This window comes from Macaca nemestrina, chromosome 9 (genome assembly GCF_043159975.1).
Source record: "Macaca nemestrina isolate mMacNem1 chromosome 9, mMacNem.hap1, whole genome shotgun sequence".
Lineage (NCBI taxonomy): Eukaryota > Metazoa > Chordata > Mammalia > Primates > Cercopithecidae > Macaca > Macaca nemestrina.
The window spans coordinates 65397659-65448360 of record NC_092133.1 but is presented as its reverse complement, the minus strand read 5'-3'; the positions used below and the strand labels follow the sequence as shown (position 1 = coordinate 65448360).

The window sequence follows — 50702 nt, the reverse complement described above, 5'->3', positions numbered from 1 at the left end:
CACTTTGTCTTCTCTCATTGGTCCATCCACATGCCTTTACCCTAAGCTTCTTAGTGCTCAATCTTCCAATCTTTCTGTTTTAGGCCCCGATCAACTGGGCAAAACAGTCACCACAGTCCATGAAAATGAGTATCTTCCAACCTCAGGCTACTTCTCTCTCCACACAAAGTGGATGGCCAGGAGCACCACCCAACGCTCCTGCCCACTGGGAGGACTTCCCCTCAAAGCTGCTTTTCAAGTCCACTCCTGAGTGGCACTATAGTGTAGCTGACATCCACTTTTGGCTTGCTCCCGTATACCAGACCAATCCATGTGTGAACCAAGCTGGAGTTTATTCCTACCCTGGCAGTTGGTCATTAGGAAGCCCTCATACAGCCATAGATGTGAGTCCAGGAATAAATGTTGGTACATCAGTGGCAATGACATGGGGGTCTGGTCAGTGACCACTGTAATTTTCTGTGAGAAGTCCAGCCAGTTCAGGTCTCTTTAGATGGTACTATGACAGAGAGGGAGAGTTAAAATAATCCTGGGAATAGGCTGTAAATGTATACTGTTGTCTGTTCCAAGAGAACGTAAACTCTTTCTGATCCTCTTTTTTTTTTTTTTTTTTTCTTTTGACAGGGTCTGGCTCTGTTGCCCAGGCTGGAGTGCAGTGGCGCAATCTCAGGTCGCTGCAACCTCTACCTCCCAGGCTCAAGCCAACCTCCCACCTCAGCTGCCTGAGTAGCTGGGACTACAGGCGCATGCCACTACAACTGGCTAATTTTTGTATTTTTTGTGGAGACAGAGTTTCACCATGTTACCTAGGTTGGTCTTGAACTCTTGAGCTCAAGCCATCCATCCACCTCGGCCTCCCAATGCTAGGATTACAGGCATGAATCACTGTGCCTGGCCTCTGATCCTCTTTTTAAAAATGGAGAGATGAGGTCTCACTATATTTCCCAGGCTGGTCTCGAACTCCTGGGCTCAAGTGATTCTCCCACCTCAGCCTCCTAAAGTGCTAGAAGTATAGGCATGAGCCACTGTGCCCAGCCTTATCCTATTTTTTTGGTAGTGATATAAAAGAAAGCGTTTGTCAAATAAATGACTATTAGGTATCTAAAGCTATGTAACTCTGCTCTAGCAAAAGTGTTCCACCTGGAGACACTGCTGTAATAGAGCTACTACAGATGCACCTCAACTTACAGTGGGGTTACATCCCAATAAACCCATCATAAATTGAACATATTTATTTATTTATTTATTTTTGAGACTGAGTCTCTGTCACCGAGGCTGGAGGGCAGTGGCACAATCTCGGCTCACTGCAACCTCCGCCTCCTGGGTTCAAGTGATTCTCCTGTCTCAGCCTCCAGAGTAGCTGGGATTACAGGTGTGCACCACCACGCCCAGCTAGTTTTCCTATTTTTATTAGAGACAAGGTTTCATGTTGGCCAGGCTGGTCTCGAACTCCTGACCTCAGGTGATTCACCCGCCTTGGCCTCCCAAAGTGCCGGGATTACAGGCGTGAGCCACCACACCCGGCTGAAAATATCTTAAGTGAAAAACACATTAAATACACCTAACGTATCAAATATCATAGTTTAGCCTAGCCTACTTTAAGTATGCTCAGAACTCTTACATTAACTTACACTTGTTGAAAATAATCTAATACAAAGCCTATTTTATAATAAATGTCTCTATTTATTATAAATGTCCTATTTTAATGTCTCATGTAATGTATTTAATGCTGAAAGCAAAAAACCATATTCGCTACTGCTGCCCAGCACCACCAGAGCGCATCACACTACGTATCACCAACCTGGAAAATGTCAAAATTCAAAAATTGAAATTTAGTTTCTACTGAATGTGTATCACTTTCACACTATCATAAAGTCAAAGAATCATGAAATCAAATCATTGTAAGTTGGGGGCCCTCTGTACTCAGTTGAATTTGTGATAGTCCACTGGCACTCTCCATTTGCTTTTTGTGAGGCCCAGACTGGTGAATTAAATGGAGGTGCATTGGGGACCAGCATTTCTGCGTTCTTTGTTTTTGATTTTGTTTTGTTTTTGTTTTTTTGTGACAGAGTCTCACTCTGTCGCCCAGGCTGGAGTGCAGTGGCTCGATCTCGGGTCACTGCAACCTCCATCCCTCGGGTTCAAGCTATTCTCCTGCCTCAGCATCCTGGCTAGGATTACAGGAACCTGCCACAGCGCCCGGCTAATTTTTGTATTTTTAGTAGAGACGGGGTTTCAGCATCCTGACCAGGCTGGTCTTGAACTCCTGACCTCGTAATCCACCTGCCTCAGCCTCCCAAAGTGCTGGGATTACAGGCGCGAGCCACCATGCCTGGCCGCGTTTTTTGTTTTTAAAGGTGCTACTAATCACTGACATGCCCCTTAGGATGAAATACGGTTTTTGATTTATTGGTAGATGGTGGGAGGGGTGGCTTCAGAAGTTTCCACTTGGCCTTTTCCATCACAATAGCTTCTATCACACAGATCGAGAAACCAGTGTGGAGGTTGTACTAAATACCAAGTAAGTCCATTCTAATGATACATTCAGATACTGGGGAAATGGCCACTGTGAGCCAGACCTGGGTGACGATTCCACCTTGTGCCCCCACTAAAAAGGAGGCCTGGTGATGTCTTGGGTGATGCTTTGGGTCTGTGTTTCAAAATCAACTCAGATCCTGTGACTGACTGTTCCTGAAATGTTTGAATATCCCACTTTTCCCCAATATATGGTACCTGAGAAAATGCCCATAGATCCCTTTGACTCAGCATTAGGGGAATCATCACTACATACACTTGCTGCAGTCTCACGGGGTTCATTTTCCAGAGGAACTAGTTTCTGTCTTAGCCAGTGGGCTCCAGGTCTGAAATCTGACTCAGGTAAGAAAACTGGTTAAAGCTATCGTGGGTTTTTTTGTTTGTTTTTGTGTGTGTGTGTGTGTGTGTTTTTTTTTTTTTTTTTTTGAGACAGAGTCTCACTCCGTTGCCCAGGCTGGAGTGCAATGGCTTGATCTCGGCTCACTGCACCTCCACCTCCTGGGTTCAAGCGATTCTCCTGCCTCAGCCTCCTGAGTAGCTGCGATTACAGGCACGCACCACCACACCCGGCTAATTTTTGTATTTTTAGTAGACACAGGGTTTCTCCATGTTGGTCAGGCTGGTCTTGAACTCCTAATCTTGTGATCCGCCCACCTCGGCCTCCCAAAGTGCTGGGACTACAGGCATGAGCCACCGTGCCCAGCCACCATAGTGCTTTTTTATTGAGGCAATTGCCCTATGCCTCCTGACCATCTTGATCTTTCTGGTTGAATAATGTGGTGGTTAATTTTAGGTGTCAACTTCACTGGATTAAGGGATATCTAGATAGCAGGTAAAGCATTATTTCTGAGTATATTTGTGAAGTTATTTCCTCAGGAGATTAGCGTGTGAGTTAGTAGACCAAGTGGGGAAGATCTGCCACATCCCTGCATCCCTGGTCCAAGGCCTTTGGACTTGGACTGAGCTATGCTACCAGCTTCCTTGGTTCTCCAGCTTGCAGATGGCCTCAACCATCACATGAACCCATTGCCCTAATAAATCTTCTCTCATATGTCTACATATATGTCCTAGTGGTTCTGTCTCTCTGGCAAACCCTGCTTAATACAATAGATTGAGCAATACTTTTGCTGGCTGTGCAACTACATTGCCTCTAGAGATGCCATCTCCTATCTCAGTGCCCATCAGGCTCCCCTGGATACATCTCCGACCTTGTTGCTCATTAAGATAACTGCACCTCTTGGCTTCTTGGCTGGGTGCGGTGCTCACGCCTGTAATCCTAGCACTTTGGGAGTCCAAGGCGGGCAAATTGCCTGAGCTCAGGAGTTCGAGACCAGCCTGGGCAACATGGTGAAACCCTGTCTCTACTAAAATACAAAAAAAAAAAAATTAGCCAGGTGTGGCAGCGTGCACCTGTAGTCCCAGCTACTCAGGAGATTGAGGCAGGAGAATTGCTTGAACCCGGGAGGCGGAGGTTGCAGTGAGCTGAGATCGTGCCACTGCACTCCAGCCTGGGCAACAGAGTAAGACTCCATTTCCAAAAAAAAAAAAAAAAAAAAAGCAACTGCACCTCTTGGCTTCTGATGGTTGAGTACTACCACCTGGCCTCTATTATTTTGGTACCCATTATTCCCACTGCTATTAATAAGCCCAGTTATGTAACAACATCAGCCCTGCCCATCAGAGGAAAGCCACTGCAGATGGCTCAGAGGTGCTGATTGCTCTAACCAGGCTATTCTTTATTGCTTTGGCCTTCCTGCAAAACAGTCATCTGGTGGGTTTGCAAGGCTTATATAGTCAGTTGATTCTATCATGTGCATTTCCTTAATCCTATTGACCCCTTTTTCCACTGCCGGGCATGACAGTTCTAGTATTTCCACTTCACTTAAGCGTGGGCTGTCACTTTCTCCAAGTGTCTAAGAGCCATTTTAGCAGAGTCTCAGCACCTTCTCCCAGGGTTCTTGCCCAGGCATTAAAACCTGTATCCCAGGAGGGTACACTCACATTGCCAAACACTCCCTTATCCAACTTTGTGTTCTATCGCCATCCCTGGATCAAGGACTTCTAGAGTTAAGTCATATAGACACCCTCTCAGCTTTTAAGGTCCACATTAGCTACATTCTATAGAACTTTCAGAGTATTTTACCTTTCCTCCTGAGCAAGCCCAACACTTCCCTGTTGGTTTATACTGACTTCACTTTGATATTTATCTGCTGTCTAGGAAGGGAGGTGGGGACAGATCTTGAAGGAGGGTGCGTGTTATCTTTAAGGGTAGAGACCTCTTGATTGTCTTCAACAGGAAAGCATTAGTTTTTTTGTTTTTTGATTGTTGGTTTTTTTGGTTTTTTTGGGGACAGAGTCTCACTCTGTCACCCAGGCTGGAGTGCAATGCTGTGATCTCGGCTTATTGCAAATTCCACCTCCCAGGTTCAAGTGATTCTCATACCTCAGTCTCCCAAGTAGGATTACAGATGCTCGCCACCACAACCAGCTAATTTTTGTATTTTTAGTAGAGACAGGGTTTCACTATGTTGGCCAGGCTGATCTTGAACTCCTGACCTCAAGTGATCTGCCCGCCTCAGCCTCCCAAAGTGCTGGGATTACAAGCATAAGCCACCACACCTGGCCAGCATTAGTCCTTAAAGCACGGGACTCTTAAATTCAGAGGTTCAAAGGAATCTGAGGATTTAAAACCTGAATGTATCAGCCCGGATGTCTCCATCTCTCAGGGTCCCATTTTTCCCCGGTAAGGACTCTGAGCTTGCATAACACACTGGGTTAAGCTGACAATTTAATATTCTTGGAATTCTGCAATTTTTTTTTTTTTTTTTTTTTTTTTTTTTTGAGATGGAGTCTCCCTCTGTCGCCCAGGCTGGATTGCAGTGACATGATCTTGGCTCACTGCAACCTCCCAGGTTTGAACCGCCCAGGTTCAAGCAATTCTCCTGCTTCAGCCTCCTGAGTAGCTGGCATTATAGATGCCTGCCACCACGCCCAGCTAATTTTTGTATTTTTAGTAGAGACAGTGTTTTGCCATGTTGGCCACGCTGATCTCAAACTCCTGACCTCAGGTAATCCACCCGCCTCAGCCCCCACAAAGCGTTGGGATTGCAGGCGTGAGCCATCGCGCCCAGCCATCTGCTATTCTCATAAGTCCTGGGCCTGGTCCTCAGCCTTTTGAGTCCTTCTATTACAGAAGAGAGTTTCTTAATATGCTGCCAAGGAGGCACAATGATTTTTACATTTAGCCTTTAATTAATCATCCTTAGCCTTTCATTATCTTTTTCAAAAGCACTAATTAAGTACAGCAATAGCCAACCAATACCATTGTCTTTATTATTACTACTTGTCAACATTTCTCAGACTCCTAGTACATCATACCCTGGTGCACTCCCTTCCACTGGTACACCATCTCGGTTCATTACCAGTGAAAATTTTAACAATTGCACTGCTATCTTGTGCCTGTGCTCATCTACGGCCAAGGATGGAGTCCTTATTGCCAGCCAGGCAGCAGGCAATCTAGCTCCAAAATCCCATCTCAGCATCCATTTCCTATCCCTCCTGGCACAACCTGTCACAAGTTGTGTTCTCCAAGAAGCAAATTCTGAGATGGAAACCAGCAGAAAATTTCTAAGGGAGCACTCTCAAGTTAGACACCTATGAGTGGAATGGAAGGAAGTAAAACTGAGTAAAGAAGAAATTGAGCTACAAAGTAGTCCCAGCACAACCTGAGCTGACCCTGTGGGGAGTTTTGAATCTGTATGACCCTTCTGAGTTCAGGCCTTGATATACCCACATCAGCCAGTCACTGGATGCAGGCTGCCCTGCAAACAGCATGACCTTGGGCAAGGTGGCTCTCACCAGCAGAGATTAATTTGAGTAAGTATTCAGTTCTGAAGCTGGGATCTGGACAGTGTAGCACAGAATCCATGACGGCAATGCAAGGAGGCTTTTCAGAACTAAGGGGAACAGAGATGGAACTATCTTTCAGGTGAGGAAGTGCTTTGAGAGGTATAACCCTCTTGCTAAGGCATCATTGCTTTCTTCATCTGCTAGTTAGTATGATTTAATTCTAGTTACAAAACTTGTGTTTACTGTAGAATACGTTTAAAGTTGTTTTGTTGATAAGACTTCTAGAGAAACGTCTGGCCAAAAATAACTATTTCCTGGGTTTAGAACAAGAGATCCGAGACAACTTAACCTTTGGTTATATTTCTGCTTTAATATATAGTAACATTTGAAAATACGCAGATATCCAGGAAAAAAAGGTAAAGCAGTATGAGGTATTGAGAGCACAACTGTGCTTTAATTTGGGAGTTATTTGGGGTGTTATGTAACAGCAATTGTACTTGTAGATAAACATGTCCACTAGCTCTGCAAACACATTCAAAGGTAATAGTATATAGTACACTCCACACTGTAAAATATGTCAAATACCCCCACTCTACAAATTCACTGTGCTTCACTATTTTTTTTGTTTTGTTTTTATAAGAAAAGGGGCATATCTGTAATTCACAATCCAAGTCAGATTCTTAATTTAGGTACGAAATATTACCTGCCAATTTGCTTCTCAAACCATTTTTTTAAAAAAAATATATTCTTTAAAGCCATTTTATGGCCATGGGAATCTAATTAATTTCATAATGATGTTGGCTGAATATGATACCAAAAAAATGCATGTATTTTCAAGAACAATAAGATAGATAACAGCATTAAAGCATAATCCTTTAAGAATTCATGAGAAAAAAAGGATAATAAAACTTAAGCTTCTTTTTCAGATGTTTAAAAATGTCTATAAAATCCTTTGTCCCAAGGTTGATCATCTAACCATGGTACGCAAAATATGCTAAACACATTGCCTGGTGTCAAGGTGGGAAAATTCTCTTTTATATCATAAAATCCTCTTCTAATCCATGTTGACCCAAGTCCTGGCTGTCTGAGGGCAGATTCCTGTCAAGAGACCTAAGGTTGTCATGGAAAGCATCACTTTCATCTACTGGTTGGTAATCTTGTTCCATTTCAGTTACGAAGCCACTCCCAGATCCTGATCCAGAGCCGGAGCCGGAACCTGATCCAGAATAGTCCTCAGAAAGTGGGAAGATACGATTCAAGTCCTGGATTCTTGTCTTTCTGAAGTATGAAAGAAAAATGGGAAAAAAAACAGTAGAGTTTGATATGTGGGAAAGATAATTTTAACAGTTTTTTTTAAAGATAAGGAGATAAATAGAGCGATCTAGTTGCTTAAATTAAGAGATTTAAAAGCTTCCAAATTATTCAATGTTTTAAAACCAACAAAAAAACAGGTCAAATGTTCCTATGTGTTTGCCTATACTTATTGCACCGATCAACTCCACATCTACCTATTGCAGATAAACAGTGTTAATTTTGTTATCACTAGCATATACATTCTATATTTGAAATTTACTTAAGAAATCATTTTTATTTTTATTTTTTTAATTTTTATTTTTGGAGACAGAGTCTTGCTCTGTTGCCCAGGCTGGAGTGCAGTGGTGCCATCTCGGCTCACTGCAACCTCCGCCTCCCAGGTTCAAGTGATTCTCCTGCCTCAGCCTCCCAAGTAGCTGGGACTACAGGTGTGCGCCACCACACCCGGCTAATTTTTGTATTTTTAGTAGAGATGGGGTTTCACCATATTGGCCAGGCTGGTCTTAAACTCCTGACCTTGTGAACCACCCACCTCAGCCTCCCAAAGTCCTGGGATTACAGGCGTGAGCCACTGCACCCGGCCCAATAAATCATTTTAAAAAGAAGGCCTCTTGGCCGGGTGTGGTGGCTCATGTTTGTAATCCAAGCACTTTGGGAGGCCAAGGTAGGTGATCAATTGAGGTCAGGAGCTCGAAACCAGCCTGACTAACATGGTGAAACCCCGTCTGTACTGAAAATACAAAAATTAACCAGGCGTGGTGGCACACGCTTGTAATCCCAGCTACTCAGAAGGCTGTGGTGACAGAATCGCTTGAACCAGGGAGGCAGAGGTTGCAGTGAGCCAAGATCGCGCCATTGCACTCCAGCCTGGGCAACAGAGCAAGACCGTCTCAAAAAAAGACCTCTTTCTCTCTAAAGGGAGAACAAACTGCCAGGTGCGGTGGCTCACGCCTGTAATCCTAGCACTTTGGGAGACTGAGGCAGGTGGATCACCTGAGGTCAGGGTTTTGAGACCAGCTTGGCCAACATGGTGACACCCCGTTTCTACTAACAATACAAAAATTAGCCGGGCATGGTGGTGCATGCCTGTAATCCCAGCTACTTAAGAGGCTGAAGCAGGAGAATCACTTGAACCTGGGAGGCGGAGGTTGCAGTGAGCCGAGATCGTGCCACTGCACTCCAGTCTGGGCTACGAGAGCAAAACTCCGTACCCTCCACCAAAAAAAAAAGAAAGGACGAACAACTAACAACTAAGCCCAGACAGATGACATTTTTTCCTAAATTAAAATTTCCATAAAAGTTCTAATAATTTACAGTGCTTCAACAAAGCTCACTTTTGAGAAATTCTTTGTAAGAAGCTAAGCTTTATATATATACCAGCATATAAACATTCAATTTCCTATCAAAAAATGACCCTGTCTCCAACTTGCATTCATTCAGCTGAAGAGTGCTGAAAGGTAAGGCTGCCTTCTGGGTTGACTGTGATGATTAGAAATTCAAAGAGCACAAAATGGTCCGAGCAATGACGACAGCCCTCGGTGACAGAATAGGATAACGAAGGATCAGAGACAAAAGCTGAGTGTCACAGCTTACAAGTCATTTCCTCCATGAAAATAATAAACCACCAGCATATAACCAATTAGAGTTTTAATTCATGTACACATTCAATAAATATTTGTTGAACATCTGGTCTTTGTTTTGAGGGCCTGGGATAGAACACAGGCAGACCAATGAAGCTCCTGCTCAAGAAGTTTTTATTTTAGTGGCGAAGACAGACAATCAGTGAATAAATGAATCAGGAAAATCGTAGGTGGTACAGATAAATGAAATTGACTAATGTAATAGGGAGTGACCAGGTGGCTACTTTAGCCTGGGGTGTCAGAGCTGGAAACACAGATTTGGTAGTTAAACCCTTGGAACCAATGGAGGTCATCGACAGAAAACATGTAGATAGAGAAGGGGGACCAGGCCACAGCCAGGGTCACACCAACATGTTAAATATTGAGCAGAGGAAAAAGCACAACCAGAGAAGTAGGAAGAAACAGGATAAGGCAGGGCATGTAAGCCCCAAGACAAAAGCATTTCAAGGGAGGGGTCAACAATTTTTTTTTTTTCTTGTAAAAGAAAGGGCCTTAGGCCGGGCGCGGTGGCTCAAGCCTGTAATCCCAGCACTTTGGGAGGCCGAGACGGGCGGATCACTAGGTCAGGAGATCGAGACCATCCTGGCTAACACGGTGAAACCCCGTCTCTACTAAAAAATACAAAAAACTAGCCGGGCGAGGTGGCGGGCGCCTATAGTCCCAGCTACTCAGGAGGCTGAGACAGGAGAATGGCCCGAACCCGGGAGGTGGAGCTTGCAGTGAGCTGAGATCCGGCCACTGCACTCCAGCCTGGGCGACAGAGCGAGACTCCGTCTCAAAAAAAAAAAAAAAAAAAAAAAAAAAAAAGAAAGGGCCTTCTTCTGTTGTGTGGGCTGGAGTGCAGTGGCATGATCATGGCTCACTGCAGCCTCACCCTCCCAAACTCAAGCCGTCCTCCCACCTCAGCTTCCTTTGTAGCTGGGACCACAGGCGTGAGTCACCATGCCCGGCTAATTTTTCTATTTTTTGTAGATAGGGTCTCACTGTGTTGCCCAGGCAGGCTCGTCTTGAACTCCTGAGCTCAAGTGATCCTCCTGCCTTGGCCTCCCAAAGTGCTGGGATTACATGCATGGCACAGTCAGCCATTTTTGAAGGCAATTAAGGGTCAAGTAAGCTGAAAATAGAGAAGTAATCAGTGACTTTGTCAACCAGGGTGGAGTGTAGGAACAGAAGTCTAGCTGCAGAGGGGGTGAGGAAAGGAGGGAGCAGGCATGGGTGGCCCTTTCAGGAGATGTTATTGTGAAGAGGTGCAGAGAAGGGCAACTGCTGGAGAGGACACAGAGTCAAAGGAGAGATGTTGCCTGAACATAGGAGATACTAAAGTACTGAGATACCGATGGGAAGAAGTATACTAAGATACTGATGGGAAGAAGACACTGGGTTCGGAGAGATAACTGCAGAATGGAAGTCCTGGAGAAGATGCATGGGAAAAGGATACTGGCCATAAAAAGAGGTGGCCTTGGAAGCTGCAACAGCCAGGGTCCAATCAGGAAACTTCTCCAGATATTTAACACAGAGGGAATTCCTCATACAGGTGATGGAGGAGAAGTAAAGCCAAATGGGGGATAGCGAGGTGACCCAGAGATTAGCAATAGCAAGAAAATATTTCCCTCTGCTGGGCGCAGTGGCTCATGCCTGTAATCCCAACACTTGGGGAGACTGAGGCAGGCAGATCAATTGACGTCAGAAGTTCAAGACCAGCCTGGTCAACATGGCAAAATCCCATCTCTACCAAAAATACAAAATTAGCTGGGCATAGTGGCACGCCTGTAATCCCAGCTACTCAGGAGGCTGAGGCAGGTGAATAGCTTGAACCTGGGAGGCAGAGGTGGCAGTGAGCCAAGATCGCACCACTGCATTCCAGCCTGGGTAACAAGAGTGAGACTCTGAAAAAAAGAAAGAAGGAAAGAAGGAAAAGAAAGAAAAGAAAGAAAGAAAGAAGAAAGAAAGAAAGAAAGAGAGAGAGAGAAAGAAAGAGAGAGAGAGAGAAAGAAAGAAAGAAAGAAAGAAAGAAAGAAAGAAAGAAAGAAAGAAAGAAAGAAAGAAAGAGAGAAAGAAAGAAAGAAAGAAAGAAAGAAAGAAAGAAAGAAAGAAAGAAAGAAGAAAGAAGAAAGAAGAAAGAAAGAAAAGAGAAAGAAAGAAAGAAGAAAAGAAAAGAAATACTGCCCTCTTTGGGCTACAGCTATAGTGGAAGGAGGTTGTCTATTTCCTGAGCCCGGGGACTAGAGGCATCTGGTGGGAGCTGAGGCCATGGGAGAAACACAGTCCTGCCCAAGGTGCCACCCAAGGCAGGGAGTAAGGAGAAGAAACATGCCTCTCTCCCTTCCTCCCAAGCTCTCAATCTCTCTTCCTTGCCTCCCATCGGCCAAAGTCAGCCACAGCCCTGGGAGCCTGAGAAATGCAGACCCCAGGGGTCAGTTCTCCTCCCACCCCACAGCTAGTACAGAGCAGGGCCAGGGGAGGACAGGAGGATCCGAGGGCAAAAGGGCTTGGGATCGGCACAGAAGCAAGGACCATTCTTTCGCAATGACGGGAAGGAAAGCACAGGGTCAGGGTGAGAAGCAAAGTTACTGGCTTTGAGGAAGGAAAATAGAGATTTGAGCAGAGGAGGAACGGTGTGCAAGCGTTCTTTTGGAGAATTTGAGCTATTCTCTTAACATTTTGTTTTATTTTTTAATTTTAGTTTTAATTGTATTTATTCATTTTAAATGTATTTATTTATTTTGAGACAAGGTTTTACTCTGTCACCCTGGCTGGAGTGCAGTGCCACACCACGGCTCACTTCAGCCTTGACCTCTCAGGATCAAGCAATCCTCCCACCTCAGCCTCCCGAGTCACTGGGACCACAGGCATGCCTGGCTAGTTTTTGTATTTTTCTGTAGAGACGAAGTTTCTCCATGTTTGGCTAATTTTTGTATTTTTCTGTAGAGACAGGGTTTCTCCATGTTACCCAGGCTGGTCTCAAAGCAATCTGCCTGCAATCTGCCTGCCTTGGCCTCCCAATCTGCCTGCCTCAGCCTCTTAATAGCTGGGATTACAGGCGTGCCACCATGCCCAGCTAATTTTTGTATTTTTAGTAGAAATGGGTTTCCGCCATGTTGGCCAGGCTGGTCTCCAACTCCTGACCTCAAGCAATCTGACTTGGCCTCCCAAAGTGTTGGGATTACAGGCGTGAGCCATAGTGCCTGGCCACTAATTTTTAAACAGAGATGGGGTCTTGCCGTGTTGCCCAGGCTGGTATCAAATTATTGGCCTCAAGTGATCCTCCCACCTCAGTCTCCCAAACTGGGGGGATTACAGGCATGAGCCACTGCAGCCTAACATTTTAGATTTAAATGAATTAGTATTGAAACCAATGACTAAAAATAATGGAGGATGCTGTAATATTACATTCAAACTTAATGCTGAGACCTTAAAGTATGAATGCAGGAGTAGGACTACAAAGTACAAAGTTGCATATTGAAGACTGTAATGATGTAATCACTAACGCAGTGAATACCAGTGATGGAGAAAGTCACCAGCGCTGGGAATGGTGGCTCATGCCTGTAATTCCAGCACTTTGGGATGCTGAGGTGGGAACTGCTTGAGCTTAGGAGTACATGACCAGCCTAGGAAACATACAGAGACCCCCATCTCTACAAAAAAAAAATTTTTTTTTAATTAGCTGGGCATGGTGCTCTGTGCCTGTGGTCCCAGCTACTAGGGAGGCTGAGGCAGGAAGATCACTTGAGGAGTTCGAGGCTGCAGTGAGCTATGATCACACCACTGCACTCCATCCTGGGTGACAGAGAAGATCCTGTCTCAAAAAAAAAAAAGAGGAAGTCACCAGGATCCCAAAGTGATGTGAAATGTACCTGGTTTGGAGCACAATGAACCACCTGGCTTTGAGGATAATGATTTTCTAGATTTGAGCCTGGAGATTAAAACTTTTATGATAATCCTTTTCTTAGTATATATATTTTGCTGCATCCTATATAGCTTTAGTATTCATTGAATTAATGGTTTCTAATATAATTCAATTTTTGTTACTCATGAATTTATATCAGGTCTTTTTTGCAAGTTTAAAGCAAGTTTTATCTGATCAAGAAGAGATTTGATTTTTGTTTTACAAGTCATGGCCAATTATTCTTCCTTTCCCTAATTTTTATTTTTTTGAGACAGGGTCTCACTGTGTTGCCCAGGCTGGAGTGCAATGGCATAAATAGGGTTCACTGCAGGCTCAACCTAGGCTCAAGAGATTCTCCCACCTCAGCCTCCCGAGTAGCTGGGACCACAAGTGCACATCACCATGCCTGGCTAATTTTTGTATTTTTTGTAGAGACGGGGTCTTGCTGTATTGCCCAGGCTGGTCCCAAACCTCCTGGGCTCAAGGGATCCTCCCACCTCAGCCTCCCAAGGTGCTGGGATTATAGGCATGAGCCTCTGCACCTGGCCATTTTTAAAAATAATTACCATCTAATTGAAGAACATTTTTTAATATAAACAATGTATTTGAAATAGAGATAGGGTCTCACTATGTTGCCCAGGCTGGTCTCAAACTCCTGGGCTCAAACAATTCTCCCGCCTTGGCCTCCCAAAGTGCTGGGATTACAGGCATGAGCCTCCACCCCTGGCAGAAGAACACTTTAGTCACCTCCTCCAAGAAAAAACCTCATACCCATTAGCAGTCACTCCTTATTCCTCCCTTTCCCCAGCCCCTGGAACCCACTAATCTGCTTCCTGCCTCTAGGGATTTGCCTCTATTCTGGACATTTCATCTAAATTGAATCATACAATATGTGGCTTTTTGTGTCTGGCCTTCCTTCACTCTGCATTATGTTTCCAAGGTTTATCTATGTTGTAGCATGTGTCAGTACTTCATTCTTTTTATGACCCAATAATATTCCTTTGTATACTTATATCACATTTTGCTTATCCATTCAGTTAATTATTGGATTTTAATATGTAGTGTGTTCTGTTTACACAAATAAAACAATGTTCAATCATTTTCAATACCTGTTGATGAAAAGCCCTCAATGCTCCTGTCTACCATCCACAAAAAAACTTTCAAAAACAGGTGAATCATGTATACTCGCACATGTCATATGCCAGTGTATACAGTACAGTTTTACTATGTACTGCAGAGTAAGAGCCAAACTACCAAAGCAAGAGCTTGAATCAAAACACTCTGGACAGCTTGAAGAAAAACACTCCCACATCTGTGCCAAGAGGTTGTGAAATTACGGACACTTTAAAATTAGAGAAAAGGCCAGGCATGGTGGCTCATGCTTCTTATCTCAATACTTTGGGAGGCCGAGGCGAGTGGATCACCTGAGGTCAGGAGTTCGAGACCAGCCTGGCCAAGATGATGAAACCCCGTCTCCACTAAAAATACAAAAAATTAGGCTGGGCGCGGTGGCTTACGCCTGTAATCCCAGCATTTTGGGAGGTCAAGGCAGGCAGATCACTAGGTCAGGAGATTGAGACCATCCTGGCTAATAAGGTGAAACCCCATCTCTACTAAAAATACAAAAAAATTAGCTGAGAGTGGTGGCAGGTTCCTGTAGTCCCAGCTACTCTGGAGGCTGAGGCGGGAGAATGGCGTGAACCCAGGAGGTGGAGCTTGCAGTGAGCCGAGAATAAGCCACTGCACTCCAGCCTGGGCGACAGAGTGAGATTCCATCTCAAAAAAAAAAAAAAAATTCAGCTGGGCATGGTGGCGGGCACCTGAAATCCCAGCTGCTCGGGAGGCTGAAGCAGGAGAATCACTTGAACCTAGGAAGCGGAGGTTGCAGTGAGCTGAGATCGCACCATTGCACTCCAGCCTGGGCAAGAAAAGTGAAACTCTGTCTCAAAAATAAATAAATAAATAAATAAATAAATAAATAAATAAATAAATAAATAGAGAAAAGTCCACTTACGGAAAAAGGTCAGTCCTCAGCCGGGGGATCTTGTTGGATTCACTTGGAAGTAGGTCGAACATTGGTCCTTTTTCTTCAATGCAGTTTGCAGAATTACTGTCTGGATTGCAGCGCACCCATTGGTACCTGGCTGGATAACCTGCCCAACAAGGAACCCACATTGTTACTAAGTATCTACTACACAGCTTCTAATCACTCTGTCCTAAGAAGCTTTTATTTTTGCTTTTTTTCAAGACAGGGTCTCACTCTGCTGCCCAAGCTGGAGTGCAGTACTGTGATCATAGCTCACTGCAAACTTCAACTCCTGGGCTCAAGCCATTCTCCCACCCCAGCCTCCTGAGTAACTGCGACTACAGGCGCACCACCATGCCCAACTAGTTTTGGTTTGTTTTGTTTTTTGTTTTTGTTTTGTTTTGTTTTGTTTTGTTTGGAGAGATGGGGTCTCACTATGTGCCCAGGTTGGTCTCAAATGCCTGGGCTCAAGCAATCCTCCTGCCTTGGCCTCCCAGAGTGCTGAGATTACAGGCATGAGCCACTGCACCCAGCCTGCCCTAAGAAGGTTTTAACTAAATAGATTCTAAATTTGGTAAAAGGCAAAATGTAGACAGATTTTACGCCCATTCATATAACAGCAGCACCTACTACGTGCCAGTGTTTTATATAAATCGTCCTTCTTACTACATTCCAAAAAGTAGCAGAGTTTAAAGTTAGAATAGGCCTTGGAATCAGCTGCCTGGAGGGAAGTCCCAGCTCTGCTGACTCGTTATGAAACCTTAACTTCTCTGAACCCTTACTGTAATATGAAGATACTAATAGTGCCATAAATCTATCACAAAAATTAAACGAGAAAATAAACGTAAAGAATTTAACACAGTGCCAGGCACACAGTAAACACTTGATAATATTAACTGTTGTTACTTTTGTACTATTATCTCAATTTTACACAAAAGAAAATTGCAGCCACACAGGCTCTAAGTAAAGAATCCAGGATTCCAACCCACATCTGACCCCAAAGCCCGCATCTTTTCATAGAGACGAGTCAAATCAGGTTCAGAAAGGGGAAGGAACACACAGTGTGGTACCCGTGGTATTACAGAATTCTAGTTCTTGTGTTTTAGGGCCATACAGGATCCTTAGGAATGAAAAGTAGATAACAATTTGTCCTGTGTCTTTGCACTCAGATTTCACAAGAACAAGTTTCCTCTATCCACAGAGGCCCAGGCAGCTTGGAATATCTGAGTCTCAGCTTCTTCTGAATTTCATTTCTACGGAAAAGGTTCCAAATCTGATGTTATAAGGTTATATAGGAGATTTATTTATTTATTTATTTATTTATCTTATTTTGTTTTATTTTATTGAGAGAGAGTCTTTCTCTGTTGCCCAGGCTGGAGTGCAGTGGCACAATCTCGGGTCATGGCAGCCTCCGCCTCCCGAGTTCAAGCAATTTTTCTGCTTCACCCTCTGAAGTAACTGGGATTACAGGTGCTCACCACCACGCCCAGCTAATTTTTTGTATTTTTAGTAGAGATGGGGTTTCACCATGTTGCCCAAGTTGGCCTCGAACTCCTGAGCTCAGGCAATCCACCCACCTCAGCCTCTGAAAGTGCAAGGATTACAGGCGTGAGCCGCTGTGCCTGGCCTATATAGGAGGTTCTTTATTAGCTAATGAAATAAAATCTTCCTTCCTCAATTTAGCAAAGACAAAGGCCTGGTGGCGAGAAATACTTCACCACCCTTCAAAAAGTTCATCTCCTCCCCACTCCAAGCATACACTTTATTCTAATAAGTGCAACTAATAATTACCTAGCAAGAAGGGGCATGTCTAGGATTCTTGAAAGGCAGGAAGGGTGGTTTTAAAGCTCACCACAAAATAATGGAAAACACTCAGATAAATTACAAGGCATCAACTCATAAGAGAATACTAACCAAATGAAGAAAAGTCCTTTTTTTTTTTTTTTTTTTTTTTTTTTTTTTTTTTTTTTTAATGGAGTCTCGCTCTGTTACCCAGGCTCGAGTGCAGTGGTGCAATCTCGGCTCACTGCAACCTCTGCCTCCCAGGTTCAAGCGATTCTCCCGCCTTAGCCTCCTGAGTAGCTGGGATGACAGGTGCCCACAATCACACCCGGCTAACTTTTGTAGTTTTAGTAGGGACACGGTTTCATCATGTTGGCCAGGCTGGTCTCGAACTTCTGACCTCAGGTGATCCACCCACCTCGGTCTCCCAAAGTGCTGGGATTACAGGCATGAGCCACCACGCCCAGTCAAAAGTACTTTTTATGGAAAAGATGATGTGGCATTGTAGAAAAATCTATACTTAAAAATGAGTGAGAGGGTGAGAGGCGGGTAGGGCAATACCTTTTTTTTTTTTTTTTTTTTAAATCAAATAAAAGTAAAAATTAGGCTGGGTATGATAGCTCACGCCTGAAGTCCCAGCACTTTGGGAGACTGAGGTGGGAGGATCACTTGAGCCGAGGAGTTCAATACCAGGCTGGGCAACATAGGTAGACTCCCATCTCTGCCAAAAAAAAAAAAAAAAAAAAAAAGATTTTAAAAATTAGCTGGATGTGGTAGCATGCACCTATAGTCCCAGCTGCTTAAGAGGATTGCTTAAGCCTGGGAGGTCACAGTGAGCCAAGATTGCACGACTGCACCCAAGCCTGGGTGACAGAGCAGACTGTCTCACAAGAAAAAATTTACAAAATTAAAAATAAATAAAAATAACTGAGAAAATCAGAATACCACTTTGTGTGAATAAAAGTTTCAATTATATAAACAGACATGGGGGGGAAATGGAAGGAAATACACAAAAATAACTGGTGGCAGAATCTTTGTTTTTTTTTTTTCTCATTTTGTTTTCTAAATTGCTATAATAAACTATATTCCTCTAAAAACATAAACATTAAACACTTTAATATAGAAAACAGTAAATATTCTCCCATTGGATTTTCTTTCTTTTCTTTGTAACTATATATTATTCTATCATAATCTTTCCTGTGATTCCTGAGTATAGCTTACAATGTCTGGTCTGGGAGAGCTGTTTGTCCAAAATGAGTTAGCTCTGCCACTGCCTGGAGGCTGGGAATAAGGCAGGCAAAATTACTTTTCAATGTCTGCCCCTTACTGGCTGTGTGATCTTGGCCAACTTAAACTCCCTGTGCCTCAATTTTCTCATCTGTAGGATGGAGCAGTAATAGAGCTAATAATGAGATACAAATGTTAGGTTCTTAGAGTAGTACCTAGCACGTAGTCAGAGCTCTTCACTGCTAGTTTCTCTCATGAGAAGGAGGACCACATTGGCCTATAATCTCTGATAGTGAACATCTTATAAATTTAAATTCAAATTCCTATTCTACCATTTAGTATCTCTAGGATTCTCAATTTATGGACTTTCTTTCTTTCTTTCTTTTTCTTTCTTTCTTTTTTTTTTTTAATTTCTTTTTATTTTGAGATAGAGTCTGGCTCTGTTGCCCAGGCTGGAGTGCCGTGGCACATTTCAGCTCACTGCAACTTCCGCCACCTGAGTTCAAGCTATTCTTCTGCCTCAGGCTCCCGAGTAGCTGGGATTACAGGCGCGTGTCACCATGCCCAGCTAATTTTTTGCATTTTTAGTAGAGACGGAGTTAGCCAGGATGGTCTCGATCTCCTGACTTCGTGATCCGCTTGCCTCAGCCTCCCAAAGTGCTGGGATTACAGGCGTGAGCCTCCACGCCTGGCCTAGTTCCCCTCTTTCTTTCCTTTTGATTCTTTCCTGAGGTAGCATTAGTTTGGCATCTAATTGCTACTTATACGTCTCTTCCTGTAGGTGAAATAAAAATCCAGCATCCTCTCCAGCAGAGGGCGGTGTCTTCACACCTTATGCTGTCTAGACCAGCTCTGTCCAATAGAAACAAAGCAAACCGCATAGAGTTTTCAATGTTCTAGCGGCCATATTTTTAAAAGTAAAAAGTAACAGGTGAAATTAATTGTAATACATTTTGTTTAACCTAAAAATATATTCAAATATTGTCCTTTAACATATCATCAATATAAAAGTTATTAATGGGATATTTTGCATTCTTTTCTTCTTACTAAGGCTTCCAAATCGTGTATATTTTGCATTCACAGCATGTCCCAATTTGGCCTCACCACATTTCAAGTGTTCAGTAGCCACAAGTGACTTGTGGCTACCATACTGGACAGAGCAGGCCTAGGCAGTCCTTCTGCAAGCCACTGACACACTGAATATCAAGCTGAGAAAATTGCTTACATAGGAAGCTAAACAGAAAAATAATGCTTAATGAGAAAGCATCCAGGTGAAAGACCAATCTTTTCACCAGCATGACAAATGCAACTGTAGCAAATTAGTAAAAAATATTTCTAGAATACAAAATTCCCCCAGAGTTCAGAATCTCAGCTAATTAAAAATCGTAATGAAGTCTTTCTTCTTGGGGGTGATGAAAATGTTCTAAAAGCAATTATAGTGATGGCTGCATGACTCTGAACATACTAAACAACACTGAATTGAACACTTTTTTTTTTTTTTTTGAGACAGTCTTACTCCATCATCCAGGCTGGAGCGCAGTGATGCAATCTCAGCTAACTGCAACCTCCGCCTCCCAGGTTCAAGTGATTCTCCTGCCTCAGTCTCGCAAGTAGCTGGAATTACAGGTGCACGCCACCACGCCCAGTTAATTTTTGTATTTTTAGTAGAGACAAGTTCTCGCCATGTTGGCCAGACTGGTCTCAAACTCCTGACCTCAAGTGATCCACCTGCCTTGGCCTCCCAAAGTGCTGGAATTACAAGCATCAGCCACCACACCTGGCCTAATCATTGAATCAAACATTTTTAATGGGTGAATTGTATGGTATGTGAACACCATCTCAACAAAGCTATTTTAAAATTTTATAAATAAATCAAAAGTAGAAGGATTCCCACTCCAAAAGTCTATCTAATTCGGGGCCGATGATGTTAAATGTACTTTAAAATAAAGAACAAGTTACACACACTAAATTCTTGACATAGTTATTCAAGGGCGTTGGCAGGATGTGAAAATTTGCAGTTCCAGCCCCTGTGGTTGTGAGAGTATCTTGACTCTATCTTGCTTGAGATAAATGTCTTGTGATTACAGTGGGTATGCTCATGGACAGAAATGTTATCTTCCTAAAAGGCCCACTGATGGGATTTGTTGGTTAATTGTGAGGTGGATTCCAAGGGAAAGAATGGTTTTTATTTGAATCCTATCCTTCACTGCCCACCTCCCCCACCACCCTGAATCCTCATACTTTCTATGAGTAAATGTTACCAAAGCAAACAACTTTCTCCAATAGTCCATACCTTTTTATATTATGGCACTAACTTTTCCCCCAACACAATCACAATGTACTAATTTTTTTTTTGTTTTTTGAGACGGAGTCTCAGTCTATCGCCCAGGCTGGAGTGCAGTGACATGATCTTGGCTCACTGCAACCTCCACCTCCCAGGTTCAAGTGGTTCTCCTGCCTCAGCCTCTTGAGTAGCTGGGATTACAGGTGCATACCACCATGTCCAGCTAATTTTTGTATTTTTAGTAGAGACGGGGGTTTCACCATGTTGGCCAGGCTGGTCTTTAACTCCTGACCTCAAGTAATCCACCTTCCTCGTTCTCCCAAAGTGCTAAGACTATAGACGTGAGCCATTGCACCGGGCCTAATTTCCTATTCTTAATGGAAACTTACTGCAGGCATGTTAGAGAAACTTAAGCAGCAACTACCATGAAGGGGAAAAGAAGACCATTTGATTCATTCAGAATGGTAGCATTATCTAAGCCGGAGTGACTTCCTCCTGGTCTATCAATTCCACAGGACGGATAAGCTTCCCCAACTCTTGCACGGTTTGACAAGCTATAAAAAGCTCCTAAGTTTACTTTCAATTTCTCCCTCAGTTCAGTGGGAAATATTATAGCAAGGGCTACAGTCAAAGGATTTTTTGTTTGTTTGTTTAAATAAAGAAAACCTCTAATCCATGAGCTGCAGTAGAAAGTTAATTCTGACCTTGAAATTAGACGACCAGTTCAGTTGTTAATTAGTTGTAATGGGTCTTGGGCATGACTCACAAATTTTTTGCAAGAGGTTGCTGTATAGAGCAAATGAGATGAGAAATGTCAGATCCAGTTTTCTCCTCTATAACTAATGCTAATTCCTCCTCACAGGGAATGTGTTGATAATTACCAGAGAATGGATGTGAAATCACTTTACAAACAGCAGCACAATGAGTGGATCAATATCGTTCCTGTGAGCTAGGAGACAGTATACAGTGGACACATGGGGGCCTGGCCCCCTTGGCTGCACCTGTTCGTGGATATTCCATTTTTTTTTCCTTTATGGGTATATTGGAAAAGAGAGGCAATAAGAGTGTAGGATTCACAGGCCTCATCAAATCCCCTGGAGATAGATTAGTCATCTGTGCTCTCCAGCGTTACCCACACATCCCCAAATTTCCATTTCTTTGTGCTCGGTAGACACAATCTTACGCCACATCTTTACTTGGGTTTGACTAATAGTAAAAATATACCACCATCAAATTCATATGTTGAAGTTCTAACCCACAGAATCCCACAATGTGAAATTGTTCAGAAATAGGGTCACTGCAGATACAGTTAGTTAAGATGAGGCCATTAGGGTGGCCTTGATCCAATGTCTGGTAACCTTCTAAGAAGATGGTATTAAGACACGGATGCATGGAGGAAAGACCATGTGCAGACAAGGGAGAAGGTGCCATCTATAAGCCAAGGAGAGAGTCCTCAGAATGCGACCGACCCTGCCAGCACCTTGATCTTGGACTCCCATTTTCAGAACTGTGAGGAAATAAACTTCTGTTGTTTAAGCTACTCAGTCCGTGGTACTTTGTTATGGCAACCTGAGCAAACCATTATAGTAACCTGAAATGGTTTTGAATATGCTCAGTAAAAGCAAGCCAAAAGCCTAGCTGATTTGATCAGCTAAACCAAGGGGCTAGATAAACACTTTTTACAAGACAGAAAGAATGTTGTCGAATAATATCTGGCATTGCGTGGAGGTATGAGGAAATGGTGTCACGACTCTTCACATCACAGCCTCGTGCTGCAGTCACTCACACGTGCAGCCAGTCAGGGACATCTATTTCCCTGCACGCTCAGATGTGGGCACAGGCCCTTGAGCCCGATACCAAGAGCCTTTTTTCAGAAACACCCTAGTTTGTCAGTTTCTCCCTTGTCTCTTTCTATGGTTTCCTTTTCTAACAAAGAGCTAAACCTATGAGGTCATGGTATAAATGCTAGTATTCTATACAATTTCATAATGAATTATTTTCTTTCTTTCTTTCCCTTTCTTTCTTTCCTTTCTCTCTCTTTCTCTCTTCCTCTCTTTCTTTCTTTCTGACAGAGTCTTGCACTGTCACCCGGGCTGGAGTACAGTGGTGTGATCTCAGCTCACTGCAACCTCTGCCTCCCAGGTTCAAGCAATTGAGCCTCAGCCTCCTAAGTAGCTGGGATGACAGGTGCATGCCACCACACCAGGCTAATTTTTTTTGTAATTTTAGTAGAGATGGGGTTTCACTGTGTTGGCCAGGGTGGTTTCGAACTCCTGACCTCATGATCCGCCTGCCTTGGCCTCCCAAAGTGCTGGGATTACAGGTGTGAGCCATCACGCCCGGTCTTCTTCATTTCTTTCTAATAAATACTGTGCAAGGAAAGTTTTTGTTTTCATTCTAGTTTTCCTTAATGAATCTTAGTGGGAAATTCACGTTTCTGGGAAATTTTGAAAACATAAAGACATACGTATCTCTGGTTAGGGTATGCTCAGCACCATCTAGCCACTCAAGACTGTACTAAAGTATGGAACTCATTACTCTCGATCTTGTCAGACCACATGGTTATTTGGGAATTACTTCATCAAGCTGAAGATATTCCCCAAAATATCCCAGGGAAGCCTGTTCCCTAAAACTGACAACGTTTTATATTTTTAAAATACATAGATTAATAAAGTTCCAGAAACATTACTTCCTCTTTTTTCAGTATTAGCATAACTAGAAGAAAATTATTTTATAAATTTCTAACATAAAATGAATGTCTCTGCGATCATCTGTAAGATTTCATCTCCACCGGAAGCAAGATCATGACAACCAAAAGTCGCTTTGACGAAACAAATCTAGAAAATGTGTGTCATTGTGACTCAACATTTCCCTTACCATTTGGCCTAACCTAATGTTTTTCGACTATAAGCTCAGCCATCTCTCTATCGAGCCATGATCTCTGTCTTATTTAGACATGATTCCTTATTTACCAAAGAAGAACAAATGGTATTTTTCTTACAAGCCTATCATTTTCATTGTCTCAGTCATTAGAGGTTTTAAGTTGTTTCAGAGTCTGACTAAACAACACTAAATGATAGATAAACGTAGGAAGATATTTCCGAATATGATGTTTCTCTGAGCAACAGTATAAATACCAAATTATTTGGCCTTCTCTCTAAAATCTGAGAGGGTTTACATTAACTATGTCTAACCATAATTGAGTTTTCAGTAAGAACCAAATTTATCTTTAAAAAAAAAAAGAAGAAAAAAAAATACACACAGTCAGATTCACCCCAATTGGAATATAACATCTCCCAGTATTAAAATAACGATGACACCGTCACAGCGCACTAGAACTTGGGGCTGATGTAGACACTGAGGGGTAGGCAGAAACCCCCAAACACTCAAAGGTGCCATCTCCTCCATGCAACACACACAGGAGTCATTTTCTGGATTCCTTGAGCTTTTTAAAATGTATAAACCTCACATTTTCATCCCAAAATAGCACATTTCAATCATTGTAAGAGTTTACAAGAAGGCACAGGCCACCGAGTTTAATTTTTCTTGGTACCAAACTTAACTGAACTTATATTAAAGGGTTCGGTGACCCCAAATCCTTCTTCTTTGCCTCCTTTCCCATAATATTTATTATACATTCTATGCCTTAAAATGAATCTAATGACTTGTATGGACTATGGGGCTTACAGAGAAGATGGCTGGGGAACAAGACTCCTGAGTCTTACCTTGAACTGAGGATTCCAGAACCAGGATGAGGGCAAGAGCCAGGACGAGCCGACTGCATTTGAGTAGCTTCTGCATCATGACCAACTCACTCCAGCTCTCCCGGCTGCACGCCAACTTCTTGATTAGGAAATGTAGCAGGGTGCTCTCTGTCCCTTTTAGAAAAGGTTCCAAAACCTCAAACCCTGCCCAGAACACACGTCACAATTTCCTGAACAAATAGAAAGAGATCCACATCAAAACCCAGAAAGAAAGTTGGGGGGGGGGGAAACACAGTAAAATAACTATTCATACCCATTATGAAACTGTACTGGACTCCCCCCAGGCCTGCTTTTTCAAAAGTTTTGTTGTTTGCCACTTGCCTGCCAGAAATTTTTTTTCCCTACTGAAACAGTAGAATCAGCATTTGGGACAGTTTGTTTTTCCTTTCCTTAGGTATTTTTAGTAGAGACAGGGTTTCACCTCAGGTAACAATCTAAACACGAGATTGCTAATATTGAGAATCTGCTGCATTTTTGATGAGATAAGGGAGCTAGGTGCTGCCTTTTCATCACCGAGCACTTTCAACATAAAACATTATCTTCATTTTATTTTTCACCGGGGAGTAGCATATCTCACTGAGCCAAGCTCATGAAGTGAAACTTCAAAGCTGAGCTCTAACCTTTAAGAATGAGTTGTCAGATTTCAGATGAACAGTTTCTTCTTAAACTCAGTTTCTTGCATTGGATCATCAGCTCTCTATCTCAAGAACGTACGATTTTCAGTTACAAAGACCATGGTAAAACAGAAAAATTCTTTTGCATTCCTCTCTCCTTCACACTGAGCATTTCTTATGATTGGATTCTATTTCTACTTTTATCTGTTCTCCTAGTCAAAACTTTCAACTTGAGTTTTGGGTCCTCTGGGCTTGAATAAGCCAGAAATCAGGAACGAGGGAGAGATTGTACTCACAGCGAGCTGCTGGACCTCAGCAAACAACACAAACCTCTGCCTCATGTAGATAAAGGAACAGCATTTTCCCTGGGCATCATGCAGATTTCTGGAGGACTAAGGCTCTATATTAAAGTTATACAATAAAGGTCAGGTGCTGTGGTCCACGCCTGTAATCCCAGCACTTTGGGAGGCCGAGGCAGGTGGATCACGAGGTCAGGAGATCAAGACCATCCTGGCTAACACGGTGAAACCCTGTCTCTACTAAAAATACAAAAAATTAGCCAGGCGTGGTGGCGGGCGCCTGTAGTCCCAGCTACTCGGGAGGCAGGGGTAGGAGAATTACTTGAACCTGGGAGGCAGAGGTTGCAGTGAGTTGAGATCGTGCCATTGCACTCCAGCCTGGGTGACAGAAAGAGATTCCATTTCAAAAAAATAAAAATAATATAATAAAATAAAGTTATACAATAAATACAAGCCTATCATACATCCTTGCCCTTGTGGCGTATACATTTTCCTTACTTCCTTTCAAGATTCGAACACTCTCCATTTCAACATGTCTATCCCTACCACTACCCCAGACGGCTTAATGCACATGCCCCACTCTCCATTCTCATCCTCGCCCTTGCCTGGCCTTTGATAGGAGGGAGGAGTTTCCCTTCCCTTGTTTTAGGCTTCCTGCTGATTCCTTTACCATTTCCTGCTAAGGACAGAGTCTCACAGACTAATAGTCACGGTGCAAGAACACAAAGAGTGCACATTTTGGTTCTCTTCAGAAGCCCCTTAAACCAGCCAGAAGTGTGTCCTCCAACCCAGGGGTATCTCCAAGTACAGCAACCAACCCCAAAATGCACTGTCCGGGAAAGCTTTCCACTGAGGAACGTTGGTTTCAGTTTGAAATTTCAGCTGTCATCTTTGGTCCTTTTTAATCTAACTCCCAATTGAAAACCCCGGCACCAAAACAATAGTTCCCATCAATAACTTTGATGAGTTTCCTACAAATCCCCAGAGCTGATTAGGGCTTGTGCTTTAAAATGGTAATTTTAGGGGCTTTTTCCATTTGGGAACTTCATTGTTTTTTTTTTGTTGTTTTCTTTCTTTCTTTCTTTCTTTCTTTCTTTCTTTCTTTCTTTCTTTCTTTCTTTCTTTCTTTCTCTGGGTCATGGTGGTGGTGGTGTTTGTTTTTTATTTTTTTTCCCTCTCTCTCTCTCTCTGTCGCTTAGGCTGGACCTCCACCTCCTGGGTTCAAGCAAGCAGGTTTGGCTAATTTTCTTTCTTTCTTTCTTTCTTTCTTTCTTTCTTTCTTTCTTTCTTTCTTTCTTTCTTTCTTTCTTTCTTTCTTTCCTTCTTTCCTTCTTTCCTTCTTTCCTTCTTTCCTTCTTTCCTTCTTTCTTTCTTTCTTTCCTTCTTTCCTTCTTTCCTTCTTTCCTTCTTTCTTTCTTTCTTTCTTTCTTTCTTTTTTTTTGTTGTTGTAGAAATGGGTTTTTTTTCAGGTTGGCCAAGCTGACCTCGAACTCCTGACCTCAAGTGATCCACCTGTCTCAGCCTTCCAAAGTGCTGGGATTACAGACGTGAGCCACAATGCCCAGCTCATGGTGACTTTTAAAGCACAGGTGCAGTATTCATAAGCATTTGCTCTTGATAAGCATTCAGCGTAGCGTACCACTACGCTGATAATCAAGTTTCTTTTTCCAAGAAGTCCTCCAGTTTCATTTCCCTAGCCCTACTTCAAGCTGTAGGGGAGCAGCACACATGCTGCAGCAGCTGGAAGTCCTGGGTCCAAGCCCATGTCCGTCACTTACCAGCTGAGCCACGCTGGGCCACTCACTCTTTATGCGTCTCTTGTTCCAGTTGTAATGATGGTGTGGGAAGCCAACAAGAGGATGTCCTCAGGAGCACATGGCATACGCAGTGAGGGAAGCGTTGGCAACAGTCCTCAGGGCTGGGCACGATCTTACCCAAATATTCCACTATTAACCCAATAGGACCCATATCTTTCCCTAAAATTCAATCTACGATATGCATGTTTTCCACAATTTTAAAAGACAAACCCTATATCAGACTTAATCCTTCTTTTACCAGGCAACCTGAAATGCACCTACTTTACTTCACACACAGTTGATTTGGCCATAAAATGAGTATTCTTATTCCTTCACAGTCACCTGGAACATGACAGAAATCAATTCCTGTTATTTAATAAAGTAACAGGTCACCGGCAGGGCGGGGTGGCTCACACGAGCACTTTGGGAGGCCAAGGCAGGTGGATCACCTAAGGTCAGGAGTTTGAGACTAGCCTGGACAACATGGTGAAACCCTGTCTCTACTAAAAATACAAAAACATTATCTGGACATGGTGGCAGGCACCTCTAATACCAGCTATTCAGGAGGCTGAGGCAGGAGAATCGCTTGAAACTGGGCGGCAGAGTTTGCAGTAAGCAGAGATCGTGCCACTGCACTCCAGCCTGGGCAACAGAGCAAGACTCCATCTCAAAAAAAGAAAAAAAAAAAAGATAAATTGAGGTTATGAGAAGAGATACTGAAGGCAGCATGAAACTGCACAGAAGGGCAGCTCCAAGGCTTATTTCTTTTTTAAAGCTCCAGGTTAAAGATTCCGCCACTAGCAGCCTCTAGGCCTTTTGCTTGCCTCTTCATTGAGAGGGTCTTGACTCTGAACTGGGCACTGCACCAAAAAAAAAAAAAAAAAAACACACAAAAACCAGTAAATAGATACTGCACCAAATCTGTATGTTTCATGCAAGGATGGCCCTTGCATGAATTTTTGATTTCTAGAACTAGAAGGGACCTTGCAAATCATCTAGTTCCCTCACTCAGGTGAGAAAAATGCCAAGTCCGGAAAGGTTAAATGATTTGCCCCTACTCACACTGTAAGCAAGTGGCAAACCAGGGTTAGAACTCAAGCTTCCTAATCCGTGCCCCCGGATAGATGAGGAACGAAAGGGAAACAAGATTAAGATTTGTAAATAATCAAAAGTCCTTTTTGTTATTTTCTTGTAGAGGTACATGCTAAACATTGCTGTTTAGCATGATAAAATGACTAGGATTTGCTTCTAAATAATCCAGTTTGAGGGGGATGGGAAGGGTATAGTGGTGGTTTGATAACTGCTGAAGTTGAGCAATGAGTAAATGAAGGTTCATTCTACTATCCTCCCTACTTTAATATATTTTTGAGAATTTTCATAATAAGCCAGCACAGTTGCCCACATTCGTAATCCCAGCATTTTGGGAGGCCAAGGTTTGCAGATCACTTGAGCTCAGGAGTTTGAAATCAGCCTGGGCAACATGGCAAGACCCCAACTCTATGAAAAACACCCAAATCATCTGGGCATGGTGGCTTATGCTTGTAGTCCCAGTTACTTGGGAGGCTGAGTTGGGAGGCTCGCTTGAGCCAGAGAGGTGGAGGTCGCAGTGAGTCAGATCATGCCACTGTACTGTAGCCTGAGTGACAAAGCCAGACCTCTCTCAAAAAAATTTGTTTTCCATAAAACTTCTAAAAAATTATCATTTAAAAAAGATATCTTCATTTTATTTAGAGTCCATATAAATGAGAAAACATCTGATTTTTAAAAAGATGTTACAGAAAAAAAGGCATATTTTTTTAAAAGTGACTCATTTTTTCATGGATCTCAGGCAACTTTGAGTTTCCTATTATTTTGATTCTACTTCCATTCCCACCCTCAATCATTTAGGCGACAGGGAGACTATGGCCAAGACAAAAAAAAAAATCGTCGTTCTTTTTTCTTAAGACAAAGTCTTGCTATGTTGCTCAGGCCGCAATCAAATGCCAAGGCTCAAGCAATTCTCCTGCCTCGGCCTCCCAGGTAGCTGGGACTACAGGCACATGCCACGCAGGAAATTATCTTGATGCTTCTCGTCCCAAGGGAGCAGCTCTCATTGTGTCCTTGGTCTCCTTACTGAGTAACAATGGAGGGGTGCCCTGGGAGAGGGCATAGGCTCAAAGGCATCCCTGGCAGGACCATGTAACTCCTTCTCCAACTCCTCCCTTCTCATCACTTAGCTACACATCTATTAATGTTAGTTTCCCATGGCCTGGTGTGGTGGCTCACGTCTGTAATCCCAGCATTTTGGGAGGCTGAGGCAGACAGATGACTTGAGGTCAAGAGTTCGAGACCAGCCTGGCCAACATGGTGAAACCCCTTCTCTACCAAAAATATAAAAAATTAGCCAGGTGTGGCAGCATGCACCTGTAACCCCAGCTACTCAGGAGGCTGAGGCAGGAGAATCCCTTGAACCTGCCAGGCAGAAGTTGCAGTGAGCTGAGCTTGTGCCACTGTACTCCAGCATGGGCGACAGAGGCAGACTCTGTCTAAAAAAAAAAAAAAAAAATAGTTTCCCAAGAGCAAGATTGTCCCCCTTCTTAAAAGTCTTCAGAGTCCTAGTCCAGAAACCTCCCTAGATACCTAAAAGTTGAGGAATTTGGGGTTATTGTATTGTTTTTGTGTCTGTTTTGTTTTGGAGACAGAGTCTTGCTCTGTCACCCAGGTTGGAGCACAGTGGCCCTATCATGGCTCCCTGCAACCTCCACCTTCTGGGTTCAAGTGATCCTCCTGCCTCAGCCTCCTGAGTAGCTGGGATTATGGTCATGTGCCACCACACCCAGCTAATTTTTCTATTTTAAGTAGAGACAGGGTTTTGCCACATTGGCCAGGCTGGTCTTGAATTCTTGGCCTCAAGTGATCTGCCTACCTCAGCCTCCCAAAGTGCTGGGATTACAGGCATGAGCCACTGTGCCCATTCTAAAACTGTACTTTAAAATTTTTTTTCTTTTTTTTTTGAGACAGAGTCTCAACTTTGTTATCAAGCTAGAATGCAGCAATGCAATCATGGCTTACTGCAGCCTTGACCTCCTGGGCTCAAGTAATCCTCCCTCCTCAGCCTCCTGAGTAGCCGAGACTACAGGCATGCACCACCACACCCAGCTAGTTTTTTAATGTTTTGTAGAGATGGGGTCTCACTATGTTGCCCAGGCTGGTCTTGAACTTGGGCCTTGGCCTCTCAAAGTGCTAGGATTACAGGTATAAGCCACTTTGTCCAACCAAAATATCCTATTTTTAGAAAAGAAAGGCATTAAAGGACTTCTCAAAATGCTACTCTGAGTCTAATAGGACACAGAATTTCAATTCTAAAACTATAGGGCTTACAAAAAACTATAGGATATTACAAATAGTGGAAACAAATCTCTCAGGATATTTCAGAAAGGGCACAGGAGTAGGCATGTGGGTTAAAGGGAGCAGGATGCTTTGAATAGGAATCAAGAAAAGAGGTCTTTATTTGACTTCTTCTTTTTTTTTTTTTTTTTTTTTTTGAGTCAGAGTCTCGCTCTGTCGCCCAGGTTGGAGGGCAGTGGTGCGATCTCAGCTCACTGCAAGCTCCACCTCCCGAGTTCATGCCATTCTCCTGCCTCAGCCTCCTGAGTAGCTGGAACTACAGGTGCCCACCACCATGCCCAGATAATTTTTTGTATTTTTAGTAGAGACAGGGTTTCACCGTGTTAGCCAGGATGGTCTAGATCTCCTGACCTCGTGATCCGCCCACCTTGGCCTCCCAAAGTCCTGGGATTACAGGTCTGAGCCACTGCACCCAGCCTGTTTGACTTCTTAAATCTTACCTTTCTCCCAAGACACACCATCTATCGATGCTATTCTAAAATTATTTTTGTCTATCTTTAGTTAATTATCTTTTCTAATTAAAAAATTAGGGCTGGGCGCAGTGGGTCACACTTGTAATCCCAGCACTTTGGGAGGCCGAGGTGTACAGATCACGAGGTCAGGAGTTCGAAACCAGGCTGAGCAACATGGGTGAAACCCCATCTCTACTAAAAATACAAAAAAATAGCCGGGTTTTGGTGGCAGGCACCTGAAGTCCCAGCTACTGAGGCAGGAGAATCGCTTGAACCTGGGAGGTGGAGGTTGCAGTGAGCCAAGATGGCACCACTGCACCCCAGCCTGGGTGACAGAATGAGACTCCGTCTCAGAAAAAAAAAAAAATATATATATATATATATATAAATAGGCCAGGCACAGCACCTGATGCCAAGGCAGGAGGACCACTTTAGGGCAGGAGTTCAAGTCTGCAGTGAGCCACGACTGTGACACTGCACTCCAGGCTGGACCACACAGTGAGACCCTGTCTCAAAAATAATTAACTAATTAATTAATGCTTACTATGGAAAAGTCAGCAGGTGAATAATTGCAAGGGGGGACTTAAAAGAAAGGACAAGTCCGGGTTCAGTGGCTCACGCCTGTGATCCTGACACTTTGGAAGGCAGAGGTGGGCAGATCATGAGATCAGGAGTTCGTGACCAGCCTGGCCAACATGGTGAAACCCTGTCTCTACTAAAAATACAAAAATTAGCTGAGTGTGCTGACGTGCGCCTGTAATTCCAGCTACTTAGGAGGCTGAGGCAGGAGAATCACTTAAACCTAGGAGGCAGAGGTTGCAGTGAGCTGAGATTGTGCCATTGCACTCCAGCCTGGGCAACACAGCAAGACTCTGTCTCAAAAAAAATTAAAAAAAAAGAAAGGACAAATCCTTTGTCACCTACCATGCAGAGATGACTATCATGTCTTCCATCATGATGACTTTGAGCGTGCAACTCGAAGTAGCACACACCACTCCCTGGCACACTGGATCCCCCTCAGCTTCCTTCATTGCTCTTATTTTATACCCTATCCTGCAGCACTACATAGCCCCACCAATGTCCCCAGAACTCACCTGGCTGTTCATTCCTGCCAATCCTATAACCCATCCATCCATTCCACCACCATAAGATGCTGAGCTCCCTCCAAAAATAAGCAACCTATCCAAGTTCCCAAATTCAGTGACAGTATTTCCAACATCACCCCTACTTCCTTCTCTTCCAAACACACACCATTATACTCCATACCTGCATTATACTTAAGGTTTTGGGTCACTAAGGAAGAAGGAAGTTCTTGCCCCTTAATTTGTAATCACAGAACATCAACTGGATCCTCAACGGCCTCTTTGTTTCAGTTCCCAGAGGCTGACCACATTTACCAATTAAGTTACTACACTTTAGTTGGTTCTTATCTTTTGCCAGACTCTAGGCTTTTTTTTTTTTTTTTTTTTTTGGCTTTGGTTAGAAATTTAAAATATAAACAGCATCACTTAGTGAAATGCTATTTAGAAGCTTCATTGAGATGGTAAAAAATTTTTCCCATGATGAATTTTAACTTTTTTTTTTTTTTTTTTTTTAAAGACAGGGTCTGGCTCTGTCACCCAGGTTGGAGTGCAGTGATTGGATCATGGCTCACTGCAGCCTCAACCTCCTAAGCTCAAGCCATTCTCCTGTCTCAGCCTACCAAGTAGCTGGGATTACAGGCACTCGCCACCACACTGAGCTAATTTTTGTATTTTTTGTAGAGACAGGGTTTTGCTGTGTTGTCCAGGCTGGTCTCAAACTCCTGACCTCAAGTATCCACCTGCCTTGGCCTCCCAAAGGGCTGGGACTACAGGTGCCTGCCACCACACCTGGCTACTTTTTGTATTTTTAGTACAGACCGGGTTTCACTGTGTTAATCAGGATGGTCTCGATCTCCTGACCTCGTGATCCATCCGCCTCGGCCTCCCAAAGTGCTGGGATTACAGGCGTGAGCTGCTGCGCCCAGCCGCTGCTCTAGAATGTAATCGGTTCAAATACCCATTGACCAAAAAATTAACAGTGGTGTTTTCTAGACAGTAGGATCACAAATGTTTCCTCTTCATCTTTTCCAGACAACTCTAAATTTTCTAGAAAAAATTATGTATCATATTAATAATCAAGAAAAAAGGCTCAATAAAAATATTTTGGTTGTTTACAAAAGTTTTACTTTAGGCTGGGTGCGGTGGCTTACACCTATAATCCCAGCACTTTGAGAGGCCAAGGTGGGTGGATCACCTGAGGTCAGGAGTTCAAGATCAGTCTGACCAACATGGTGAAACCCTGTCTCTACTGAAAACACACACACACACACACACACACACACAAAATTATCCAGGCATGGTGGTGCAAGCCTGTAATCCCAGCTACTTGGGAGGCTGAGGCAGGAGAATCGTTTGAACCCGGGAGGCAGAGGTTGCAGTGAGCCTAAATTGTGCCACCGCACTCCAGCCTGGGCAACAGAGGAAGACTCCTTCTCAAAAAACAAAACAAGAGTTTAACTTTAAAAATCTGTTAATGGAGGATATACTTTAGATAATCTCCTTTGGAGTACAATGAGTCTAAAGAAATTGGGTCGAAGATTAGCACTCAGGACTGCCTGAAAACTCAAGACAATATAGTTAGGAATATTACAGGTTGAATGAGAGTAATACAGTAATCATGAAGGTTGAATGGCAAGAACATTTGTGGGTTAAGTAGATAATCCAAGTGTCACCACAAACGATTATTTCCACACCAGGTGCGGTGGCTTATGTCTGTAACCCAGCAGTTTGGGAGGTCGAGGTGGGAAGATTGCTTGAGTCCAGGAGTTTGAGACCAGCCTGAACAACATGGTGAAACATACCACCTTTACAAAAAAATACAAAAATTAGCCAGGCATGGTGATATGTTCCTGTAGTCCCAGCTACACAGGAGGCTGAGGTGAGAGGACCACCTGAGCCAGGGAAGTCTAGGCTGCAGTGAGCCATGATCACGCCACTGCACTCCAGCCTGGGTGACAGAGTGAGACCTTGTCTCAAAAAACAGTATTTCTGGCCGGGCGTGGTGGCTCACGCCTGTAATCCCAGCACTTTAGGAGGCCAAGGGGGGCGGATCGCTTGAGCTCAGGAATTCAAGACTGGCCTAGGCATCATGGCAAGACCCTGTCTCTAATCATAAATAAATAATAAAAATAGGCCGGGCATGGTGGCTCACGCCTGTAATCCTAGCACTTTGGGAGGCCGAGGCGGGTGGATCACCTGAGGTCAGGAGTTCAAGACCAGCCTGGCCGACCTGGTGAAACCCCGTCTCTATTAAAATATACAAAAAATTAGCCAGGTGCAGTGGCGCGCACCTGTAATTCCAGCTACTCAGGAGGCTGAGGTGGGAGAATCGCTTGAACCTAGGAGGCAGAGGTTGCAGTGAGCCAAGGTAGCACCACTGCACTCTATCCGGGGCTATAGAGCAAGACTTCATCTCAAAAAAAATAAATAAATAAATAAAAATAAATAATGAAAATAGAAATAAATTAGCCATATATTGTGGTGCGTGCTTATAGTCCCAGTTACTTGGGAGGCTGAGGTGGGAAGATCACTTGAGCCTGGGAGGTCGAGGCTGCAGTCAGCTGTGATTGCGCCACTGCACTCCAGCCTAGGCGACAGAGACTGTCTCAAAAAAAAAAAAAAAAAAAAAAGAGTAGTGTTTCTTTTCAGATTTTAGAGCATCTATGGTGGTAATAATAGTCTTAGCTTATGGAGGTGAAAGTGAGGTTCCTTTCACTTTTCCCAAGAACTTGGAAATAGGGATATGAGACCTCCTTCAAGAAAGCTGTGCAGGGAAGATGTGTAGATTCACTGGAACATGACTGAATGGAGGGAGGGAAGGATGAAGAGAAGAGACTCTGTTCTCAAAGTTAAGTCAGCCTTCCCCAAGGTACATCCTACCTCAAAGACCAGCTGTCTCCTTGAATAGGGTCAAAGGGCACTTCCCTAGGGAGAAGGGAGTAGTCTCTCCTTCTGGATGGGTGGGAATGGATGGGCAGGACAAATTTGCAAATTTTCCTTCACAGGACTCCTAACGTAGTTTTCAGATACAGACTAATTCATCTAGAAAAATATGGACCCGACCAGGCACGGTGGCGCATACCTTTAATCCCAGCACTTTGGGAGGCCAAGGCAGGTGGATTGCTTGAGGTCAGGAGTTCAAGACCAGCCTGATAAAATATGGTGAAACCCTGTCTCTACTGAAAATACAAAAATTAGCTGGGCGTGGTGGCAGATGCCTGTAATCCCAGCTGCTCAGGAGGCTGAGACAGGAGAATTGCTTGAACTGGGAAGGCAGAGGTTGCAGTGAGCCGAGACTGGCCATGGCACTCCAGCCTGGGCATCAGAGTGAGACTCTGTCTCAGGAAAAAAAAAAAAAATATATATATATATATAAAAATATATATATACACACACACACACATATATATATACACACACATATATATATATACACACACACATATATATATATATATATATGGCCCCAAGGTGCCCAGCATTTTGAAGTCTGCTCTTGCTCACATAGCTACTGCTATGGTTAATAAGGTTCCCATTAGGATAAAGTGTTAGGATAAAGGCCGGGACCCTAAAGACTCCATTGAGGGCCATCCTACCAATGCTGGCTTTTAAGCAAGGTCACTCCTCAGAGTTTCCAGACAGAACCCAAAAACATGTTCTGTTTCCTGTCCTAATCTCTACCTCAACTACCTTAGTCTCAGCTGATACTCAATGAAGATATTCTCCCCAATATTCACATCTTTTTTATTTGTTATGTTAATTGACAAATAAAAATTGTATATATTTATTGTGTACAACATAATGTTCTGGAATACATTGTGAATCCCTAAATTGAACTAATTAGCATGCATTACTTCACATACTTAGTGTTTTCTGTGGTGAGAACACTTAAAATCTACTCTCAGTGATTCTCAAGAATACAATACATTGGGCCGGGGGCAGTGGCTCACGCCTGTAATCCCAGCACTTTGGGAGGCCAAGGCAGGTTGATCACTTGAGGTCAGAAGTTCGAGACCAGCCTGGCCAACATGGTGAAACCCCGGCTCTACTAAAAATACAAAAATTAGCTGGGTGTGGTGGTGTGCTCCTGTAATCCCAGCTACTCAGGAGGTTGAGGCAGGAGAATCACTTGAACCCCGGAGATAGAGGCTGCAGTGAGCTGAGATTGCGTCACTGTGCTCCAGTCTGGGAGACAGAGTGAGATTCCATCTCAACAACAACCACCAAAAAGAATACAATACAGTGTTATTAAGTATAGTCAAGGCTGGGCATGGTGGTACATGTCTGTAGTCTCAGCTACTGGGGAGGCTGAGGCTAGAGGATCGATTGAGCCCAGGAGTTTGAGACTGCAGTGAGCTGTGATTGTGCCATTGCACTCTAGCCACTGTCTAAAAAAAAAAAAAAAATTAACTATAGCCACCATGTTGTACAATAGATCTTTTGAACTTATTCCTCTTAACTGAAATTTTGTCCAACATTTGCATTTGCATCTTAATAGAGGATAATAATCATTGAAAGATTGATGATCTTCTTAGTATTTCATCCTCAAGTCAGGTTGAGATAAGGGGTGCGGTTAGTAGAGAGGGAGGAAAAGACCGTTGGGGCAAGCAAGAGCTTGCTCAATATATCTCAGTTCAAAACCACAATCTTGGAATGTGGGGCTTGCATTGGGATCCTCCTTGTTCTTTTTTTTTTTTTGAGATGGAGTCTCACTCTGTCACCCACACTATAGTGCAGTGGCATGATCTCAGCTCACGGCAGCCTCTGCCGCCTGGGCTCAAGCAATCCTCCCATCTCAGTCTCTTGAGTAACTGAGACCACAGGTGAGTGCCACAACACCCAGCTGATTTTTTGTATTTTTGGTAGAGACAGGGTTTCTCCATGTTGCCCAGGCTGGTCTTGAACTCCTGACCTCAAGTGACTTGCCTGCCTCGGCCTCCCAAAGTGCTGAGATTATAGGTGTGAGCCATGGCACACGGCCAGGGATCCTCCTTGTTCTGTGTGACTAGAAGACCCCCCATCTCAGAGGCCCGTCATCATAGCGTGATTAGGGGGAGTCTGTGCCCAGCCTGATTCGCCCACCCAAGCTCACTGCCAAGACCCATCCTCTTGTTCCTTAGAACTGCACTGTCCTACATGGTAGCCCCATGTGGCTGTTAAAAACTTGACATGCCGCTGGCCCAAACTGAGATATGCTGTATTTGTGAAATATACATTGGATTTGACATAGTAAGGAAACAAGCATGTAAAGTCTCATTAATAATTTTTACATTGATTACACATTGAAAAAATAATATTTTGGATATACTGGATTAAGACATATTATTAAAATTAATTTCACCTGTCTTCTTTTACTTTTTAAAATATAGCTACTAAAAACTTGAAATTATGTTTGTGGTTTGCATTATATTCTGTTGGACAGCGTTGGCTTAGAAAATGGTAACTTTTGTCATTCACTCTTTCTTCTTCTGCCACCAAGCTGATAGTAAGCCCAATCAGTGAATCTTTCATTTCAAATATTGTATTTTGAATTATAAATGTTCTATCTGGTTCTTTTTAAATATGTATTTTTTGACTGGGCATCATGGCTCATGCCTGTAATCCCAGCACTTTGGGAAGCCGAGGTGGGTGGATCACTTGAGGTCAGGAGTTCAAGACCAGCCTCGCCAACATGGTGAAACCCCATCTGTACTAAAAATACAAAAATTAGCCAGGCATGATGGCACACACCTGTAATCCCACCTACTCAAGGAGGCTGAGGCAGGAGAATTGCTTGAACCTGGGAGGCAGAAGTTGCAGTGAGCCGAGATCATGCCATAGCACTCCAGCCTAGACAACAGAGTGAGGTTCTGTCTCTCTCTCTCTCTCTCTCTGTATATATATATGTATGTATGTATGTATATATAATATTATATATTATATATGTATTCCAAAAAGAAAATGGTAACTTTTTTAAAATTAAGGAAATTTCTTTTTTTTTTTTTTTGAGATAGGATCTTGCTTTGTCACCCAGACTGGAATGTAGTGATGCCAATCATAGCTCATGCAGCCTTGAACTCCTGGACTCAAGTGATCCTCCAGCCTCAGTCTCCAGCCTCAGTCCTGGCCTCAAGCAATCCTCCTACCTCAGCCTCCTGAATAGTTGGGACTACAGGCACACATCACTACACCCAGCTAATTTTTCTTTTTTTGCAAAGACAAGGTCTCGCCATGTTGCCCAGGCTGGTCTTGAACTCCTGAGCTCAAGCGATCCTCCTGCCTCAGCCTCCCAAAGTGCTGGGATTACAGGTGTGAGCCACCACACCCAGCCAAAATAAAAGAAAACCTTGGTTAGAAAAGAAGAGAGATTCATGACCTGAAAGTGTATCTGCACCAAAAAGTATCCCATAAATAGACAGTCCTCAATGAAAAGCATTCAGACATCATTTGGAAGAACCCATGTAACCCAAAGACAAAGCACCACTCGTGGGTTTCACTACAATTTTCCAGGTACCACGCTGAGGACTTCATGTGTATTAATTCATGTGATCACCATAACTGCCCTGGGCAATAGGCATCTTTTTTATACCTACAATACAAATGAGAAAATTGAGACACAGAAAGGTTCGAATACAGGGATTTGACTTCTGGCAATCTGACTTGAGATCCTGACTCTTACTTGTTCCGACATTCCTGTGAGCTCTCGTTTGTTGAACGTAGCTTTCTAGGAGGATTTTCTTTATCAGTCCAGTTTCCCCAGCAAGCCCGTCCCACCTCTGCCCTGGCACTTAAAAAACAAACACTCCTGTCTGTCGTGAGCAGGGAAAGCCCTTCCTGAAATCACAGGGCCCTAAATCCCAGAGTTTGGGCCGAACCCCGTATCTGCCAACGTGATGCTCTCAAATCCCTCCTTTTAGCAACTTAGTAGATTACGAGAACATGACTTTGTACTTCTGACCCCAGCAGCCTGAAGGCTAGGACAGTCTGCCGGGTTTTATTCTTTCCTAAGTTGTCAAAGACCGTTTTTTTCACAATTTGCGTAATACTTTCCAAACCTTCCCAACAGACAGACGGTTGGTTGCTTGTAAATGTTCTGAACCTCAGCTAAGGAACTACTGCCAGGGAGCAGCTGAGAGGGCCCCCCACCCCCACCCACCACCCCAACCCTCACCCACCACCCCATCCCCACCCGCCATCCCAGCACAGCAACTGAGGGTCCTCCCACCCCCCACCCCCCACCCCACCCCCACCCACCACCCCAGCACAGTAACTGAGAGGGTCCCCCCACCCACCACTCTAACCCCACCCACCACCCCAGCACAGCAGCTGAGAGGGTCCCCCCATCCCCACCCACCACCCCAGCACAGCAGCTGAGAGGGTCCCCCTACCCACCCACCACCCCAGCACAGCAGCTGAGAGGGTCCCCCCAACCCTCCACCCACCACCCCACCCCCACCTCCCACCCAGCACAGCAGTTGAGAGGGTCCCCCAACCCCCCACCCCCCCACCACCCCAGCACAGTTCTAGTTCCCACAAAGTGAAGATGGTTAAATGGTGGCAAAAGGAAAACTTGTGCCTCTTTTTTTTTTTTTTTTTTGAGACAGGGTCTCACTCTATTGCTTAGGCTGGAATGCAGTGGAATGATCACAGCTCACTGCAGCCTCAATCTCCCAGGCCCAAGTGATCCTCCACCTCAGCCTCCCAAGTAACTGGGACTACAGGCGCGCATCATCACACCCAGCTTATTCATTTATTTATTTATTTTAGAGACAGGGTCCCACTATGCTGCCCAGGCTGATCTTGAACACCTGAGTTCAAGTGATCCGCCGCCCTCTGCCTCCCAAAGTGCTGGGATTACAGGTGTCAGCACCCCGCCCAGCCTCACTTCATCTTTCTTTCCTGCCTTTCTTTTCCTCGGAAACCACACAAATCAGATGGTTTTGCTTTTGATTTTTAAAAGTCTTAATCATAAGAATAATTAACTTATTCACCCTGGCAAGATGATGCAGTTTCCATCTTATTTATAACAGTGCTATTATTACAAGGCGCACTCAGGGGCCTGCAAGCACCCAGTTTTCAGTTGTTTCCTTTTATAGATGAGGCCAGAGGCCCAAGGAGCATGTGGCTTACTGAAGGCCGTGTACTAGTTATGAAAGAGCCTTTCCACCACCACATTGGTCTGATTTCCATTAGCCTAAGAGTTTGGGCAGAGGGTGGTCCCGGGGTTGGGTAAATGACCCCACCCTCAGAGCAGCCACAATGCAATTAGCATAGGCATGAAACCCTCCTTCTTCCCTTCCCTTGGCCCGTTCTCAGACTCCTTATCTCTTGGGTGACCCCTTCCTGATGTTTGTGTTGGATTTTGTTTCTTTTAGGCTCTAGCTATTCCCTCCAACTGAAATGCTCCACTCCCAGATACTTACATGGTTAAATCCCTCAGCTTCGAGAAGCTGAAATCTCACCTTCTTAAAGAGGCCAACCCTGGCGACCCACCTAATCCTGCAACCTCCCCCCACACCCTACAGTATGCCATAACCCCCTTCCTCTCTTTTATTTATTTATTTATTTATTTATTTATTTATTTATTTATTAGAGACAGGGTCTTACTCTGTAATCCAGGCTGGAGTGCAGTGGCGTGATCTCAGCTCACTGCAGCCTTGACCTCCCAGACTCAAGCGATTCTCCCATCTCAGCCTCCCGAGTAGCTGTGACTAGAGGCATGTGCCACCACACCCAGCTAATTTTTTTAAATCTTTTGTAGAGATGGGGTCTCACTATGTTGCCCAGGGTGGTCTCAAACTCCTAGCCTCAATTGATCCTCCTGCCTCAGCCTCCCAAAATGTTGGGATTACAGATGTGAGCCACCATGCCTGGCTTCCTTTCTTTTTTTTTTTTTTTTTTTCTTTTTTTCCTGAGACGGAGTCTCGCTTTGTTGCCTAGACCGAATTGCAGTGGCGCAATCTCGGCTCACTGCAATCTCCGCCTCCCGGGTTCAAGTGATTCTTCTGCCTCAGCCTCCCGAGTAGCTGAGACTACAGGTGCCTGCTACCACACCTGGCTATATTTTGTATTTTTTAATAGAGATGGGGTTTCGCCATATCGGCCAGGCTAGTCTCAAACTCCTGACCTCAGGTGATTCGCCCACCTCAGCCTCCCAAAGTGCTGGAATTACAGGTGTGAGCCACTGTGCCCAGCCCAGAGCTGTTCTTGATACTCACAAGCTCAGACTGTGAGAACCTCAAGGCCAAGATCAAGAATGGAGTCCCTGCCATACCCTCGCAGTGCCGGGCACTTAGGCCCTCAGGTTCCAAGTCAACTCCAACCTGTATGAAAACGTCAGGGGAGGAAAGATTAAGGCTAACATTTTCCACCTGCACCCCTCCCACCAACTTCTTTACACCTTCATTTCTCTTTTAAGTGTTCTGGAATATAAAAATAACAAAGTAAGCTAAAACAAAATTCTGAGCAGAGATGGAGGACCCCGAGCCACATGGCTTGCTTTGGACCCTGTGTGCACCCTCAGTGCCACCCTCACGGCCCAGTGCATACCCAGTGGAAGGAGAGAGGCTGGAGAACTCTGGGCACTTTTGTCAGGGCTGCGAACAGGAAACCCGCCCAGTGGAAAGGAGCCAGGTCCTCTGGCTTTGGAGAAGAATGGGCTGAGAGATGTGAGACACTGGGAGAGCGTTTTCAGTCGTGCGAGAGAACGTGCTGGTCGGCACTTTTCCAGCTCCACAGGCGATGAAGCAAGAAACAATAGTTCTATTTTTTAGTACAAGACAGTTCAGTGAGACTCAGAAAGGATGCCTTATTTAGAAGGAGGTTAAACACCAGCAGAATATAACCAGGAGGAATTTGAAATCCCCAATTTTGCAGTAAAGTATCTTTCGACTGAAAAAAAAAAAGAACAAACAACATTCGTAGAACAAAGATCATGCTTCTTTTCGCAATTCCTATGGATTCTTATTTACTTATTTATTTATTTAAATTTAGGACACGCCAAGACCTTTGAGTATCCAATAGATACTAAACATTAGAGTTACGATGGCAATAAAATGATGTGGTTGGGAGCTGGGGCTTAGAGTCACACTACTTGGGTTCGAACTTACCGCTTTCTAACTGGGATCTCAGGCAAGTTGTTTAACCTCCTTGTGCCTCAGATTTTCTGTCTTTTAAATGGGGATGATAGGCCAGGCACGGTGGCTCATGCCTGTTATCTCAATACTTTGGGAGTCTGAGGCGGGGAGAATCGCTTGAGCTCAGGAGTTAGAGACCAGCCTGGGCAACATAGCTAGAGGCTATCTCTATTTTTTAAAGAAATAGAGATCATAATTGCACCATCCTCATAGGAACACAGTGAGAATCAAACAAGCCCATCTGTGTGAAGACCTGGAGCGTGGTAATTACGAACAATGCCAGCCACACAGTCAGTGCCCCGCTCACCATCAGGGTGTGGTAAAGTTAGAAGTTCTGGAAGGCATACATCATTTCCCAGAGGGGAAGGGCTGGGATAGGGACCAAAAGGGCAATCCTTCATTTAGACAGAAGCTGCAGGAGACACACTAGATCTGGAACCGAAGGATAGGGAGTTTGCGGGTACAATAGACAATTGGGAAGTCGGGAAGGAAAAACAACAGAAGTAAAACCTTCCTGAGAAATCGTAAACCCACTTTCTTTGGTCTTCTTTAAAGAGGCGAGGAGGGGCTTACTACATGCCAGGAAGGGTGGATGCGAGAGCTTACCTGGTTCTCACACAGCTCTGCCAGACTGGCCTTCTGGGTCCCACCAGGGAGAAGGGCTCAAACCTGGCAGAAAAAGGGAAGGAGCTGGCCGGGCACAGTGGCTCATGCTTGTTATCCCAGAACTTTGGGAAGCCGAGACTGGAAGATTGCTTGAGGCCAGGTGTTCAAGACCAGCCTGGGTAACATAGGGAGGGAGACCCTGTCTCTATTTTAAAAATAAAGTGGGGTAGGGGCCGGGTGTGGTGGCTCATGCCTGTAATCCCAGCACTTTAGGAGGTCGAGGTGGGTGGATCACAAGGTCAGGAGATCGAGACCATCCTGGCTAACATGGTGAAACCCCGTCTCTACTAAAAATACAAAAAATTAACCGGGCGCGGTGGCGGGCACCTGTAGTCTCAGCTACTCAGGAGGCTGAGGCAGGAGAATGGCATGAACCCGGGAGGCGGAGCTTGCAGTGAGCTGAGATCCGGCCACTGCACTCAGCCTGGACAACAGAGTGAGACTCCGTCTCAAAAAAAAAAAAACAAAAAAAAACCAAAAAACAAAAAAATTAAAGTGGGGTAGGGAGGCAGAACAGACCCCAGGTTTCTTTATGTTGACCAGGCCAGGTGGGATTATAATAATAATCACATGTAAAATATGAGCAGGCACTGATGTAAGCACTTCGCATGTACAGTAATAACTGTTTAATCCTCTTCCCGGTCCTCTGAAGACTGTATTCCTGAGGAAGCTGAGGATATAATTTGATCGGTGGAAGGTGAGTGCCAGGGGAGAAACGCAGGGGTCCTGTCCAATCCAGGGCAGGCTTCCAGCACTCAGGCTGAGGTGGACTCCAGGAGGGCTGACCCCATGGCAGACAGAGTCCAGACCCCATCAACCCTGTCACCACCAATTTGTGAAACACAAATTTGATGGTGTCTTGACCCCCCCAAACCCTCCAGAGACAGACATCTAAGCATGCACAATTTCTTCCTCGTGGAAATGTCCATTTAAGGCCTCTTAATCCTGGCCACAAATCTCATTGGGAGGGGCTTCTCGGATAGAGTCCTTCAACAGCATCTCTTCTTCTGCAATGTGCGTGTAAAGCAGAGACAGGGAAGGCCCCACAGTGGGTGTGTGAGACAAGACCCTATAGATGTCCAAGTCCAGAGATAAGTGGGTCCTCAAGACACCTGACCGCTTGCCTCAGTCCCCTAGAGAGGATAATCATTGCCTCAGGTTAGCCACACAGGAAGAGGTCAGGGTCACCACTGATTGCCCTTCCCAGGCAGGGGAGACAGGAAGCAAGGCCCCTCACTGCCTGGACCCAATGTCCCCTGGATGTCCCAACCCTTTTGCTACCCTTGGCCATCTCTGACCGGTCCTGTGCGAGGACGCCAGCATGTAACCTCCAGCAGGCCAGGGCTGTAAGATCTCCAGGGTAACTGCATGTGCCTGGCACACAGCAGGCTCTTTTTGTGGCTCAGACGCAGATGGCTCCTGACTGACTGCATGCAGCAGGGCGGCGAAGAGCAGGCTGACATCTGACATCTGCCAGCTGAATGCCTCGGAGAGCCTGTTCAACCTCCCTGTACTCCAGTTTCCACATCTGTTAAAACGGGGATTCCACAAGCATGTAATGAGGATCAAGTGAGTTGAAACATGAATCGTTTGTAGTGCCTTGGCCTGTAGCACTCAATGGTACTAGCTGTTAATCAGCATAACTATATTTAGCTGCATGACACTAGGCAAGTCGCTTATCTCTGAGCCTCCATTTTTGGTCCTGTGAAGTAGGGATATTTCTACCTCACATAGTTGTTGGGAAAATTGAAAAAGAATATCATGTGGGTCGTGCATGGTGGCTCATCCCAACACTTTGAAAGGCCGAGGTGGGCGGATCACCTGAGGTCAAGAGATCGAGGCCAGCCTAGTCAACGTGGTGAAATCCCGTCTCTACTAAAAATATAAAAATTAGCCGGGCCTGGTGGCACACGCCTATAGTCCCAGCTACATGGGAGGCTGAGACTGGAGAATCGCTTGAACCTGGGTAGCGGAGGTTGCAGTGAGCCAAGATTGTGCCACTGCACCCCAACCTGGGCGACAGTGAGACTCCGTCCCCAAAAAAAAGGAGAAAAAAAGAAAGAGAGTATTACGCATAGAGGGATTGGTGCCCTGCGCGGGAAATGATGGGTAAGGAGCCAACCGTTGTCTGTATTGCATTCCATTCTCTCAGGGTCTTGCAAGTTGAGCAACCAGCTTGCAGTGTATAAAAGACAGAATTTGGTCTGAGCCTTCCTGGCTAGGGGCACATCATGAATAGCTCCCAGACACAATTTCTTCCAGCCCGACATGGTGGTTCATTTTCGCCAGAGTGGAGTCACCTTGCAGCTCTTTTTCCCTTAAAGAAATGGCTCAGAATGGCCCCCTTTCTAGATCTGTACCTGAGCAGGGATCTTCAAAACTCTGCTCTCAAAGAGTGACTAACAGGGAATTCAGACACAGAGGTGGTTGGTGACGGAATATTTGGAGCAAGACCTTTACCAGTTAGCAAATATCAAACCAAGCCAAAAAACATCCCACCTGCTCCTCCCTGCCAAGCCAAGTCCACCCACGTCCTGACAAAGGCGCTGGTGAGGCTGGCCTAGTTGTGGACCCAGGAAGGGAGAGATGGCAGCAAATACCTTGCTGCTCACCTGCACAGATGCCTGCATTGGGAGCAAGAGGGAGGCCAACCTGTGGTGACGGATTCTGGGTCCTGGGTCACAAGGAGACATGAGTTAGGCAGCCACTCCTCCCTGAGAGCAAGGCTTCATCACCTCCTTTGGACTCTGGACTGAGAATGAGGTCCCACATCTAACAAGGGGTATTTCCTCCTCTTTTGTGACTTTATTTACATGTGGAAAAGCTTAGGAGTTTAAATAAACAGATAAATAAGTAATCTGATTATACATTTACTAAATCACTTTAATTGAAGAGAACCAACTTACATGCAATCAAGATGAGAGTTGACAAAACTTATTTTCCTTTGGATGGTGGTTTTCAGGTCAGATATGACTTCTTTTCCCAAGAAGTCTTCTCTGCCAATCAAAATGCCTCTGGAGGCCTGGCAAGGTGGCTCATGCCTATAATCCCTGTACTTTGGGATACCAAGGTGGAAGGATTGCTTAAGCCCAGGAGTTCAAGATCAGCCTGGGCAACATGGAGAGACTCCGTCACTACAAAAATCTTTAAAAATTAGCTGGGTGTGGTGGTGCACACCCATAGTCCCAGCTTCTTGGGAGGATGAGGTGGAAGGATTGCTTGAGCCCAGGAGGTTGAGGCTGCAGTGAGTCATGTTCACGCCACTGCACTACAGCCTGAGCAATGACAGAAACCTTGTCCCCCTAAGCACCTCTCAAGTACAGTAATAATCGTTTGTGCCCCCTCACCAAAAAGAATGCCTCTGGGTACCTCCAAAAAGAGGTAACCATTTGGCATAATTTGCCCACTGAACCACTAATTCAATGAGTATTTACTAAGCACCTACTATGTGCTAGGTGTGGCCCTACTAGGTGTGAGGCCAGCAGGGGAGATTCATGAAAAAAATGAACCCACTCCTCAAGTAGTGTCATCTAGCCAGGACACCACAGGACTTCTGCTACTCAAGCCCTGGCTGTGTCCACCATGAAGCATAGCCACAAAGGTTTGGTTTTTATATTGCAATAATGGCGTAACAGAATTTAAGAAAAACCTTTAACGGTCACTGCCCGTAATCTCACTAACACAATCATTTCCATTTGCCTTTGCCTTCCAGTTTTTTTTTTTGTTTTTTGTTTTTTGTTTTTTTTTTGAGACAGAGTTTTGATCTTGTCACTCAGGCTGGAGTGCAATGGCATGTGTCTCAGCTTACTGCAACCTCTGCCTCCCGGATAGCTCCCTCAATCGATTCTCCTGCCTCAGCCTCCTGGGTAGCTGGGATTACAGGTGCGTGTCACCATGCCCAGATAATTTTTACACTTTTTTAGTAGAGGCAGGGTTTCACCATGTTGGTCAGGCTGGTCTTGAACTCTTGACCTCAGGTGATCTGCCTGCCTCGGCCTCCCAAAGTGCTGGGATTACAGACATGAGCCACTGCACCTGGCCAGTTTTGTTTGTTTGTTTGTTTGTTTTGGCTTTTTAGATATAGGGTCTCACTCTGTCACCCAGGCTGGAGTGCAGTGGCTCAATCATAGCTCACTGTAACCTCCAACTCCTAAGCTCAAGCAATCTTCCTGTCTCAGCCTCCCAAAGCACTAAGATTATAGGCGTGAGCCACCGTGCCTGGCCCGTTTTTAACTACATCATGTTTTAGAGTAGTAGCAATCACAACATGCTTAGAGATTGTATTTTTCTACCATTTATATTTTTATATCTTCCTGCCTAATCTTCCTTATTAGCTTTTTTTGGAAAAGCTACATGCTGTTCTATCCTGGCTCCTGTCATTCTGGTTCATGTGCTAAAATGACAAAACCATTCCCCATTACTGGACTGGCACGATTTGGGTTTTTTGTTTGGTTGGTCGGTGTTGTGGGAAACTGCAGTGTTTGTGGACCGAGCCATGTCTATGGAGAACACAGTCTGTCCAGGTCCTGTGCTGAGGTCACTGGAGGCCTAGTCGGTCACCAGGCAGCCATGGTCCTCACAGAGCTTAAGGCCAGAAACCAGCAAATCATTTTTGTTAAGAAGTGAAGACACCTTGGAAGACATATGAAATGAGTCACACCAAAAGCCCCAGCAAAGCAAATTCCAGTCTGAGGGACCCAGAAGATTTAGACGTTTTCAAAATGACTGAAGAAAAGTGTTTGAGAAAGTCCCCACTCCCAAACTTTAGTCACAGCAGAGCTGAAACTACCTCCACACAGGGTTGTATTTCCAAACGGTAGCTCTTCTGATCTCATTGGCGATGGAGGGAAAACCCCCCTTTATTTCGGAATGAACCCTCTAACCCTACTGACCAGCCGGGAAATCCCAAACCTGCCTCCTGCCCGCTGGGATTGCAAGTTCAGCCTGTGTCCATGGGGGAATTACTGCATGGGTTGGCTTCTCTCTGAAACTTTCTCCTCTCCACTTGCCACTCCAAACAGAGCATGAAAAAGAAACCCCAGAAAGAGAACCACAGCTTGGGTTTCCACATTTAGCAACTTTTCCACTGTTTCCCTAGAAATAAAAACAAGAACACACATTCATTTACTCCACCCCACCAAGACCGTCTCCTACATAAAATGCAGCTCTCTGGTCCCCATACCCCAACCCCAGCTGCCAGAAGCTGAAGTGGAAGAAAAAACAAAGGTGCCCAGCTGGAAACTCGGGCAGCCTAGAGCAAACTTATGCATGTCTGTGGGTGCTCCCTCTTCCTCTATACTCCAGGGTCCCACAGGGCCAGCTGTACACTCATGGTGTGGGGAGGAAGGGATGGTTCTTGGTCAGGTTCTCTCTTCTGGAAGCTTCCACACAGCAGAGCCCTGTATTATTTTCCCCTCCAAAGTGTATGTCCAGTGCTTTGCAAACCATGGTTGATTTGGCAGAGCATTTATCACATACAGTCACAGTGTACTCTGAAGAGCAGTTTGCTTGACCCTATAAAGCCTTGAGCTCTTAGGGCAGGATACAGAACCCACAATGACAGCTTGGGGGGTACCCTGGAATCAGGGAATATGGAGCCCTCTCCAGAAGCTTCATTTCTTCCCAGTCTTTTGTTAGATAGGAGGTCCAGGACAAGTCACCTCCGGATGGTCACCTCCAGATCGTCAGGTCTTGGTGGTGGTGGCACAGCGAGATCCTCCCCACCAGCAGAGGGCCTCATACTGAATACACGGGGTCCTTAGTCTGAATTTTCCTGGCTTTAAAACGTTTCAGAAGAGGAAATCTACCACTAGACTCAGCTCAAAGAAAGCAGAGCCTCATGGTACTCAGTAGGTGCTCAATAAATGCATGTATTCTTGCTCAACAAACCCTTAGGGATGGTGAGGGCATCTGCAGAGAACCCCAGATTGTAGCCAGAAAGAGCTTTACAGAGGAGGAGCCCAGAAACTCTAGCTCTTGGTTCTCAAACTCGGCTGAATATTGGAGAATTCAGGCTTTAAGAAATCCTGATGTTAGGGGAATGGGTGTTTGGACTGATGTGTGACAAAGCATAGTCACATGTCCAAGATCGAATCTAGGTGGTAGATATACAGCTGCTCACTGTAGAATTATTTCCATTTTGCTGTGTGTTTAAACATTTTATTTTATTTTATTTTATTTTTTTTATTTATTTATTTTTCTGAGACAGGATCTCACTCTGTCACCCAGGCTGGAGTGCAGTGGCGCAATGTCGGCTCACTGCAACCTCTACCTCCCAGGTTCAAGCGATTCTCCTGCCTCAGCCTCCCGAGTAGCTGGGATTACAGGCACACGCCACCACACCTGGCTAATTTTTGTATTTTTAGTACAGATGGGGTTTCCCCTTTTTGGCCAGGCTGATCTTGAACTCCTGACCTCAGATGATCCGCCTGCCTCAGCCTCCCAAAGTGCTGAGATGACAGGCGTGAGTCACCATGCCCAGCTGAATATTTTCATAATGCAATGTTGAGGGGGAAGTCCTGAGGCCTGGTCTTGCCTCAAAGATTCTGATTTAATTGGTGCAACCTGTGTATTTGCAAGAGCTCTCAGGTGAGTCTACTGTCCAGGTGAGGCTACTGTCCAGGTGAGTCTACCGTCCAGATGAGTCTACCGTCCAGGTGAGGCTACCGTCCAGGTGAGTCTACGGTCCAGCTGAGGCTGATCTCCATGGCTCTAGTCTGGGCTCATTGTGGGCCAGAACAGCATCATGAGTATCACCTGGGAACTTGTTAGAAATGCAGATGTCCAGGCTCCACCCTGCCCAGGTGTGCAGAGCCAGAAACTCTGGAGGTGGAACAAACAATTGATGTTTTAACAAACAAATGCCTTCCTGTGATTCAGGTGCATGTTAGCTAAGTTAGTGGTTCACAAACTTGGGTGCATGCTGGAATCACTTGAGGAATTTGGGGGACAAAATAAACAATATTCCAGGATAAACCTCCTACCCTTTGAATTAAGACTGCAAGGCAGGAGGCTGCAACATAAAGGAAAAGTGTCCTGTCTAATCCAGAGCAGTCAGGGGCAGCCACTGCCCTCAGTGCAATCCAGTGCAACAGGGGACATTCTTTCCTCCCAGGCTTGTTACCAAGGACCTAGGAGAAGGAGTGAATAGGGTGACGGGTATCAAAATGGATCAGGGTCTCCTTCCTACAGATGAAGAAACTGAGGATCCCAAAATGGAGCAACTTGCCCCAGCTCATACACCAAGGCAGGGGGCAGCCAGGATTCAACCTAGTTCTGTCTCCAACTAAGTGGTTTTTAGTATATTCATAACCATCATCACTATCTAATTCCAGAACATTCTCATCATTCCAAAAAGATACACTGTACCCTTTCACTCCCCATTTCTCCCTCCACCCAGCTCCTGTCAACCACTAATCAACTTTCTGCCTCTGTGGACGTGTCTGTTCTGAGCATTTCATGTAAATGGAACCACACACTTTGTGGCTTTTTGTGACCAGCTTCTTTACTTAGCATAACGTTTTTGAGGTTTACCCATGTTGTTGCATGTATCAGCACTTCGCTCCTTTTTATGACCAAATATGTCCTTGTATGGATCTCCTTGGTTTTGTTTACGCACTCACCTGTGGATGGGCGTTTGCGTTGTTTCCATTTCTTGGCTATCATGGATAATGCTACTATGAACGTCCTTGCACAAGTTTTTGTGTGGACATAACTGTATTCTCAATTCTCCTGGGTAAACATCCAGGAGTGGAGTTGCTGAGTCCTATGGCAACTCTATTTTTTAACTTTTTAGGAACTTCCAGACCATTTTCTAGAGCTTCACTTCTGTTATCAATCCCACTTTGCTGATGGTGAGGGAGGGAGAGAAGTGTTTGCTCATACTCATCAGCTATTGAATGGTGGACTCAGAGGGTGGGGGCTGCTCATGGAAAGGAATCCTCTGTTTCCCTCAATGCATTTCATCCATTCTTCAAAACTTTTGAGA

At 44.5% G+C, this 50702-nt stretch overlaps 1 protein-coding gene across 2 annotated transcripts; it reads right to left on the bottom strand.

Moving 5' to 3' along the window:
• Window positions 1–6731: 6731 nt before the first annotated feature.
• On the bottom strand, window positions 6732–24412 carry LOC105466103 (serglycin). 2 transcript variants are annotated; one of them, XM_011715039.3, is made up of 3 exons: window positions 24266–24411; window positions 15236–15374; window positions 6732–7659 (listed from the first exon to the last, which is right to left on the bottom strand). In XM_011715039.3, exons 1-3 carry the CDS (start codon window positions 24342–24344, stop codon window positions 7416–7418), a joined length of 462 nt encoding a protein of 153 aa, XP_011713341.1. In that variant the 5' UTR covers window positions 24345–24411; the 3' UTR covers window positions 6732–7415. The 2 variants fall into 2 exon arrangements, with proteins under 2 accessions (XP_011713341.1, XP_024643781.1); XM_024788013.2 differs by lacking the exon at window positions 15236–15374 and having other exon boundaries at window positions 24266–24412.
• Between the last annotated feature and the right edge of the window lie 26290 nt (window positions 24413–50702).

Excerpts from the sequence above, each read along its gene's own strand:
- LOC105466103 (XM_011715039.3), bottom strand. The coding sequence starts at position 24,344 with ATGATGCAGAAGCTACTCAAATGCAGTCGGCTCGTCCTGGCTCTTGCC. Across the intron at positions 15,375-24,265 it reads TCTGGAATCCTCAGTTCAAG|GTTATCCAGCCAGGTACCAA; the intron begins GTAAGACTCAGG and ends CTTGTTGGGCAG. Across the intron at positions 7,660-15,235 it reads CTGAGGACTGACCTTTTTCC|AAAGACAAGAATCCAGGACT; the intron begins GTAAGTGGACTT and ends TTCATACTTCAG.